We start from the raw sequence: 71,739 nt of genomic DNA, 5'->3' as shown, positions 1-71,739 counted from the left end.
TAGGAATGCAGCTAGTTGACAGCTGGCTTCAAGACATGCTTCCCTGTGAGAGCGGAGGACAGGGCAGAACGCTCCCGCATCCTGCCTGACTGTAGGAGTAGCTGCTAACATCCTTATGTTAGTGGCTGGGAGAGGTTGCGGGAAAAGCATGTGTGAGCACTGGGCCTGAACTCCCGTGTATCTGAGTGGAATACAGCGATTTCCAACGGCTTTCATCAATCAGAGTGTAGCCAGGTTCCAACTCCCATGTCCGAGTGGGTAGCAGACATCTGCCTCCCATGCATACACACTTCTGAGAGTGGAGCTTATGGCCTGTACCTCCACAGCAAGCCTGCTGGTACCCTTGGCTTCTAAAAGGCCTTGGCCCCCTATTTGACGGAAGTGTTGGGAGAGGTAATTGGAATCACCCGGCACACAAGACTAGTGCCTCCAAGCTCAGTCCAGCGATTTCCTAGTAATTCCTGTGGTAGACTGGTGCTACATACTAAGTTCCATACGAGACAGGGTAGCTGAACGCCTTGTCCAAAAGCATCTTACTTCTGAGAGTTGAGATCAGCCTCAGTCCCTCACAGTTCCACACTGCCTGCAGAGTGAATTTCGCAGGTCTTCAGCAGAGACGTTTGCCAGAGTCTTCTGAGACGAGGGTAACAATGCAGACCTGGAGGGTCTCCCCAGGTGCAGTAGACTGGTAATCTTGGAATCTCCTGACTCAGAATACTGCTACCTTCTCACTGCCATAGGAATGCAGCTAGTTGACAGCTGGCTTCAAGACATGCTTCCCTGTGAGAGCTGAGGACAGGGCAGAACCCTCCCGCATCCTGCCTGACTGTAGGAGTAGCTGCTAACATCCTAATGATAGTGCCTGGAGAGGTTGCGGGAAAAGCATGTGTGAGCACTGGGCCTGAACTCCCGTGTATCTGAGTTGAATACAGCGATTTCCAACGGCTTTCCTCAGAGAGTAGCTAGGTTCCAAATCCCATGTACGAGCGGGTAGCAGACATCTGCCTCCCATGCATACACACTTCTGAGAGTTGAGCTTATGGCCTGTACATCCACAGCCAGCCTGCTGGTTCGAAAAGGCTTGGCTTCTAAAAGGCCTAGGCTCGCTGTTTGACGGAAGTGCTGGGAGAGGTAATTGGAATCTCCCGGCACACAAGACTAGTGCCTCCAACTCAATTCACGATTTTCCAGTAATTCTTGTGGTAGACAGGTGCTACATACTAAGTTCCATATGTGAGAAGGTAGCTGAACGCCTTGTCAAAAAGCATCTTACTTCTGAGAGTTGAGCTGAGCCTCAGTCCCTCACAGTTCCACACTGCCTGCAGAGTGAGTTTCACACGTCTTCACCAGAGACGATTGCCAGAGGCTTCTGAGTACAATTTAACAATGCAGACCTGGAGGGTATCTCCAGGTGCAGAAGCGTGGTAATCTTGGAACCTCCTGACTCAGAGTACTGCTACATTATCACTGCCATAGGAATGCCGCTAGTTGACAGCTGGCTTCAAGACATGCTTCCCTGTGAGAGCTGAGGACAGGGAAGAACCCTCCCGCATCCTGCCTGACTGTAGGAGTAGCTGCTAACATCCTTATGTTAGTGGCTGGGAGAGGTTGGGGGAAAAGCATGTGTGAGCACTGGGCCTGAACTCCCGTGTATCTGAGTTGAATACAGCGATTTCCAACGGCTTTCATCAATCAGAGTGTAGCCAGGTTCCAACGCCCATGTCCGAGTGGGTAGCAGACATCTGCCTCCCATGCATACACACTTCTGAGAGTTGAGCTTATGGCCTGTACCTCCACATCCAGCCTGCTGCTAACCTTGGCTTCTAAAAGGCCTAGGCTCGCTGTTTGACGGAAGTGCTGGGAGATGTAATTGGAATCACCCGGCACACAAGACTAGTGCCTCCAAGCTCAGTCCAGCGATTTCCTAGTAATTCCTGTGGTAGACTGGTGCTACATACTAAGTTCCATACGTGAGACGGTAGCTGAACGCCTTGTTCAAAAGCATCTTACTTCTGAGAGTTGAGCTCAGCCTCAGTCCCTCACAGTTCCACACTGCCTGCAGAGTGAGTTTCGCAGGTCTTCAGCAGAGACGTTTGCCAGGGCTTCTGAGACGCAGGGTAACAATGCAGACCTGGAGGGTATCCCCAGGTGCAGTAGCCTGTTAATCTTGGAACCTCCTGAGTCAGAATACTGCTACCTTCTCACTGACATAGGAATGCAGCTAGTTGACAGCTGGCTTCAAGACATGCTTCCCTGTGAGAGCTGAGGACAGGGCAGAACCCTCCCGCATCCTGCCTGACTGTAGGAGTAGCTGCTAACATCTTAAAGTTAGTGCCTGGAAGAGGTTGCGGGAAAAGCATGTGTGAGCACTGGGCCTGAACTCCCGTGTATCTGAGTTGAATACAGCGATTTCCAACGGCTTTCATCAATCAGAGTGTTGCTAGGTTCCAAATCCCATGTACGAGCGGGTAGCAGACATCTGCCTCCCATGCATACACACTTCTGAGAGTTGAGCTTATGGCCTGTACCTCCACATCCAGCCTGCTGGTTCGAACAGGCTTGGCTTCTAAAAGGCCTAGGCTCGCTGTTTGACGGAAGTGCTGGGAGAGGTAATTGCAATGTCCCGGCACACAAGACGAGTGCCTCCAAGCTCAATTCACGATTTCCCAGTAATTCTTGTGGTAGACAGGTGCTACATACTAAGTTCCATATGTGAGAAGGTAGCTGAACGCCTTGTCCAAAAGCATCTTACTTCTGAGAGTTGAGCTCAGCCTCAGTCCCTCACAGTTCCACACTGCCTGCAGAGTAAGTTTCACACGTCTTCTCCAGAGACGATTGCCAGAGGCTTCTGAGTACAAGTTAACAATGCAGACCTGGAGGGTATCTCCAGGTGCAGTAGAGTGGTAATCTTGGAACCTCCTGACTCAGAGTACTGCTACCTTCTCACTGCCATAGGAATGCATCTAGTTGACAGCTGGCTTCATGACATGCTTCACTGTGAGAGCTGAGGACAGGGCAGAACCCTCCCGCATCCTGCCTGACTGTAGGAGTAGCTGCTAACATCCTAATGTTAGTGGCTGGGAGAGGTTGCGAGAAAAGCATGTGTGAGCACTGGGCCTGAACTCCCGTGTATCTGAGTTGAATACAGCGATTTCCAAGGGCCTTCTTCAATCACAGTGTAGCTAGTTTCCAACTCCCATGTCCGAGTGGTAGCAGACATCTGCCTTCCATGCATACACACTTCTGAGAGTTGAGCTTATGGCCTGTACCTCCACAGCCAGCCTGCTGGTACCCTTGGCTTCTAAAAGGCCTAGGCTCGCTGTTTGACGGAAGTGTTGGGAGAGGTAATTTTAATCACCCGGCACACAAGACTAGTGCCTCCAAGCTCAGTCCAGCGATTTCCTAGTAATTCCTGTGGTAGACTGGTGCTACATACTAATTTCCATACGTGAGAGGGTAGCTGAACGCCTTGTCCAAAAGCATCTTACTTCTGAGAGTTGAGCTCAGCCTCAGTCCCTCACAGTTCCACACTGCCTGCAGAGTGAGTTTCGCAGGTCTTCAGCAGAGACGTTTGCCAGAGGCTTCTGAACCCAGGGTAACAATGCAGACTTGAAGGGTATCCCCAGGTGCAGTAGACTGTTAATCTTGGAACCTCCTGACTCAGAATACTGCTACCTTCTCACTGCCATAGGAATGCAGCTAGTTGACAGCTGGCTTCAAGACATGCTTCCCTGTGAGAGCTGAGGACAGGGCAGAACCCTCCCGCATCCTGCCTGACTGTAGGAGTAGCTGCTAACATTCTAATGTTAGTGGCTGGGAGAGGTTGCGGGAAAAGCATGTGTGAGCACTGGGCCTGAACTCCCGTGTATCTGAGTTGAATACAGCGATTTCCAACGGCTTTCCTCAACCAGAGTGTAGCTAGTTTCCAAATCCCATGTACGAGCGGGTAACAGACATCTGCCTCCCATGCATACACACTTCTGAGTGTTGAGCTTATGGCCTGTACCTCCACATCCAGCCTGCTGGTTCGAAAAGGCTTGGCTTCTAAAAGGCCTAGGCTCGCTGTTTGACGGAAGTGCTGGGAGAGGTAATTGGAATCTCCCGGCACACAAGACGAGTTCCTCCAAGCTCAATTCACGATTTCCCAGTAATTCTTGTGGTAGACAGGTGCTATATACTAAGTTCCATATGTGAGAAGGTAGCTGAACGCCTTGTCCAAAAGCATCTTACTTCTGAGAGTTGAGCTCAGCCTCAGTCCCTCACAGTTCCACACTGCCTGCAGAGTGAGTTTCACACGTCTTCACCAGAGACGATTGCCAGAGGCTTCTGAGTACAAGTTAACAATGCAGACCTGGAGGGTATCTCCAGGTGCAGTAGAGTGGTAATCTTGGAACCTCCTGACTCAGAGTACTGCTACCTTCTCACTGCCATAGGAATGCCGCTAGTTGACAGCTGGCTTCAAGACATGCTTCCCTGTGAGAGCTGAGGACAGGGCAGAACCCTCCCGCATCCTGCCTGACTGTAGGAGTAGCTGCTAACATCCTTATGTTAGTGGCTGGGAGAGGTTGCGGGAAAAACATGTGTGAGCCCTGGGCTTGAACTCCCGTGTATCTGAGTTGAATACAGCGATTTCCAAGGGCCTTCTTCAATCACAGTGTAGCTAGTTTCCAAGTCCCATGTCCAAGTGGTAGCAGACATCTGCCTCCCATGCATACACACTTCTGAGAGTTGAGCTTATGGCCTGTACCTCCACAGCCAGCCTGCTGGTAGCCTTGGCTTCTAAAAGGCCTAGGCTCGCTGTTTGACGGAAGTGTTGGTAGAGGTAATTGGAATCACCCGACACACAAGACTAGTGCCTCCAAGCTCAGTCCAGGGATTTCCTAGTAATTCCTGTGGTAGACTGGAGCTACATACTAAGTTCCATACGTGAGAGGGTAGCTGAACGCCTTGTCCAAAAGCATCTTACTTCTGAGAGTTGAGCTCAGCCTCAGTCCCTCACAGTTCCACACTGCCTGCAGAGTGAGTTTCGCAGGTCTTCAGTAGAGACGTTTGCCAGAGGCTTCTGAGACGCAGGGTAGCAATGCAGACCTTGAGGGTATCCCCAGGTGCAGTAGAGTGGTAATCTTGGAACCTCCTGACTCAGAGTACTGCTACCTTCTCACTGCCATAGGAATGCAGCTAGTTGACAGCTGGCTTCAAGACATGCTTCCCTGTGAGAGCTGAGGACAGGGCAGAACCCTCCCGCATCCTGCCTGACTGTAGGAGTAGCTGCTAACATCCTAATGTTAGTGGCTGGGAGAGGTTGCGGGAAAAGAATGTGTGAGCACTGGGCCTGAACTCCCGTGTATCTGAGTTGAATACAGCGATTTCCAACGGCTTTCATGAATCAGAGTGTAGCTAGGTTCCAAATCCCATGTACGAGTGGGTAGCAGACATCTGCCTCCCATGCATACACACTTCTGAGAGTTGAGCTTATGGCCTGTACCACCACATCCAGCCTGCTGGTTCGAAAAGGCTTGGCTTCTAAAAGGCCTAGGCTCGCTGTTTGACGGAAGTGCTGAGAGAGGTAATTGGAATCTCCCGGCACACAAGACGAGTGCCTCCAAGCTCAATTCACGATTTCCCAGTAATTCTTCTGGTAGACAGGTGCTACATACTAAGTTCCATATGTGAGAAGGTAGCTGAACGCCTTGTCCAAAAGCATCTTACTTCTGAGAGTTGAGCTCAGCCTCAGTCCCTCACAGTTCCACACTGCCTGCAGAGTGATTTTCACACGTCTTCACCAGAGACGATTGCCAGAGTCTTCTGAGTACAAGTTAACAATGCAGACCTGGAGGGTATCTCCAGGTGCAGTTGAGTGGTAATCTTGGATGTTCCTAACTCAGAGTCCTGCTACCTTCTCACTGCCATAGGAATGCAGCTAGTTGACAGCTGGCTTCAAGACATGCTTCCCTGTGAGAGCTGAGGACAGGGCAGAACCCTCCCGCATCCTGCCTGACTGTAGGAGTAGCTGCTAACATCCTTATGTTAGTGGCTGGGAGAGGTTGCGGGAAAAGCATGTGTGAGCACTGGGCCTGAACTCCCGTGTATCTGAGTTGAATACAGCGATTTCCAATGGCCTTCTTCAATCACAGTGTAGCTAGGTTCCAACTCCCATGTCCGAGTGGGTAGCAGACATCTGCCTCCCATGCATACACACTTCTGAGAATTGAGCTTATGGCCTGTACCTCCACAGCCAGCCTGCTGGTACCCTTGGCTTCTAGAAGGCCTAAGCTCGCTGTTTGACGGAAGTGTTGGGAGAGGTAATTGGAATCACCCGGCACACAAGACTAGTGCCTCCAAGCTCAGTCCAGCGATTTCCTAGTAATTCCTGTGGTAGACTGGTGCTACATACTAAGTTCCATACGTGAGAGGGTAACTGAACGCCTTGTCCAAAAGCATCTTACTTCTGAGAGTTGAGCTCAGCCTCAGTCCCTCACAGTTCCACACTGCCTGCAGAGTGAGTTTCACACCTCTTCAAAATAGACGATTGCCAGAGGCTTCTGAGTACAAGTTAACAATGCAGACCTGGAGGGTATCTCCAGGTGCAGTAGAGTGGTAATCTTGGAACCTCCTGACTCAGAGTACTCCTACCTTCTCACTGCCATAGGAATGCAGCTAGTTGACAGCTGGCTTCAAGACATGCTTCCCTGTGAGAGCTGAGGACAGGGCAGAACCCTCCCGCATCCTGCCTGACTGTAGGAGTAGCTGCTAACATCCTTATGTAGTGGCTGGCAGAGGTTGCGGGAAAAGCATGTGTGAGCACTGGGCCTGAACTCCCGTGTATCTGAGTTGAATACAGCGATTTCCAACGGCTTTTATGAATCAGAGTGTAGCTAGGTTCCAAATCCCATGTACGAGCGGGTAGCAGACATCTGCCTCCCATGCATACACACTTCTGAGAGTTGAGCTTATGGCCTGTACCTCCAAATCCAGCCTGCTGGTTCGAAAAGGCTTGGCTTCTAAAAGGCCTAGGCTCGCCGTTTGACGGAAGTGCTGGGAGAGCTAATTGGAATCTCCCGGCACACAAGACGAGTGCCTCCAAGCTCAATTCACGATTTCCCAGTAATTCTTGTGGTAGACAGGTGCTACATACTAAGTTCCATATGTGAGAAGGTAGCTGAACGCCTTGTCCAAAAGCATCTTACTTCTGAGAGTTGAGCTCAGCCTCAGTCCCTCACAGTTCCACACTGCCTGCAGAGTGAGTTTCACACGTCTTCACCAGAGACGATTGCCAGAGGCATCTGAGTACAAGTTAACAATGCAGACCTGTAGGGTATCTCCAGGTGCAGTAGAGTGGTAATCTTGGAACCTCCTGACTCAGAGTACTGCTACCTTCTCACTGCCATAGGAATGCAGCTAGTTGACAGCTGGCTTCAAGACATGCTTCCCTGTGAGAGCGGAGGACAGGGCAGAACGCTCCCGCATCCTGCCTGACTGTAGGAGTAGCTGCTAACATCCTTATGTTAGTGGCTGGGAGAGGTTGCGGGAAAAGCATGTGTGAGCACTGGGCCTGAACTCCCGTGTATCTGAGTGGAATACAGCGATTTCCAACGGTTTCATCAATCAGAGTGTAGCCAGGTTCCAACTCCCATGTCCGAGTGGGTAGCAGACATCTGCCTCCCATGCATACACACTTCTGAGAGTGGAGCTTATGGCCTGTACCTCCACAGCAAGCCTGCTGGTACCCTTGGCTTCTAAAAGGCCTTGGCCCCCTATTTGACGGAAGTGTTGGGAGAGGTAATTGGAATCACCCGGCACACAAGACTAGTGCCTCCAAGCTCAGTCCAGCGATTTCCTAGTAATTCCTGTGGTAGACTGGTGCTACATACTAAGTTCCATACGAGATAGGGTAGCTGAACGCCTTGTCCAAAAGCATCTTACTTCTGAGAGTTGAGCTCAGCCTCAGTCCCTCACAGTTCCACACTGCCTGCAGAGTGAATTTCGCAGGTCTTCAGCAGAGACGTTTGCCAGAGTCTTCTGAGACGAGGGTAACAATGCAGACCTGGAGGGTCTCCCCAGGTGCAGTAGACTGGTAATCTTGGAATCTCCTGACTCAGAATACTGCTACCTTCTCACTGCCATAGGAATGCAGCTAGGTGACAGCTGGCTTCAAGACATGCTTCCTGTGAGAGCAGAGGACAGGGCAGAACCCTCCCGCATCCTGCCTGACTGTAGAAGTAGCTGCTAACATCCTAATGTTAGTGGCTTGGAGATGTTGCGGGAAAAGCATGTGTGAGCACTGGGCCTGAACTCCCGTGTATCTGAGTTGAATACAGCGATTTCCAACTGCTTTCCTCAATCAGAGTGTAGCTAGGTTCCAAATCCCATGTACGAGCGGGTAGCAGACATCTGCCTCCCATGCATACACACTTCTGAGAGTTGAGCTTATGGCCTGTACCTCCACATCCAGCCTGCTGGTACCCTTGGCTTCTAAAAGGCCTAGGCTCGCTGTTTGACGGAAGTGCTGGGAGAGGTAATTGGAATCTCCCGGCACACAAGACGAGTGTCTCCAAGCTCAATTCACGATTTCCCAGTAATTCTTGTGGTAGACAGGTGCTACATACTAAGTTCCAAGGTGAGAAGGTAGCTGAACGCCTTGTCCAAAAGCATCTTACTTCTGATAGTTGAGCTCAGCCTCAGTCCCTCACAGTTCCCCACTGCCTGCATGGTGAGTTTCACACGTCTTCACCAGAGACGATTGCCAGAGGCTTCTGTGTACAAGTTAACAATGCAGACCTGGAGGGTATCTCCAGGTGCAGTAGAGTGGTAATCTTGGAACCTCCTGACTCAGAGTACTGCTACCTTCTCACTGCCATAGGAATGCAGCTAGTTGACAGCTGGCTTCAAGACATGCTTCCCTGTGAGAGCTGAGGACAGGGCAGAACCCTCCCGCATCCTGCCTGACTGTAGGAGTAGCTGCTAATATCCTTATGTTAGTGGCTGGGAGAGGTTGCGGGAAAAGCATGTGTGAGCACTGGGCCTGAACTCCCGTGTATCTGAGTTGAATACAGCGATTTCCAACGGCTTTCATCAATCAGAGTGTAGCCAGGTTCCAACTCCCATGTCCGAGTGGGTAGCAGACATCTGCCTCCCATGCATACACACTTCTGAGAGTTGAGCTTACGGCCTGTACCTCCACAGCCAGCCTGCTGGTACCCTTGGCTTCTAAAAGGCCTAGGCTCGCTGTTTGACGGAAGTGCTGGGAGAGGTAATTGGAATCTCCCGGCACACAAGACGAGTGCCTCCAAGCTCAATTCACGATTTCCCAGTAATTCTTGTGGTAGACAGGTGCTACATACTAAGTTCCATATGTGAGAAGGTAGCTGAACGCCTTGTCCAAAAGCATCTTACTTCGGAGAGTTGAGCTCAGCCTCAGTCCCTCACAGTTCCACACTGCTGCAGAGTGAGTTTCACACATCTTCACTAGAGACGATTGCCAGAGGCTTCTGAGTACAAGTTAACAATGCAGACCTGGAGGGTATATCCAGGTGCAGTATAGTGGTAATCTTGGAACCTCCTGACTCAGAGTGTTGCTACCTTCTCACTGCCATAGGAATGCAGCTAGTTGACAGCTGGCTTCAAGACATGCTTCCTGTGAGAGCAGAGGACAGGGCAGAACCCTCCCGCATCCTGCCTGACTGTAGGAGTAGCTGCTAACATCCTTATGTTAGTGGCTGGGAGAGGTTGCGGGAAAAGCATGTGTGAGCACTGGGCCTGAACTCCCGTGTATCTGAGTTGAATACAGCGATTTCCAACGGCTTTCATCAATCAGAGTGTAGCCAGGTTCCAACTCCCATGTCCGAGTGGGTAGCAGACATCTGCCTCCCATGCATACACACTTCTGAGAGTTGAGCTTATGGCCTGTACCTCCACAGCCAGGCTGCTGGTACCCTTGGCTTCTAAAAGGCCTAGGCTCGCTGTTTGACGGAAGTGCTGGGAGAGGTAATTGTAATCTCCCGGCACACAGGACGAGTGCCTCCAAGCTCAATTCACGATTTCCCAGTAATTCTTGTGGTAGACAGGTGCTACATACTAAGTTCCATATGTGAGAAGGTAGCTGAACGTCTTGTCCAAAAGCATCTTACTTCTGAGAGTTGAGATCAGCCTCAGTCCCTCACAGTTCCACACTGCCTGCAGAGTGAGTTTCACACGTCTTCACCAGAGACGATTGCCAGAGGCTTCTAAGTACAAGTTAACAATGCAGACCTGGAGGGTATCTCCAGGTGCAGTAGAGTGGTAATCTTGGATGTTCCTAACTCAGAGTCCTGCTACCTTCTCACTGCCATAGGAATGAAGCTAGTTGACAGCTGGCTTCCAGACATGCTTCCCTGTGAGAGCTGAGGACAGGGCAGAACCCTCCCGCATCCTGCCTGACTGTAGGAGTAGCTGCTAATACCCTTATGTTAGTGGCTGGGAGAGGTTGCGGGAAAAGCATGTGTGACCACTGGGCCTGAACTCCCGTGTATCTGAGTTGAATACAGCGATTTCCAATGGCCTTCTTCAATCACAGTGTAGCTAGGTTCCAACTCCCATGTCCGAGTGGGTAGCAGACATCTGCCTCCCATGCATACACACTTCTGAGAGTTGAGCTTATGGCCTGTACCTCCACAGCCAGCCTGCTGGTTCCCTTGGCTTCTAGAAGGCCTAGGCTCGCTGTTTGACGGAAGTGTTGGGAGAGGTAATTGGAATCACCCGGCACACAAGACTAGTGCCTCCAAGCTCAGTCCAGCGATTTCCTAGTAATTCCTGTGGTAGACTGGTGCTACATACTAAGTTCCATATGTGAGAAGGTAGCTGAACGCCTTGTCCAAAAGCATTTTACTTCTGAGAGTTGAGCTCAGCCTCAGTCCCTCACAGTTCCACACTGCCTGCAGAGTGAATTTCGCAGGTCTTCAGCAGAGACGTTTGCCAGAGTCTTCTGAGACGAGGGTAACAATGCAGACCTGGAGGGTCTCCCCAGGTGCAGTAGACTGGTAATCTTGGAATCTCCTGACTCAGAATACTGCTACCTTCTCACTGCCATAGGAATGCAGCTAGGTGACAGCTGGCTTCAAGACATGCTTCCTGTGAGAGCTGAGGACAGGGCAGAACCCTCCCGCATCCTGCCTGACTGTAGAAGTAGCTGCTAACATCCTAATGTTAGTGGCTTGGAGATGTTGCGGGAAAAGCATGTGTGAGCACTGGGCCTGAACTCCCGTGTATCTGAGTTGAATACAGCGATTTCCAACGGCTTTCCTCAATCAGAGTGTAGCTAGGTTCCAAATCCCATGTACGAGCGGGTAGCAGACATCTGCCTCCCATGCATACACACTTCTGAGAGTTGAGCTTATGGCCTGTACCTCCACATCCAGCCTGCTGGTACCCTTGGCTTCTAAAAGGCCTAGGCTCGCTGTTTGACGGAAGTGCTGGGAGAGGTAATTGGAATCTCCCGGCACACAAGACGAGTGTCTCCAAGCTCAATTCACGATTTCCCAGTAATTCTTGTGGTAGACAGGTGCTACATACTAAGTTCCATATGTGAGAAGGTAGCTGAACGCCTTGTCCAAAAGCATCTTACTTCTGAGAGTTGAGCTCAGCCTCAGTCCCTCACAGTTCCACACTGCCTGCAGAGTGAGTTTCACACGTCTTCACCAGAGACGATTGCCAGAGGCATCTGAGTACAAGTTAACAATGCAGACCTGTAGGGTATCTCCAGGTGCAGTAGAGTGGTAATCTTGGAACCTCCTGACTCAGAGTACTGCTACCTTCTCACTGCCATAGGAATGCAGCTAGTTGACAGCTGGCTTCAAGACATGCTTCCCTGTGAGAGCGGAGGACAGGGCAGAACGCTCCCGCATCCTGCCTGACTGTAGGAGTAGCTGCTAACATCCTTATGTTAGTGGCTGGGAGAGGTTGCGGGAAAAGCATGTGTGAGCACTGGGCCTGAACTCCCGTGTATCTGAGTGGAATACAGCGATTTCCAACGGCTTTCATCAATCAGAGTGTAGCCAGGTTCCAACTCCCATGTCCGAGTGGGTAGCAGACATCTGCCTCCCATGCATACACACTTCTGAGAGTGGAGCTTATGGCCTGTACCTCCACAGCAAGCCTGCTGGTACCCTTGGCTTCTAAAAGGCCTTGGCCCCCTATTTGACGGAAGTGTTGGGAGAGGTAATTGGAATCACCCGGCACACAAGACTAGTGCCTCCAAGCTCAGTCCAGCGATTTCCTAGTAATTCCTGTGGTAGACTGGTGCTACATACTAAGTTCCATACGAGATAGGGTAGCTGAACGCCTTGTCCAAAAGCATCTTACTTCTGAGAGTTGAGCTCAGCCTCAGTCCCTCACAGTTCCACACTGCCTGCAGAGTGAATTTCGCAGGTCTTCAGCAGAGACGTTTGCCAGAGTCTTCTGAGACGAGGGTAACAATGCAGACCTGGAGGGTCTCCCCAGGTGCAGTAGACTGGTAATCTTGGAATCTCCTGACTCAGAATACTGCTACCTTCTCACTGCCATAGGAATGCAGCTAGGTGACAGCTGGCTTCAAGACATGCTTCCCTGTGAGAGCTGAGGACAGGGCAGAACCCTCCCGCATCCTGCCTGACTGTAGAAGTAGCTGCTAACATCCTAATGTTAGTGGCTTGGAGATGTTGCGGGAAAAGCATGTGTGAGCACTGGGCCTGAACTCCCGTGTATCTGAGTTGAATACAGCGATTTCCAACGGCTTTCCACAACCAGAGTGTAGCTAGTTTCCAAATCCCATGTACGAGCGTGTAGCAGACATTGGCCTCCCATGCATACACACTTTTCAGAGTTGAGCTTATGGCCTGTACCTCCACTTCCATCCTGCTGGTTCGATAAGGCTTGGCTTCTAAACGGCCAAGGCTCGCTGTTTGACGGAAGTGCTGGGAGAGGTAATTGGAATCTCCCGGCACACAAGACGAGTGCCTCCAATCTCAATTCACGATTTCCCAGTAATTCTTGTGGTAGACAGGTGCTACATACTAAGTTCCATATGTGAGAAGGTAGCTGAACGCCTTGTCCAAAAGCATCTTACTTCTGAGAGTTGAGCTCAGCCTCAGTCCCTCACAGTTCCACACTGCCTGCAGAGTGAGTTTCACACGTCTTCACCAGAGACGATGGCCAGAGGCTTCTGAGTACAAGTTAACAATGCAGACCTGGAGGGTATCTCCAGGTGCAGTAGAGTGGTAATCTTGGAACCTCCTGACTCAGAGTACTCCTACCTTCTCACTGCCATAGGAATGCAGCTAGTTGACAGCTGGCTTCAAGACATGCTTCCCTGTGAGAGCTGAGGACAGGGCAGAACCCTCCCGCATCCTGCCTGACTGTAGGAGTAGCTGCTAACATCCTTATGTAGTGGCTGGCAGAGGTTGCGGGAAAAGCATGTGTGAGCACTGGGCCTGAACTCCCGTGTATCTGAGTTGAATACAGCGATTTCCAACGGCTTTTATGAATCAGAGTGTAGCTAGGTTCCAAATCCCATGTACGAGCGGGTAGCAGACATCTGCCTCCCATGCATACACACTTCTGAGAGTTGAGCTTATGGCCTGTACCACCACATCCAGCCTGCTGGTTCGAAAAGGCTTGGCTTCTAAAAGGCCTAGGCTCGCTGTTTGACGGAAGTGCTGGGAGAGGTAATTGGAATCTCCCGGCACACAAGACGAGTGCCTCCAAGCTCAATTCACGATTTCCCAGTAATTCTTGTGGTAGACAGGTGCTACATACTAAGTTCCATATGTGAGAAGGTAGCTGAACGCCTTGTCCAAAAGCATCTTACTTCTGAGAGTTGAGCTCAGCCTCAGTCCCTCACAGTTCCACAGTGCCTGCAGAGTGAGTTTCACACGTCTTCACCAGAGACGATTGCCTGAGGCATCTGAGTACAAGTTAACAATGCAGACCTGGAGGGTATCTCCAGGTGCAGTAGAGTGGTAATCTTGGAACCTCCTGACTCAGAGTACTGCTACCTTCTCACTGCCATAGGAATGCAGCTAGTTGACAGCTGGCTTCAAGACATGCTTCCCTGTGAGAGCGGAGGACAGGGCAGAACGCTCCCGCATCCTGCCTGACTGTAGGAGTAGCTGCTAACATCCTTATGTTAGTGGCTGGAAGAGGTTGCGGGAAAAGCATGTGTGAGCACTGGGCCTGAACTCCCGTGTATCTGAGTGGAATACAGCGATTTCCAACGGCTTTCATCAATCAGAGTGTAGCCAGGTTCCAACTCCCATGTCCGAGTGGGTAGCAGACATCTGCCTCCCATGCATACACACTTCTGAGAGTGGAGCTTATGGCCTGTACCTCCACAGCAAGCCTGCTGGTACCCTTGGCTTCTAAAAGGCCTTGGCCCCCTGTTTGACGGAAGTGTTGGGAGAGGTAATTGGAATCACCCGGCACACAAGACTAGTGCCTCCAAGCTCAGTCCAGCGATTTCCTAGTAATTCCTGTGGTAGACTGGTGCTACATACTAAGTTCCATACGAGATAGGGTAGCTGAACGCCTTGTCCAAAAGCATCTTACTTCTGAGAGTTGAGCTCAGCCTCAGTCCCTCACAGTTCCACACTGCCTGCAGAGTGAATTTCGCAGGTCTTCAGCAGAGACGTTTGCCAGAGTTTTCTGAGACGAGGGTAACAATGCAGACCTGGAGGGTCTCCCCAGGTGCAGTAGACTGGTAATCTTGGAATCTCCTGACTCAGAGTACTGCTACCTTCTCACTGCCATAGGAATGCAGCTAGTTGACAGCTGGCTTCAAGACATGCTTCCCTGTGAGAGCTGAGGACAGGGCAGACCCTCCCGCATCCTGCCTGACTGTAGAAGTAGCTGCTAACATCCTAATGTTAGTGGCTTGGAGATGTTGCGGGAAAAGCATGTGTGAGCACTGGGCCTGAACTCCCGTGTATCTGAGTTGAATACAGCGATTTCCAACGGCTTTCCTCAATCAGAGTGTAGCTAGGTTCCAAATCCCATGTACGAGCGGGTAGCAGACATCTGCCTCCCATGCATACACACTTCTGAGAGTTGAGCTTATCGCCTGTACCTCCACATCCAGCCTGCTGGTACCCTTGGCTTCTAAAAGGCCTAGGCTCGCTGTTTGACGGAAGTGCTGTGAGAGGTAATTGGAATCTCCCGGCACACAAGACGAGTGTCTCCAAGCTCAATTCACGATTTCCCAGTAATTCTTGTGGTAGACAGGTGCTACATACTAAGTTCCATAGGTGAGAAGGTAGCTGAACGCCTTGTCCAAAAGCATCTTACTTCTGATAGTTGAGCTCAGCCTCAGTCCCTGACAGTTCCCCACTGCCTGCATGGTGAGTTTCACACGTCTTCACCAGAGACGATTGCCAGAGGCTTCTGAGTACAAGTTAACAATGCAGACCTGGAGGGTATCTCCAGGTGCAGTAGAGTGGTAATCTTGGAACCTCCTGACTCAGAGTACTGCTACCTTCTCACTGCCATAGGAATGCAGCTAGTTGACAGCTGGCTTCAAGACATGCTTCCCTGTGAGAGCTGAGGACAGGGCAGAACCCTCCCAAATCCTGCCTGATTGTAGGAGTAGCTGCTAATATCCTTATGTTAGTGGCTGGGAGATGTTGCGGGAAAAGCAGTTGTGAGCACTGGGCCTGAACTCCCGTGTATCTGAGTTGAATACAGCGATTTCCAACGGCTTTCATCAATCAGAGTGTAGCCAGGTTCCAACTCCCATGTCCGAGTGGGTAGCAGACATCTGCCTCCCATGCATACACACTTCTGAGAGTTGAGCTTATGGCCTGTACCTCCACAGCCAGCCTGCTGGTACCCTTGGCTTCTAAAAGGCCTAGGCTCGCTGTTTGACGGAAGTGTTGGGAGAGGTAATTGGAATCACCCGGCACACAAGACTAGTGCCTCCAAGCTCAGTCCAGCGATTTCCTAGTAATTCCTGTGGTAGACTGGTGCTACATACTAAGTTCCATACGTGAGAGGGTAGCTGAACGCTTTGTCCAAAAGCATCTTACTTCTGAGAGTTGAGCTCAGCCTCAGTCCCTCACAGTTCCACACTGCCTGCAGAGTGAGTTTCGCAGGTCTTCAGCAGAGACGTTTGCCAGAGGCTTCTGAGGCGCAGGGTAACAAGCAGACCTGGAGGGTATCCGCAGGTGCAGTAGACTGGTAATCTTGGAACCTCCTGACTCAGAATACTGCTACCTTCTCACTGCCATAGGAATGCAGCTAGTTGACAGCTGGCTTCAAGACATGCTTCCCTGTGAGAGCTGAGGACCGGGCAGAACCCTCCCGCATACTGCCTGACTGTAGAAGTAGCTGCTGACATCCTAATGTTAGTGGCTGGGAGAGGTGCGGGAAAAGCATGTGTGAGCACTGGGCCTGAACTCCCGTGTATCTGAGTTGAATACAGCGATTTCCAACGGCTTTCATGAATCAGAGTGTAGCTAGGTTCCAAATCCCATGTACAAGCGGGTAGCAGACATCTGCCTCCCATGCATACACACTTCTGATAGTTGAGCTTATGGCCTGTACCTCCACAGCCAGCCTGCTGGTACCCTTGGCTTCTAAAAGGCCTAGGCTCGCTGTTTGAAGGAAGTGCTGGGAGAGGTAATTGGAATCTCCCGGCACACAAGACGAGTGCCTCCAAGCTCAATTCACGATTTCCCAGTAATTCTTGTGGTAGACAGGTGCTACATACTAAGTTCCATATGTGAGAAGGTAGCTGAACGCCTTGTCCAAAAGCATCTTACTTCTGAGAGTTGAGCTCATCCTCAGTCCCTCACAGTTCCACACTGCCTGCAGAGTGAGTTTCGCAGGTCTTCAGCAGAGACGTTTGCCGGAAGCTTCTGAGACGCAGGGTAACAATGCAGACCTGGAGGGTATCCCCAGGTGCAGTAGACTGGTAATCTTGGAACCTCCTGACTCAGAGTACTGCTACCTTCTCACTGCCATAGGAATGCAGCTAGTTGACAGCTGGCTTCAAGACATGCTTCCCTGTGAGAGCTGAGGACAGGGCAGAACCCTCCCGCATCCTGCCTGACTGTAGGAGTAGCTGCTAACATCCTAATGTTAGTGGATGGGAGAGGTTGCAGGAAAAGCATGTGTGACCACTGGGCCTGAACTCCCGTGTATCTGAGTTGAATACAGCGATTTCCAACGGCTTTCATCAATCAGAGTGTAGCTAGGTTGCAAATCCCATGTACGAGCGGGTAGCAGACATCTGCCTCCCATGCATACACACTTCTGAGAGTTGAGCTTATGGCCTGTACCTCCACATCCAGCCTGCTGGTTCGAAAAGTCTTGGCTTCTAAAAGGCCTAGGCTCGCAGTTTGACGGAAGTCCTGGAGAGGTAACTGGAATCTCCCGGCACACAAGACGCGTGCCTCCAAGCTCAATTCACGATTTCCCAGTAATTCTTGTGGTAGACAGGTGCTACATACTAAGTTCCATATGTGAGAAGGTAGCTGAACGCCTTGTCCAAAATCATCTTACTTCTGAGAGTTGAGCTCAGCCTCAGTCCCTCACAGTTCCACACTGCCTGCAGAGTGAGTTTCGCAGGTCTTCAGCAGAGACGTTTGCCAGAGGCTTCTGAGACGCAGGGAAACAATGCAGACCTGGAAGGTATCCCCAGGTGCAGTAGACTGGTAATCTTAGAACCTCCTGACTCAGAATACTGCTACCTTCTCACTGCCATAGGAATGCAGCTAGTTGACAGCTGGCTTCAAGACATCCTTCCCCGTGAGAGCTGAGGACAGGGCAGAAACCTTGTGCATCCTGCCTGACTGTAGGAGTAGCTGCTAACATCCTAATGTTAGTGGCTGGGAGAGATTGCGGGAAAAGCATGTGTGAGCACTGGGCCTAAACTCCCGTGTATCTGAGATGAATATGCGATTTCCAACGGCTTTCCTCAAGCAGAGTGTAGCTAGGTTCCAAATCCCATGTAAGAGCCGGTAGCAGACATCTGCCTCCCATGCATACACACTTCTGAGTGTTGAGCTTATGGCCTGTACCTCCACATCCAGCCTGCTGGTTCGAAAAGGCTTGCTTCCAAAAGGCCTAGGCTCGCTGTTTGACGGAAGTGCTGGGAGAGGTAATTGGAATCTCCGGGCACACAAGACGAGTGCCTCCAAGCTCAATTCACGATTTCCCAGTAATTCTTGTGGTAGACAGGTGCTACATACTAAGTTCCATATGTGAGAAGGTAGCTGAACGCCTTGTCCAAAAGCATCTTACTTCGGAGAGTTGAGCTCAGCCTCAGTCCCTCACAGTTCCACACTGCCTGCAGAGTGAGTTTCACACATCTTCACTAGAGACGATTGCCAGAGGCTTCTGAGTACAAGTTAACAATGCAGACCTGGAGGGTATCTCCAGGTGCAGTAGAGTGGTAATCTTGGAACCTCCTGACTCAGAGTACTGCTACCTTCTCACTTCCATAGGAATGCAGCTAGTTGACAGCTGGCTTCAAGACATGCTTCCTGTGAGAGCAGAGGACAGGCAGAACCCTCCCGCATCCTGCCTGACTGTAGGAGTAGCTGCTAACATCCTTATGTTAGTGGCTGGGAGAGGTTGCGGGAAAAGCATGTGTGAGCACTGGGCCTGAACTCCCGTGTATCTGAGTTGAATACAGCGATTTCCAACGGCTTTCATCAATCAGAGTGTAGCCAGGTTCCAACTCCCATGTCCGAGTGGGTAGCAGACATCTGCCTCCCATGCATACACACTTCTGAGAGTTGAGCTTATGGCCTGTACCTCCACAGCCAGCCTGCTGGTAGCCTTGGCTTCTAAAAGGCCTAGGCTCGCTGTTTGACGGAAGTGCTGGGAGAGGTAATTGTAATCTCCCGGCACACAGGACGAGTGCCTCCAAGCTCAGTCCAGCGATTTCCCAGTAATTCTTGTGGTAGACTGGTGCTACATACTAATTTCCATACGTGAGAGGGTAGCTGCACGCCTTGTCCAAAAGCATCTTACTTCTGAGAGTTGAGCTCAGCCTCAGTCCCTCACAGTTCCACACTGCCTGCAGAGTGAGTTTCGCAGGTCTTCAGCAGAGACGTTTGCCAGAGGCTTCTGAGACGCAGGGTAACAATGCAGACCTGGAGGGTATCCCCAGGTGCAGTAGACTGGTAATCTTGGAACCTCCTGACTCAGAATACTGCTACCTTCTCACTGCCGTAGGAATGCAGCTAGTTGACAGCTGGCTTCAAGACATGCTTCCCTGTGAGAGCTGTGGACAGGGCAGAACCCTCCCGCATCCTGCCTGACTGTAGGAGTAGCTGCTAACATCCTAATGTTAGTGGCTGGGAGAGGTTGCGGGGAAAGCATGTGTGAGCATGGGCCTGAACTCCCGTGTATCTGAGTTGAATACAGCGATTTCCAACGGCTTTCCTCAACCAGAGTGTAGCTAGGTTCCAAATCCCATGTAGGAGCGGTAGCAGACATCTGCCTCCCATGCATACACACTTCTGAGAGTTGAGCTTATGGCCTGTACCTCCACATCCAGCCTGCTGGTACCCTTGGCTTCTAAAAGGCCTAGGCTCGCTGTTTGACGGAAGTGCTGGGAGAGGTAATTGGAATCTCCCGGCACACAAGACGAGTGCCTCCAAGCTCAATTCACGATTTCCCAGTAATTCTTGTGGTAGACAGGTGCTACATACTAAGTTCCATATGTGAGAAGGTAGCTGAACGCCTTGTCCAAAAGCATCTTACTTCTGAGAGTTGAGCTCAGCCTCAGTCCCTCACAGTTCCACACTGCCTGCAGAGTGAGTTTCACACGTCTTCACCAGAGACGATTGCCAGAGGCTTCTGAGTACAAGTTAACAATGCAGACCTGGAGGGTATCTCCAGGTGCAGTAGAGTGGTAATCTTGGAACCTCCTGACTCAGAGTACTGCTACCTTCTCACTGCCGTAGGAATACAGCTAGTTGACAGCTGGCTTCAAGACATGCTTCCCTGTGAGAGCTGAGGACAGGGCAGAACCCTCCCGCATCCTGCCTGACTGTAGGAGTAGCTGCTAACATCCTTATGTTAGTGGCTGGGAGACGTTGCGGGAAAAGCATGTGTGAGCACTGGGCCTGAACTCCCGTGTATGTGAGTTGAATACAGAGATTACCAACGGCTTTCATCAATCAGAGTGTAGCCAGGTTCCAACTCCCATGTCCGAGTGGGTAGCAGACATCTGCCTCCCATTCATACACACTTCTGAGAGTTGAGCTTATGGCCTGTACCTCCACAGCCAGCCTCCTGGTACCCTTGGCTTCTAAAAGGCCTAGCTCGCTGTTTGACGGAAGTGCTGGGAGAGGTAATTGGAATCACCCGGCACACAAGACTAGTGCCTCCAAGCTCAGTCCAGCGATTTCCTAGTAATTCCTGTGGTAGACTGGTGCTACATACTAAGTTCCATACGTGAGAGCGTAGCTGAACGCCTTGTCCAAAAGCATCTTACTTCTGAGAGTTGAGCTCAGCCTCAGTCCCTCACAGTTCCACACTGCCTGCAGAGTGAGTTTCGCAGGTCTTCAGCAGAGACGTTTGCCAGAGGCTTCTGAGACGCAGGGTAACAATGCAGACCTGGAGGGTATCCCCAGGTGCAGTAGACTGGTAATCTTGGAACCTCCTGACTCAGAGTACTGCTACCTTCTCACTGCCATAGGAATGCAGCTAGTTGACAGCTGGCTTCAAGACATGCTTCCCTGTGAGAGCTGAGGACAGGGCAGAACCCTCCCGCATCCTGCTGACTGTAGGAGTAGCTGCTAACATCCTAATGTTATTGGCTGGGAGAGGTTGCGGGAAAAGCATGTGTGAGCACTGGGCCTGAACTCCCGTGTATCTGAGTTGAATACAGCGATTTCCAACGGCTTTCCTCAATCAGAGTGTAGCTAAGTTCCAAATCCCATGTACGGGAGGGTAGCAGACATCTGCCTCCCATGCATACACACTTCTGAGAGTTGAGCTTATGGCCTGTACCTCCACAGCCAGCCTGCTGGTACCCTTGGCTTCTAAAAGGCCTAGGCTCGCTGTTTGACGGAAGTGCTGGGAGAGGTAATTGGAATTTCCCGGCACACAAGACGAGTGCCTCCAAGCTCAATTCACGATTTCCCAGTAATTCTTGTGGTAGACAGGTGCTACATACTAAGTTCCATATGTGAGAAGGTAGCTGAACGCCTTGTCCAAAAGCATCTTACTTCTGAGAGTTGAGCTCAGCCTCAGTCCCTCACAGTTCCACACTGCCTGCAGAGTGAGTTTCGCAGGTCTTCAGCAGAGACGTTTGCCAGAGGCTTCTGAGACGCAGGGTAACAATGCAGACCTGGAGGGTATCCCCAGGTGCAGTAGACTGGTAATCTTGGAACCTCCTGACTCAGAGTACTGCTACCTTCTCACTGCCATAGGAATGCAGCTAGTTGACAGCTGGCTTCAAGACATGCTTCCCTGTGAGAGCTGAGGACAGGGCAGAACCCTCCCGCATCCTGCCTGACTGTAGGAGTAGCTGCTAACATCCTTATGTTAGTGGCTGGGAGAGGTTGCGGGAAAAGCATGTGTGAGCACTGGGCCTGAACTCCCGTGTATCTGAGTTGAATACAGCGATTTCCAATGGCCTTCTTCGATCACAGTGTAGCTAGGTTCCAACTCCCATGTCCGAGTGGGTAGCAGACATCTGCCTCCCATGCATACACACTTCTGAGAGTTGAGCTTATGGCCTGTACCTCCACAGCCAGCCTGCTGGTACCCTTGGCTTCTAAAAGGCCTAGGCTCGCTGTTTGACGGCAGTGCTGGGAGAGGTAATTGGAATCACCCGGCACACAAGACTAGTGCCTCCAAGCTCAGTCAGCGATTTCCTAGTAATTCCTGTGGTAGACTGGTGCTACATACTAAGTTCCATACGTGAGAGGGTAGCTGAACGCCTTGTCCAAAAGCATCTTACTTCTGAGAGTTGAGCTCAGCCTCAGTCCCTCACAGTTCCACACTGCCTGCAGAGTGAGTTTCGCAGGTCTTCAGCATAGACGTTTGCCAGAGGCTTCTGAGACGCAGGGTAACAATGCAGACCTGGAGGGTATCCCCAGGTGCAGTAGACTGGTAATCTTGGAACCTCCTGACTCAGAATACTGCTACCTTCTCACTGCCATAGGAATGCAGCTAGTTGACAGCTGGCTTCAAGTCATGCTTCCCTGTGAGAGCTGAGGACAGGGCAGAACACTCCCGCATCCTGCCTGACTGTAGGAGTAGCAGCTAACATCCTAATGTTAGTGGATGGGAGAGGTTGCGGGGAAAGCATGTGTGAGCACTGGGCCTGAACTCCCGTGTATCTGAGTTGAATACAGCGATTTCCAACGGCTTTCATCAATCAGAGTGTAGCTGGTTCCAAATCCCTGTACGAGCGGGTAGTAGACATCTGCCTCCCATGCATACACACTTCTGAGAGTTGAGTTTATGGCCTGTACCTCCACATCCAGCCTGCTGGTACCCTTGGCTTCTAGAAGGCCTAGGCTCCCTGTTTGACGGAAGTGCTGGGAGAGGTAATTGGAATCTCCCGGCACACAAGACGAGTGCCTCCAAGCTCAATTCACGATTTCCCAGTAATTCTTGTGGTAGACAGGTGCTACATACTAAGTTCCATATGTGAGAAGGTAGCTGAACGCCTTGTCCAAAAGCATCTTACTTCTGAGAGTTGAGCTCAGCCTCAGTCCCTCACAGTTCCACACTGCCTGCAGAGTGAGTTTTACACGTCTTCACCAGAGACGATTGCCAGAGGCTTCTGAGTACAAGTTAACAATGCAGACCTGGAGGGTATTTCCAAGTGCAGTAGAGTGGTAATCTTGGAACCTCCTGACTCAGAGTACTGCTACCTTCTCACTGCAATAGGAATGCAGCTAGTTGACAGCTGGCTTCAAGACATGCATCCCTGTGAGAGCTGAGGACAGGGCAGAACCCTCCCGCATCCTGCCTGACTGTAGGAGTAGCTGCTAACATCCTTATGTTAGTGGCTGGGAGAGGTTGCGGGAAAAGCATCTGTGAGCACTGGGCCTGAACTCCCGTGTATCTGAGTTGAATACAGCGATTTCCAACGGCTTTCATCAATCAGAGTGTAGCCAGGTTCCAACTCCCATGTCCGAGTGGGTAGAGGACAACTGCCTCCCATGCATACACACTTCTGAGAGTTGAGCTTCTGGCCTGTACCTCCACAGCCAGCCTGCTGGTACCCTTGGCTTCTAAAAGGCCTAGGCTCGCTGTTTGACGGAAGTGCTGGGAGAGGTAATTGGAATCACCCGGCACACAAGACTAGTGCCTCCAAGCTCAGGCCAGCGATTTCCTAGTAATTCCTGTGGTAGACTGGTGCTACATACTAAGTTCCATACGTGAGAGGGTAGCTGAACGCCTTGTCCAAAAGCATCTTACTTCTGAGAGTTGAGCTCAGCCTCAGTCCCTCACAGTTCCACACTGCCTGCAGAGTGAGTTTAGCAGGTCTTCAGCAGAGACGATTGCCAGAGGCTTCTGAGACGCAGGGTAACAATGAACCTGGAGGGTATCCCCAAGTGCAGTAGACTGGTAATCTTGGAACCTCCTGACTCAGAGTACTGCTACCTTCTCACTGCCATAGGAACGCAGCTAGTTGACAACTGGCTTCAAGACATGCTTTCCTGTGAGAGCTGAGGACAGGGCAGAACCCTCCCGCATCCTGCCTGACTGTAGGAGTAGCTGCTAACATCCTAATGTTAGTGGCTGGGAGAGGTTGCAGGAAAAGCATGTGTGAGCACTGGGCCTGAACTCCCGTGTATCTGAGTTGAATACAGCGATTTCCAACGGCTTTCCTCTATCAGAGTGTAGATAGGTTCCAAATCCCATGTACGAGCGGGTAGCAGACATCTGCCTCCCATGCATACACACTTCTGAGAGTTGAGCTTATGGCGTGTACCTCCACATCCAGCCTGCTGGTTCGAAAAGGCTTGGCTTCTAAAAGGCCTAGGCTCGCTGTTTGACGGAAGTGCTGGGAGAGGTAATTGGAATCTCCCGGCACACAAGAGGAGTGCCTCCAAGCTCAAATCACGATTTCCCAGTAATTCTTGTGGTAGACAGGTGCCACATACTAAGTTCCATATGTGAGAAGGTAGTTGAACGCCTTGTCCAAAAGCATCTTACTTCTGAGAGTTGAGCTCAGCCTCAGTCCCTCACAGTTCCACACTGCCTGCAGAGTGAGTTTCACACGTCTTCACCAGAGACGATTGCCAGAGGCTTCTGAGTACAGGTTAACAATGCAGACCTCGAGGGTATCTCCAGGTGCAGTAGAGTGGTAATCTTGGAACCTCCTGACTCAGAGTACTGCTACCTTCTCACTGCCATAGGAATGCAGCTAGTTGACAGCTGGCTTCAAGACATGCTTCCCTGTGAGAGCTGAGGACAGGGCAGAACCCTCCCGCATCCTGCCTGACTGTAGGAGTAGCTGCTAACATCCTTATGTTAGTGGCTGGGAGAGGTTGCGGGAAAAGCATGTGTGAGCACTGGGCCTGAACTCCCGTGTATCTGAGTTGAATACAGCGATTTCCAACGGCTTTCATCAATCAGAGTGTAGCCAGGTTCCAACTCCCATGTCCGAGTGGGTAGAGGACATCTGCCTCCAATGCATACACACTTCTGAGATTTGAGCTTATGGCCTGTACCTCCACATCCGGCCTGCTGGTACCCTTGGCTTCTAAAAGGCCTAGACTCGCTGTTTTACGGAATTGTTGGGAGAGGTAATTGGAATCACCCGGCACACAATCTAGTGCCTCCAAGCTCAGTCCAGCGATTTCCTAGTAATTCCTGTGGTAGACTGGTGCTACATACTAAGTTCCATACGTGAGAGGGTAGCTGAACGCCTTGTCCAAAAGCATCTTACTTCTGAAAGTTGAGCTCAGCCTCAGTCCCTCACAGTTCCACACTGCCTGCAGAGTGAGTTTCGCAGGTCTTCAGCAGAGACGTTTGCCAGAGGCTTCTGAGACGCAGGGTAACAATGCAGACCTGGAGGGTATCCCCAGGTGCAGTAGACTGGTAATCTTGGAACCTCCTGACTCAGAGTACTGCTACCTTCTCACTGCCATAGGAATGCAGCTAGTTGACAGCTGGCTTCAAGACATGCTTCCCTGTGAGAGCTGAGGACAGGGCAGAACCCTCCCGCATCCTGCTGACTGTAGGAGTAGCTGCTAACATCCTAATGTTAGTGGCTGGGAGAGGTTGCGGGAAAAGCATGTGTGAGCACTGGGCCTGAACTCCCGTGTATCTGAGTTGAATACAGCGGTTTCCAACGGCTTTTCTAAATCAGAGTGTAGCTAGGTTCCAAATCCCATGTACGAGAGGGTAGCAGACATCTGCATCCCATGCATACACACTTCTGAGATTTGAGCTTATGGCCTGTACCTCCACATCCAGCCTGCTGGTACCCTTGGCTTCTAAAAGGCCTAGGCTCGCTGTTTGACGGAAGTGCTGCGAGAGGTAATTGGAATCTCCCGGCACACAAGACGAGTGCCTCCAAGCTCAATTCACGATTTCCCAGTAATTCTTGTGGTAGACAGGTGCTACATACTAAGTTCCATATGTGAGAAGGTAGCTGAACGCCTTGTCCAAAAGCATCTTACTTCTGAGAGTTCAGCTCAGCCTCAGTCCCTCACAGTTGCACACTGCCTGCAGAGTGAGTTTCACACGTCTTCACCAGAGACGATTGCCATAGGCTTCTGAGTACAAGTTAACCATGCAGACCTCGAGGGTAACTCCAGGTGCAGTAGAGTGGTAATCTTGGAACCTCCTGACTCAGAGTACTGCTACCTTCTCACTGCCATAGGAATGCAGCTAGTTGACAGCTGGCTTCAAGACATGCTTCCCTGTGAGAGCTGAGGACAGGGCAGAACCCTCCCGCATCCTGCCTGACTGTAGGAGTAGCTGCTAACATCCTTATGTTAGTGGCTGGGAGAGGTTGCGGGAAAAGCATGTGTGAGCACTGGGCCTGAACTCCCGTGTATCTGAGTTGAATACAGCGATTTCCAACGGCTTTCCTCAATCAGAGTGTAGATAGGTTCCAAATCCCATGTACGAGCGGGTAGCAGACATCTGCCTCCCATGCATACACACTTCTGAGAGTTGAGCTTATGGCCTGTACCTCCACATCCAGCCTGCTGGTTCGAAAAGGCTTGGCTTCTAAAAGGCCTAGGCTCGCTGTTTGACGGAAGTGCTGGGAGAGGTAATTGGAATCTCCCGGCACACAAGACTAGTGCCTCCAAGCTCAGTCCATCGATTTCCCAGTAATTCTTGTGGTAGACAGGTGCTACATACTAAGTTCCATATGTGAGAAGGTAGATGAACACCTTGTCCAAAGCATCTTACTTCTGAGAGTTGAGCTCAGCCTCAGTCCCTCACAGTTCCACACTGCCTGCAGAGTGAGTTTCACACGTCTTCACCAGAGACGATTGCCAGAGGCTTCTGAGTACAAGTTAACAATGCAGACCTAGAGGGTATCTCCAGGTGCAGTAGAGTGGTAATCTTGGAACCTCCTGACTCAGAGTACTGCTACCTTCTCACTGCCGTAGGAATGCAGCTAGTTGACAGCTGGCTTCAAGACATGCTTCCCTGTGAGAGCTGAGGACAGGGCAGAACCCTCCCGCATCCTGCCTGACTGTAGGAGTACCTGCTAACATCCTTAAGTTAGTGGCTGGGAGAGGTTGCGGGAAAAGCATGTGTGAGCCCTGGGCCTGAACTCCCGTGTATCTGAGTTGAATACAGCGATTTCCAACGGCTTTCATCAATCAGAGTGTAGCCAGGTTCCAACTCCCATGTCCGAGTGGGTAGAGGACTTCTGCCTCCCATGCATACACACTTCTGAGAGTTGAGCTTATGGCCTGTACCTCCACAGCCAGCCTGCTGGTACCCTTGGCTTCTAAAAGACCTAGGCTCGCTGTTTGACGGAAGTGCTGGGAGAGGTAATTGGAATCACCCGGCACACAAGACTAGTGCCTCCAAGCTCAGGCCAGCGATTTCCTAGTAATTCCTGAGGTAGACTGGTGCTACATACTAAGTTCCATACGTGAGAGGGTAGCTGAACGCCTTGTCCAAAAGCATCTTACTTCTGAGAGTTGAGCTCAGCCTCAGTCCCTCACAGTTCCACACTGCCTGCAGAGTGAGTTTAGCAGGTCTTCAGCAGAGACGATTGCCAGAGGCTTCTGAGACGCAGGGTAACAATGAAGACCTGGAGGGTATCCCCAAGTGCAGTAGACTGGTAATCTTGGAACCTCCTGACTCAGAATACTGCTACCTTCTCACTGCCATAGTAACGCAGCTAGTTGACAGCTGGCTTCAAGACATGCTTCCCTGTGAGAGCTGAGGACAGGGCAGAACCCTCCCGCATCCTGCCTGACTGTAGGAGTAGCTGCTAACATCCTAATATTAGTGGCTGGGAGAGGTTGCAGGAAAAGCATGTGTGAGCACTGGGCTTGAACTCCCGTGTATCTGAGTTGAATACAGCGATTTCCAACGGCTTTCCTCAATCAGAGTGTAGATAGGTTCCAAATCCCATGTATGAGCCGGTAGCAGACATCAGCCTCCCATGCATACACACTTCTGAGAGTTGAGCTTATGGCCTGTACCTCCACATCCAGCCTGCTGGTTCGAAAAGGCTTGGCTTCTAAAAGGCCTAGGCTCGCTGTTTGACGGAAGTGCTGGGAGAGGTAATTGGAATCTCCCGGCACACAAGACGAGTGCCTCCAACCTCAATTCACGATTTCCCAGTAATTCTTGTGGTAGACAGGTGCTACATACTAAGTTCCGTATGTGAGAAGGTAGATGAACACCTTGTCCAAAAGCATCTTACTTCTGAGAGTTGAGCTCAGCCTCAGTCCCTCACAGTTCCACACTGCCTGCAGAGTGAGTTTCACACGTCTTCACCAGAGACGATTGCCAGAGGCTTCTGAGTACAAGTTAACAATGCAGACCTAGAGGGTATCTCCAGGTGCAGTAGAGTGGTAATCTTGGAACCTCCTGACTCAGAGTACTGCTACCTTCTCACTGCCGTAGGAATGCAGCTAGTTGACAGCTGGCTTCAAGACATGCTTCCCTCTGAGAGCTGAGGACAGGGCAGAACCCTCCCGCATCCTGCCTGACTGTAGGAGTAGCTCCTAACATCCTTATGTTAGTGGCTGGGAGAGGTTGCGGGAAAAGCATGTGTGAGCACTGGGCCTGAACTCCCGTGTATCTGAGTTGAATACAGCGATTTCCAACGGCTTTCATCAATCAGAGTGTAGCCAGGTTCCAACTCCCATGTCCGAGTGGTAAGAGGACATCTGCCTCCCATGCATACACACTTCTGAGAGTTGAGCTTATGGCCTGTACCTCCACATCCGGCCTGCTGGTACACTTGGCTTCTAAAAGGCCTAGACTCGCTGTTTTACGGAATTGTTGGGAGAGGTAATTGGAATCACCCGGCACACAAGACTAGTGCCTCCAAGCTCAGTCCAGGGATTTCCTAGTAATTCCTGTGGTAGACTGGTGCTACATACTAAGTTCCATACGTGAGAGGGTAGCTGAACGCCTTGTCCAAAAGCATCTTACTTCTGAGAGTTGAGCTCAGCCTCAGTCCCTCACAGTTCCAAACTGCCTGCAGAGTGAGTTTCGCAGGTCTTCAGCAGAGACGTTTGCCAGAGGCTTCTGAGACGCAGGGTAACAATGCAGACCTGGAGGGTATCCCCAGGTGCAGTAGACTGGTAATCTTGGAACCTCCTGACTCAGAGTACTGCTACCTTCACACTGCCATAGGAATGCAGCTAGTTGACAGCTGGCTTCAAGACATGCTTCCCTGTGAGAGCTGAGGACAGGGCAGAACCCTCCGGCATCCTGTTGACTGTAGCAGTAGCTGCTAACATCCTAATGTTAGTGGCTGGGAGAGGTTGCGGGAAAAGCATGTGTGAGCACTGGGCCTGAACTCCCGTGTATCTGAGTTGAATACAGCGATTTCCAACGGCTTTCCTCAATCAGAGTGTAGCTAGGTTCCAAATCCCATGTACGAGAGGATAGCAGACATCTGCATCCCGTGCATACACACTTCTGAGAGTTGAGCTTATGGCCTGTACCTCCACATCCAGCCTGCTGGTACCCTTGGCTTCTAAAAGGCCTAGGCTCGCTGTTTGACGGAAGTGCTGCGAGAGGTAATTGGAATCTCCCGACACACAAGACGACTGCCTCCAAGCTCAATTCACGATTTCCCAGTAATTCTTGTGGTAGACAGGTGCTACATACTAAGTTCCATATGTGAGAAGGTAGCTGAACGCCTTGTCCAAAAGCATCTTACTTCTGAGAGTTCAGCTCAGCCTCAGTCCCTCACAATTCCACACTGCCTGCAGAGTGAGTTTCACACGTCTTCACCAGAGACGATTGCCAGAGGCTTCTGAGACGCAGGGTAACAATGCAGACCTGGAGGGTATCCCCAGGTGCAGTAGACTGGTAATCTTGGAACCTCCTGACTCAGAGTACTGCTACCTTCTCCCTGCCATAGGAACGCAGCTAGTTGACAGCTGGCTTCAAGACATGCTTCCCTGTGAGAGCTGAGGACAGGGCAGAACCCTCCCGCATCCTGCTGACTGTAGGAGTAGCTGCTAACATCCTAATGTTAGTGGCTGGGAGAGGTTGCGGGAAAAGCATGTGTGAGCACTGGGCCTGAACTCCCGTGTATCTGAGTTGAATACAGCGATTTCCAACGGCTTTCCTCAATCAGAGTGTAGATAGGTTCCAAATCCCATGTACGAGCGGGTAGCAGACATCTGCCTCCCATGCATACACACTTCTGAGAGTTGAGCTTATGGCCTGTACCTCCACAGCCAGCCTGCTGGTACCCTTGGCTTCTAAAAGGCCTAGGCTCGCTGTTTGACGGAAGTGTTGGGAGTGGTAATTGGAATCACACGGCACACAAGACTAGTGCCTCCAAGCTCAGTCCAGCGATTTCCTAGTAATTCCTGTGGTAGACTGGTGCTACATACTACGTTCCATACGTGAGAGGGTAGCGGAACGCCTTCTCCAAAAGCATCTTACTTCTGAGAGTTGAGCTCAGCCTCAGTCCCTCACAGTTCCACACTGCCTGCAGAGTGAGTTTCACACGTCTTCACCAGAGACGATTGCCAGAGGCTTCTGAGTACAAGTTAACAATGCAGACCTGGAGGGTATCTCCAGGTGCAGTAGAGTGGTAATCTTGGAACCTCCTGACTCAGAGTACTGCTACCTTCTCACTGCCATAGGAATGCAGCTAGTTGACAGCTGCCTTCAAGACATGCTTCCCTGTGAGAGCTGAGGACAGGGCAGGACCCTCCCGCATCCTGCCTGACTGTAGGAGTAGCTGCTAACATCCTTATGTTAGTGGCTGGGAGAGGTTGCGGGAAAAGCATGTGTGAGCACTGGGCCTGAACTCCCGTGTATCTGAGTTGAATACAGCGATTTCCAATGGCCTTCTTCAATCACAGAGTAGCTAGGTTCCAACTCCCATGTCCGAGCGGGTAGCAGACATCTGCCTCCCATGCATACACACTTCTGAGAGTTGAACTTATGGCCTGTACATCCACAGCCAGCCTGCTGGTACCCTTGGCTTCTAAAAGGCCTAGGCTCGCTGTTTGACGGAAGTGCTGGGAGAGGTAATTGGAATCACCCGGCAAACAAGACTAGTGCCTCCAAGCTCAGTCCAGCGATTTCCTAGTACTTCCTGTGGTAGACTGGTGCTACATACTAAGTTCCATACGTGAGAGGGTAGCTGAACGCCTTGTCCAAAAGCATCTTACTTCTGAGAGTTGAGCTCAGCCTCAGTCCATCACAGTTCCACAATGCCTGCAGAGTGAGTTTCGCAGGTCTTCAGCAGAGATGTTTGCCAGAGGCTTCTGAGACGCAGGGTAACAATGCAGACCTGGAGGGTATCCCCAGGTGCAGTAGACTGGTAATCTTGGAACCTCCTGACTCAGAGTACTGCTACCTTCTCACTGCCATAGGAATGCAGCTAGTTGACAGCTGGCTTCAAGACATGCTTCCCTGTGAGAGCTGAGGACAGGGCAGAACCCTCCCGCATCCTGCCTGACTGTAGGAGTAGGTGCTAACATCCTTATGTCAGTGGCTGGGAGAGGTTGCGCGAAAAGCATGTGTGAGCACTGGGCCTGAACTCCCGTGTATCTGAGTTGAATACAGCGATTTCCAACGGCTTTCATCAATCAGAGTGTAGCCAGGTTCCAACTCCCATGTCCGAGTGGGTAGAGGACATCTGCCTCCCATGCATACACACTTCTGAGAGTTGAGCTTATGGCCTGTACCTCCACATCCAGCCTGCTGGTACCCTTGGCTTCCAAAAAGCCTAGGCTCGCTGTTTGACGGAAGTGTTAGGAGAGGTAATTGGAATCACCCGGCACACAAGACTAGTGCCTCCAAGCTCAGTCCAGCGATTTCCTAGTAATTCCTGTGGTAGACTGGTGCTACATACTAAGTTCCATACGTGAGAGGGTAGCTGAACGCCTTGTCCAAAAGCATCTTACTTCTGAGAGTTGAGCTCAGCCTCAGTCCCTCACAGTTCCACACTGCCTGCAGAGTGAGTTTCACACGTCTTCACCAGAGACGATTGCCAGAGGCTTCTGAGTACAAGTTAACAATGCAGACCTGGAGGGTATCTCCAGGTGCAGTAGAGTGGTAATCTTGGAACCTCCTGACTCAGAGTACTGCTACCTTCTCACTGCCATAGGAATGCAGCTAGTGGACAGCTGGCTTCAAGACAGGCTTACCTGTGAGAGCTGAGGGCAGGGCAGAACCCTCCCGCATCCTGCCTGACTGTAGGAATAGCTGCTAACATCCTTATGTTAGTGGCTGGGAGAGGTTGCGGGAAAAGCATGTGTGAGCACTGGGCCTGAACTCCCGTGTATCTGAGTTGCATACAGCGATTTCCAACGGCTTTTATCAATCAGAGTGTAGCCATGTTCCAACTCCCATGTCCGAGTGGGTAGCAGACATCTGCCTCCCATGCATACACACTTCTGAGAGTGGAGCTTATGGCCTGTACCTCCACAGCCAGCCTGCTGGTACCCTTGGCTTCTAAAAGGCCTAGGCTCGCTGTTTGACGGAAGTGCTGGGAGAGGTAATTGGAATCACCCGGCACACAAGACTAGTGCCTCCAAGCTCAGTCCAGCGATTTCCTAGTAATTCCTGTGGTAGACTGGTGCTACATACAAAGTTCCATACGTGAGAGCGTAGCTGAACGCCTTGTCCAAAAGCATCTTACTTCTGAGAGTTGAGCTCAGCCTCAGTCCCTCACAGTTCCACACTGCTTACAGAGTGAGTTTCACAGGTCGTCAGCAGAGACGTTTGCCAGAGGCTTCTGAGACGCAGGGTAACAATGCAGACCTGGAGGGTATCCCCAGGTGCAGTAGACTGGTAATATTGGAACCTCCTGACTCAGAGTACTGCTACCTTCTCACTGCCATAGGAATGCAGCTAGTTGACAGCTGGCTTCAAGACATGCTTCCCTGTGAGATCTGAGGACAGGGCAGAACCCTCCCGCATCCTGCCTGACTGTAGGAGTAGCTGCTAACATCCTAATGTTAGTGGCTGGGAGAGGTTTGGGGAAAAGCATGTGTGAGGACTGGGCCTGAACTCCCGTGTATCTGAGTTGAATACAGCGATTTCCAACGGCTTTCCTCAATCAGAGTGTAGCTAGGTTCCAAATTCCATGTACAAGCGGGTAGCAGACATCTGCCTCCCATGCATACACACTTCTGAGAGTTGAGCTTATGGCCTGTACCTCCACATCCAGCCTGCTGGTACACTTTGCTTCTAAAAGGCCTAGGCTCGCTGTTTGACGGAAGTGCTGGGAGAGGTAATTGGAATCTCCCGGCACACAAGACGAGTGCCTCCAAGCTCAATTCACGATTTCCCAGTAATTCATGTGGTAGACAGGTGCTACATACTAAGTTCCATATGTGAGAAGGTAGCTGAACGCCTTGTCCAAAAGCATCTTACTTCTGAGAGTTGAACTCAGCCTCAGTCCCTCATAGTTCCACACTGCCTGCAGAATGAGTTTAACACGTCTTCACCAGAGACGATTGCCAGAGGCTTCTGAGTAGAAGTTAACAATGCAGACCTGGAGGGTATCTCCAGGTGCAGTAGAGTGGTAATCTTGGAACCTCCTGACTCAGAGTACTGCTACCTTCTCACTGCCATAGGAATGCAGCTAGTTGACAGCTGGCTTCAAGACATGCTTCCCTGTGAGAGCTGAGGACAGGGCAGAACCCTCCCGCATCCTGCCTGACTGTAGGAGTAGCTGCTAACATCCTTATGTTAGTGGCTGGGAGAGGTTGCGGGAAAAGCATGTGTGAGCACTGGGCCTGAACTCCCGTGTATCTGAGTTGAATACAGCGATTTTCCACGGCCTTCTTCAATCACAGGGTAGCTAGGTTCCAACTCCCATGTCCGAGTGGGTAGCAGACATCTGCCTCCCATGCATACACATTTCTGAGAGTTGAGCTTATGGCCTGTACCTCCACAGCCAGCCTGCTGGTACCATTGGCTTCTAAAAGGCCTAGGCTCGCTGGTTGAAGGATGTGTTGGGAGAGGAAATTGGAATCACCCGGCACACAAGACTAGTGCCTCCAAGCTCAGTCCAGCGATTTCCTAGTAATTTCTGTGGTAGACTGGTGCTACATACTAAGTTTCATACGTGAGAAGGTAGCTGAACGCCTTGTCCAAAAGCATCTTACTTCTGAGAGTTGAGCTCGGCCTCAGTCCCTCACAGTTCCACACTGCCTGCAGAGTGAGTTTCGCAGGTCTTCAGCAGAGACGTTTGCCAGAGGCTTCTGAGACGCAGGGTAACAATGCAGACCTGGAGGGTATCCCCAGGTGCAGTAGACTGGTAATCTTGGAACCTCCTGACTCAGAGTACTGCTACATTCTCACTGCCATAGGAATGCAGCTAGTTGACAGCTGGCTTCAAGACATGCTTCCCTGTGAGAGCTGAGGACAGGGCAGAACCCTCCCGCATCCTGTTGACTGTAGCAGTAGCTGCTAACATCCTAATGTTAGTGGCTGGGAGAGGTTGCGGGAAAAGCATGTGTGAGCACTGGGCCTGAACTCCCGTGTATCTGAGTTGAATACAGCGATTTCCAACGGCTTTTCTAAATCAGAGTGTAGCTAGGTTCCAAATCCCATGTACGAGAGGATAGCAGACATCTGCATCCCGTGCATACACACTTCTGAGAGTTGAGCTTATGGCCTGTACCTCCACATCCAGCCTGCTGGTACCCTTGGCTTCTAAAAGGCCTAGGCTCGCTGTTTGACGGAAGTGCTGCGAGAGGTAATTGGAATCTCCCGACACAAAAGACGACTGCCTCCAAGCTCAATTCACGATTTCCCAGTAATTCCTGTGGTAGACAGGTGCTACATACTAAGTTCCATATGTGAGAAGGTAGCTGAACGCCTTGTCCAAAAGCATCTTACTTCTGAGAGTTCAGCTCAGCCTCAGTCCCTCACAATTCCACACTGCCTGCAGAGTGAGTTTCACACGTCTTCACCAGAGACGATTGCCAGAGGCTTCTGAGACGCAGGGTAACAATGCAGACCTGGAGGGTATCCCCAGGTGCAGTAGACTGGTAATCTTGGAACCTCCTGACTCAGAGTACTGCTACCTTCTCCCTGCCATAGGAACGCAGCTAGTTGACAGCTGGCTTCAAGACATGCTTCCCTGTGAGAGCTGAGGACAGGGCAGAACCCTCCCGCATCCTGCTGACTGTAGGAGTAGCTGCTAACATCCTAATGTTAGTGGCTGGGAGAGGTTGCGGGAAAAGCATGTGTGAGCACTGGGCCTGAACTCCCGTGTATCTGAGTTGAATACAGCGATTTCCAACGGCTTTCCTCAATCAGAGTGTAGATAGGTTCCAAATCCCATGTACGAGCGGGTAGCAGACATCTGCCTCCCATGCATACACACTTCTGAGAGTTGAGCTTATGGCCTGTACCTCCACGTCCAGCCGGCTGCTAACCTTGGCTTCTAAAAGGCCTAGGCTCGCTGGTTGAAGGATGTGTTGGGAGAGGAAATTGGAATCACCCGGCACACAAGACTAGTGCCTCCAAGCTCAGTCCAGCGATTTCCTAGTAATTCCTGTGGTAGACTGGTGCTACATACTAAGTTCCATACGTGAGAGGGTAGCTGAACGCCTTGTCCAAAAGCATCTTACTTCTGAGAGTTGAGCTCAGCCTCAGTCCCTCACAGTTCCACACTGCCTGCAGAGTGAGTTTCACACGTCTTCACCAGAGACGATTGCCAGAGGCTTCTGAGTACAAGTTAACAATGCAGACCTGGAGGGTATCTCCAGGTGCAGTAGAGTGGTAATCTTGGAACCTCCTGACTCAGAGTACTGCTACCTTCTCACTGCCATAGGAATGCAGCTAGTTGACAGCTGGCTTCAAGACAGGCTTACCTGTGAGAGCTGAGGGCAGGGCAGAACCCTCCCGCATCCTGCCTGACTGTAGGAATAGCTGCTAACATCCTTATGTTAGTGGCTGGGAGAGGTTGCGGGAAAAGCATGTGTGAGCACTGGGCCTGAACTCCCGTGTATCTGAGTTGCATACAGCGATTTCCAACGGCTTTTATCAATCAGAGTGTAGCCATGTTCCAACTCCCATGTCCGAGTGGGTAGCAGACATCTGCCTCCCATGCATACACACTTCTGAGAGTTGAGCTTATGGCCTGTACCTCCACAGCCAACCTGCTGGTACCCTTGGCTTCTAAAAGGCCTAGGCTCGCTGTTTGACGGAAGTGCTGGGAGAGGTAATTGGAATCACCCGGCACACAAGACTAGTGCCTCCAAGCTCAGTCCAGCGATTTCCTAGTAATTCCTGTGGTAGACTGGTGCTACATATTAAGTTCCATACGTGAGAGCGTAGCTGAACGCCTTGTCCAAAAGCATCTTACTTCTGAGAGTTGAGCTCAGCCTCAGTCCCTCACAGTTCCACACTGCTTACAGAGTGAGTTTCACAGGTCGTCAGTAGAGACGTTTGCCAGAGGCTTCTGAGACGCAGGGTAACAATGCAGACCTGGAGGGTATCCCCAGGTGCAGTAGACTGGTAATATTGGAACCTCCTGACTCAGAGTACTGCTACCTTCTCACTGCCATAGGAATGCAGCTAGTTGACAGCTGGCTTCAAGACATGCTTCCCTGTGAGATCTGAGGACAGGGCAGAACCCTCCCGCATCCTGCCTGACTGTAGGAGTAGCTGCTAACATCCTAATGTTAGTGGCTGGGAGAGGTTTGGGGAAAAGCATGTGTGAGGACTGGGCCTGAACTCCCGTGTATCTGAGTTGAATACAGCGATTTCCAACGGCTTTCCTCAATCAGAGTGTAGCTAGGTTCCAAATTCCATGTACAAGCGGGTAGCAGACATCTGCCTCCCATGCATACACACTTCTGAGAGTTGAGCTTATGGCCTGTACCTCCACATCCAGCCTGCTGGTACCCTTTGCTTCTAAAAGGCCTAGGCTCGCTGTTTGACGGAAGTGCTGGGAGAGGTAATTGGAATCTCCCGGCACACAAGACGAGTGCCTCCAAGCTCAATTCACGATTTCCCAGTAATTCTTGTGGTAGACAGGTGCTACATACTAAGTTCCATATGTGAGAAGGTAGCTGAACGCCTTGTCCAAAAGCATCTTACTTCTGAGAGTTGAACTCAGCCTCAGTCCCTCATAGTTCCACACTGCCTGCAGAATGAGTTTAACACGTCTTCACCAGAGACGATTGCCAGAGGCTTCTGAGTAGAAGTTAACAATGCAGACCTGGAGGGTATCTCCAGGTGCAGTAGAGTGGTAATCTTGGAACCTCCTGACTCAGAGTACTGCTACCTTCTCACTGCCGTAGGAATGCAGCTAGTTGACAGCTGGCTTCAAGACATGCTTCCCTGTGAGAGCTGAGGACAGGGCAGAACCCTCCCGCATCCTGCCTGACTGTAGGAGTAGCTGCTAACATCCTTATGTTAGTGGCTGGGAGAGGTTGCGGGAAAAGCATGTGTGAGCACTGGGCCTGAACTCCCGTGTATCTGAGTTGAATACAGCGATTTTCCACGGCCTTCTTCAATCACAGGGTAGCTAGGTTCCAACTCCCATGTCCGAGTGATTAGCAGACATCTGCCTCCCATGCATACACATTTCTGAGAGTTGAGCTTATGGCCTGTACCTCCACAGCCAGCCTGCTGGTACCATTGGCTTCTAAAAGGCCTAGGCTCGCTGGTTGAAGGAAGTGTTGGGAGAGGAAATTGGAATCACCCGGCACACAAGACTAGTGCCTCCAAGCTCAGTCCAGCGATTTCCTAGTAATTTCTGTGGTAGACTGGTGCTACATACTAAGTTTCATACGTGAGAAGGTAGCTGAACGCCTTGTCCAAAAGCATCTTACTTCTGAGAGTTGAGCTCGGCCTCAGTCCCTCACAGTTCCACACTGCCTGCAGAGTGAGTTTCGCAGGTCTTCAGCAGAGACGTTTGCCAGAGGCTTCTGAGACGCAGGGTAACAATGCAGACCTGGAGGGTATCCCCAGGTGCAGTAGACTGGTAATCTTGGAACCTCCTGACTCAGAGTACTGCTACATTCTCACTGCCATAGGAATGCAGCTAGTTGACAGCTGGCTTCAAGACATGCTTCCCTGAGAGAGCTGAGGACAGGGCAGAACCCTCCCGCATCCTGCCTGACTGTAGGAGTAGCTGCTAACATCCTAATGTTAGTGGCTGGGAGAGGTTGCGGGAAAAGCATGTGTGAGCACTGGGCCTGAACTCCCGTGTATCTGAGTTTAATACAGCGATTTCCAACGGCTTTCCTCAATCAGAGTGTAGCTAGGTTCCAAATCCCATGTACGAGCGGGTAGCAGACATCTGCCTCGCATGCATACACACTTCTGAGAGTTGAGCTTATGGCCTGTACCTCCACATCCAGCCTGCTGGTTCGAAAAGGCTTGGCTTCTAAAAGGCCTAGGCTCGCTGTTTGACGGAAGTGCTGGGAGAGGTAATTGGAATTTCCCGGCACACAAGACGAGTGCATCCAAGCTCAATTCCCGATTTCCCAGTAATTCTTGTGTAGACAGGTGCTACATACTAAGTTCCATATGTGAGAAGGTAGCTGAACGCCTTGTCCAAAAGCATCTTACTTCTGAGAGTTGAGCTCAGCCTCAGTCCCTCACAGTTCCACACTGCCTGCAGAGTGAGTTTCACACAACTTCACCAGAGACGATTGCCAGAGGCTTCTGATTACAAGTTAACAATGCAGACCTGGAGGTTATCTCCAGGTGCAGAAGAGTGTTAGTCTTGGAATCTCCTTATTCAGAGTACTGCTACCTTCTCACTGCATAGGAATGCAGCTAGTTGACAGCTGGCTTCAAGACATGCTTCTCTGTGAGAGCTGAGGACAGGGCAGAACCCTCCCGCATCCTGCCTGACTGTAGGAGTAGCTGCTAACATCCTAATATTAGTGGTTGGGAGAGGTTGCGGGAAAAGCATGTGTGAGCACTGGGCCTGAACTCCCGTGTATCTGAGTTGAATACAGCGATTTCCAACGGCTTTCCTCAATCAGAGTGTAGCTAGGTTCCAAATCCCTTGTACGAGCGGGTAGCAGACATCTGCCTCCCATGCATACACACTTCTGAGAGTTGAGCTTATGGCCTGTACCTCCACATCCAGCCTGCTGGTACCCTTGGCTTCTAAAAGGCCTAGGCTTGCTGTTTGACGGAAGTGCTGCGAGAGGTAATTGGAATCTCCCGGCACACAAGACGAGTGCCTCCAAGCTCAATTCACGATTTCCCAGTAATTCTTGTGGTAGACAGGTGCTACATACTAAGTTCCATATGTGAGAAGGTAGCTGAACGCCTTGTCCAAAAGCATCTTACTTCTGAGAGTTGAGCTCAGCCTCAGTCCCTCAGAGTTCCACACTGCCTGCAGAGTGAGTTTCGCACGTCTTCACCAGAGACGTTTGCCAGAGGCTTCAGAGACGCAGGGTAACAATGCAGACCTGGAGGGTATCTCCATGTGCAGTAGAGTGGTAATCTTGGAACCTCCTGACTCAGAGTACTGCTACCTTCTCACTGCCATAGAAATGGAGCTAGTTGACAGCTGGCTTCAAGACATGCTTCCCTGTGAGAGCTGAGGACAGGGCAGAACCCTCCCGCATCCTGCCTGACTGTAGGAGTAGCTGCTAACATCCTTATGTTAGTGGCTGGGAGAGGTTGCGGGAAAAGCATGTGTGAGCACAGGGCCTGAACTCCCGTGTATCTGAGTTGAATACAGCGATTTCCAACGGCTTTCATCAATCAGAGTGTAGCCAGGTTCCAACTCCCATGTCCGAGGGGGTAGCAGACATCTGCCTCCCATGCATACACACTTCTGAGAGTTGAGCTTATGGCCTGTACCTCCACAGCCAGCCTGCTGGTACCCTTGGCTTCTAAAAGGCCTAGGCTCGCTGTTTGACGGAAGTGTTGGGAGAGGTAATTGGAATCACCCGGCACACAAGACTAGTGCCTCCAAGCTCAGTCCAGCGATTTCCTAGTTATTTCTGTGGTAGACTGGTGCTACATACTAAGTTTCATACGTGAGAAGGTAGCTGAACGCCTTGTCCAAAACCATCTTACTTCTGAGAGTTGAGCTCAGCCTCAGTCCCTCACAGTTCCACACTGCCTGCAGAGTGAGTTTCGCAGGTCTTCAGCAGAGACGTTTGCCAGAGGCTTCTGAGACGCAGGGTAACAATGCAGACCTGGAGGGTATCCCCAGGTGCAGTAGACTGGTAATCTTGGAACCTTCTGACTCAGAGTACTGCTACCTTCTCACTGCCATAGGAATGCAGCTAGTTGACAGCTGGCTTCAAGACATGCTTCCCTGTGAGAGCTGAGGACAGGGCAGAACCCTCCCGCATCCTGCCTGACTGTAGGAGTAGCTGCTAACATCCTTATGTTAGTGGCTGGGAGAGGTTGCGGGAAAAGCATGTGTGAGCACTGGGCCTGAACTCCCGTGTATCTGAGTTGAATACAGCGATTTCCAACGGCTTTCATCAATCAGAGTGTAGCCATGTTCCAACTCCCATGTCCAAGTGGGTAGCAGACATCTGCCTCCCATGCATACACACTTCTGAGAGTTGAGCTTATGGCCTGTACCTCCACAGCCAGTCTGCTGGTACCCTTGGCTTCTAAAAGGCCTAGGCTCGCTGTTTGACGGAAGTGCTGGGAGAGGTAATTGGAATCACCCGGCACACAAGACTAGTGCGTCCAAGCTCAGTCCAGCGATTTCCTAGTAATTCCTGTGGTAGACTGGTGCTACATACAAAGTTCCATACGTGAGAGGGTAGCTGAACGCCTTGTCCAAAAGCATCTTACTTCTGAGAGTTGAGCTCAGCCTCAGTCCCTCACAGTTCCACACTGCCTGCAGAGTGAGTTTCACAGGTCGTCAGCAGAGACGTTTGCCAGAGGCTTCTGAGACGCAGGGTAACAATGCAGACCTGGAGGGTATCCCCAGGTGCAGTTGACTGGTAATATTGGAACCTCCTGACTCAGAGTACTGCTACCTTCTCACTGCCATAGGAATGCAGCTAGTTGACAGCTGGCTTCAAGACATGCTTCCCTGTGAGAGCTGAGGACAGGGCAGAACCCTCCCGCATCCTGCCTGACTGTAGGAGTAGCTGCTAACATCCTAATGTTAGTGGCTGGGAGAGGTTTGGGGAAAAGCATGTGTGAGGACTGGGCCTGAACTCCCGTGTATCTGAGTTGAATACACCGATTTCCAACGGCTTTCCTCAATCAGAATGTAGCTAGGTTCCAAATTCCATGTACAAGCGGGTAGCAGACATCTGCCTCCCATGCATACACACTTCTGAGAGTTGAGCTTATGGCCTGTACCTCCACATCCAGCCTGCTGGTACCCTTTGCTTCTAAAAGGCCTAGGCTCGCTGTTTGACGGAAGTGCTGGGAGAGGTAATTGGAATCTCCCGGCACACAAGACGAGTGCCTCCAAGCTCAATTCACGATTTCCCAGTAATTCTTGTGGTAGACAGGTGCTACATACTAAGTTCCATATGTGAGAAGGTAGCTGAACGCCTTGTCCAAAAGCATCTTACTTCTGAGAGTTGAGCTCAGCCTCAGTCCCTCATAGTTCCACACTGCCTGCAGAATGAGTTTAACACGTCTTCACCAGAGACGATTGCCAGAGGCTTCTGAGTAGAAGTTAACAATGCAGACCTGGAGGGTATCTCCAGGTGCAGTAGAGTGGTAATCTTGGAACCTCCTGACTCAGAGTACTGCTACCTTATCACTGCCGTAGGAATGCAGCTAGTTGACAGCTGGCTTCAAGACATGCTTCCCTGTGAGAGCTGAGGACACAGCAGAACCCTCCCGCATCCTGCCTGACTGTAGGAGTAGCTGCTAACATCCTTATGTTAGTGGCTGGGAGAGGTTGCGGGAAAAGCATGTGTGAGCACTGGGCCTGAACTCCCGTGTATCTGAGTTGAATACAGCGATTTCCAACGGCCTTCTTCAATCACAGTGTATCTAGGTTCCAACTCCCATGTCCGAGTGGGTAGCAGACATCTGCCTCCCATGCATACACACTTCTGAGAGTTGAGTTTATGGCCTGTACCTCCACAGCCAGCCTGCTGGTACCCTTGGCTTCTAAAAGGCCTAGGCTCGCTGTTTGACGGAATTGTTGGGAGAGGTAATTGGAATCACCCGGCACACAAGACTAGTGCCTCCAAGCTCAGTCCAGCGATTTCCTAGTAATTCCTGTGGTAGACTGGTGCTACATACTAAGTTTCATACGTGAGAGGGTAGCTGAACGCCTTGTCCAAATGCATCTTACTTCTGAGAGTTGAGCTCAGCCTCAGTCCCTCACAGTTCCACACTGCCTGCAGAGTGAGTTTCACACGTCTTCACCAGAGACGATTGCCAGAGGCTTCTGATTACAAGTTAACAATGCAGACCTGGAGGTTATCTCCAGGTGCAGAAGAGTGTTAGTCTTGGAACCTCCTGACTCAGAGTACTGCTACCTTCTCACTGCCATAGGAATGTAGCTAGTTGACAGCTGATTTCAAGACATGCTTCCCTGTGAGAGCTGAGGACAGGGCAGAACCCTCCCGCATCCTGCCTGACTGTAGGAGTAGCTGCTAACATCCTTATGTTAGTGGCTGGGAGAGGTTGCGGGAAAAGCATGTGTGAGCACTGGGCCTGAACTCCCGTGTATCTGAGTTGAATACAGCGATTTCCAACGGCCTTCTTCAATCACAGTGTATCTAGGTTCCAACTCCCATGTACCAGCGGGTAGCAGACATCTGCCTCCCATGCATACACACTTCTGAGAGTTGAGCTTATGGCCTGTACCTCCACATCCAGCCTGCTGGTACCCTTGGCTTCTAAAAGGCCTAGGCTCGCTGTTTGACGGAAGTGCTGGGAGAGGTAATTGGAATCTCCCGGCACACAAGACGAGTGCCTCCAAGCTCAATTCACGATTTCCCAGTAATTCTTGTGGTAGACAGGTGCTACATACTAAGTTCCATATGTGAGAAGGTAGCTGAACGCCTTGTCCAAAAGCATCTTACTTCTGAGAGTTGAGCTCAGCCTCAGTCCCTCACAGTTCCACACTCCCTGCAGAGTGAGTTTCACACGTCTTCACCAGAGACGATTGCCAGAGGCTTCTGAGTAGAAGTTAACAATGCAGACCTGGAGGGTATCTCCAGGTGCAGTAGAGTGGTAATCTTGGAACCTCCTGACTCAGAGTACTGCTACCTTCTCACTGCCATATGAATGCAGCTAGTTGACAGCTGGCTTCAAGACATGCTTCCCTGTGAGAGCTGAGGACAGGGCAGAACCCTCCCGCATCCTGCCTGACTGTAGGAGTAGCTGCTAACATCCTAATGTTAGTGGCTGGGAGAGGTTGCGGGAAAAGCATGTGTGAGCACTGGGCCTGAACTCCCGTGTATCTGAGTTGAATACAGCGATTTCCAACGGCCTTCTTCAATCACAGTGTAGCTAGGTTCCTACTCCCATGTCCGAGTGGGTAGCAGACATCTGCCTCCCATGCATACACACTTTTGAGAGTTGAGCTGATGGCCTGTACCTCCACATCCAGCCTGCTGGTTTGAAAAGGCTTGGCTTCTAAAAGGCCTAGGCTCGCTGTTTGACCGAAGTGCTGGGAGAGATAATTGGAATCTCCCGGCACACAAGACGAGTGCCTCCAAGCTCAATTCACGATTTCCCAGTAATTCTTGTGGAGACAGTTGCTACATACTAAGTTCCATACGTGAGAAGGTAGCTGAACGCCTTGTCCAAAAGCATCTTACTTCTGAGAGTTGAGCTCAGCCTCAGTCCCTCACAGTTCCACACTGCCTGCAGAGTGAGTTTCGCAGGTCTTCAGCAGAGACGTTTGCCAGAGGCTTCTGAGACGCAGGGTAACAATGCAGACCGGAAGGGTATCCCCAGGTGCAGTAGACTGGTAATCTTGGAACCTCCTGACTCAGAATACTGCTACCTTCTCACTGCCATAGGAATGCAGCTAGTTGACAGCTGGCTTCAAGACATGCTTCCCTGTGAGAGCTGAGGACAGGGCAGAGCCCTCCCGCATCCTGCCTGACTGTAGGAGTACCTGCTAACATCCAAATGTTAGTGGCTGGGAGAGGTTGCGGGAAAAGCATGTGTGAGCACTGGGCCTGAACTCCCGTGTATCTGAGTTGAATACAGCGATTTCCAACGGCTTTCCTCAACCAGAGTGTAGCTAGGTTCCAAATACTATGTACGAGCGGGTAGCAGACATCTGCCTCCCATGCATACACACTTCTGAGAGTTGAGCTTATGGCCTGTACCTCCACATCCAGCCTGCTGGTACCCTTGGCTTCTAAAAGGCCTAGGCTCGCTGTTTGACGGAAGTGCTGGGAGAGGTAATTGGAATCTCCCGGCACACAAGACGAGTGCCTCCAAGCTCAATTCACGATTTCCCAGTAATTCTTGTGGTAGACAGGTGCTACATACTAAGTTCCATATGTGAGAAGGTAGCTGAACGCCTTGTCCAAAAGCATCTTACTTCTGAGAGTTGAGCTCAGCCTCAGTCCCTCACAGTTCCACACTGCCTGCAGAGTGAGTTTCACACGTCTTCACCAGAGACGATTGCCAGAGACTTCTGAGTACCAGTTAACAATGCAGACCTGGAGGGTATCATCATGTGCAGTAGAGTGGTAATCTTGGAACCTCCTGACTCAGAGTACTGCTACCTTCTCACTGCCATAGGAATGTAGCTAGTTGACAGCTCGCTTCAAGACATGCTTCCCTGTGAGAGCTGAGGACAGGGCAGAACCCTCACGCTTCCTGCCTGACTGTAGGAGTAGCTGCTAACATCCTTATGTTAGTGGCTGGGAGAGGTTGCGGGAAAAGCATGTGTGAGCACTGGGCCTGAACTCCCGTGTATCTGAGTTGAATTCAGCGATTTCCAACGGCTTTCATCAATCAGAGTGTAGCGAGGTTCCAACTCCCATGTCCGAGTGGGTAGCAGACATCTGCCTCCCATGCATACACACTTCTGAGAGTTGAGCTTATGGCCTGTACCTCCACATCCAGCCTGCTGGTTCGAAAAGGCTTGGCTTCTAAAAGGCCTAGGCTCGCTGTTTGACGGAAGTGCTGGGAGAGGTAATTGGAATCACCCGGCACACAAGACTAGTGCCTCCAAGCTCAGTCCAGCGATTTCCTAGTATTCCTGTGGTAGACTGGTGCTATACACTAAGTTCCATACGTGAGAGTGTAGCTGAACGCCTTGTCCAAAAACATCTTACTTCTGAGAGTTGAGCTCAGCCTCAGTCCCTCACAGTTCCACACTGCCTGCAGAGTGAGTTTCACACGTCTTCACCAGAGACGTTTGCCAGAGGCTTCTGAGACGCAGGGTAACAATGCAGACCTGGAGGGTATCTCCAGGTGCATTAGAGTGGTAATCTTGGAACCTCCTGACTCAGAGTACTGCTACCTTCTCACTGCCATAGGAATGCAGCTAGTTCACAGCTGGCTTCAAGACATGCTTCCCTGTGAGAGCTGAGGACAGGACAGAACCCTCCCGCATTCTGCCTGACTGTAGGAATAGCTGCTAACATCCTAATGTTAGTGGCTGGGAGAGCTTGCGGGAAAAGCATGTGTGAGCATTGGGCCTGAACTCCCGTGTATCTGAGTTGAATACAGCGATTTCCAACGGCTTTCCTCAACCAGAGTGTAGCTAGGTTCCAAATCCCATGTACGAGCGGGTAGCAGACATCTGCCTCCCATGCATACACACTTCTGAGAGTTGAGCTTATGGCCTGTACCTCCACAGCCAGCCTGCTGGTACCCTTGGCTTCTAAAAGGCCTAGGCTCGCTGTTTGACGGAAGTGCTGGGAGAGGTAATTGGAATCACCCGGCACACAAGACGAGTGCCTCCAAGCTCAATTCACGATTTCCCAGTAATTCTTGTGGTAGACAGGTGCTACATACTAAGTTCCATATGTGAGAAGGTAGCTGAACGCCTTGTCCAAAAGCATCTTACTTCTGAGAGTTGAGCTCACCCTCAGTCCCTCACAGTTCCACACTGCCTGCAGAGTGTGTTTCACACGTCTTCACCAGAGACGATTGCCAGAGGCTTCTGAGTACAAGTTAACAATGCAGACCTGGAGGGTATCTCCAGGTGCAGTAGTGGTAATCTTGGAACCTCCTGACTCAGAGTACTGCTACTTTCTCACTGCCATAGGAATGCAGCTAGTTGACAGCTGGCTTCAAGACATGCTTCCCTGTGAGAGCTGAGGACAGGGCAGAACCCTCCCGCATCCTGCCTGACTGTAGGAGTAGCTGCTAGCATCCTTATGTTAGTGGCTGGGAGAGGTTGCGGGAAAAGCATGTGTGAGCACTGGGCCTGAACTCCCGTGTATCTGAGTTGAATACAGCGATTTCCAACGGCTTTCATCAATCAGAGTGTAGCTAGGTTCCAAATCCCGTGTACGAGCGGGTAGCAGACATCTGCCTCCCATGCATACACACTTCTGAGAGTTGAGCTTATGGCCTGTACCTCCACATCCAGCCTGCTGGTTCGAAAAGGCTTGGCTTCTAAAAGGCCTAGGCTCGCTGTTTGACGGAAGTGCTGGGAGAGGTAATTGGAATCACCCGGCACACAAGACTAGTGCCTCCGGGCTCAGTCCAGCGATTTCCTAGTAATTCCTGTGGTAGACTGGTGCTACATACTAAGTTCCATACGTGAGAGGGTAGCTGAACGCCTTGTCCAAAAACATCTTACTTCTGAGAGTTGAGCTCAGACTCAGTCCCTCACAGTTCCACACTGCCTGCAGAGTGAGTTTCACACGTCTTCACCAGAGACGTTTGCCAGAGGCTTCTGAGACGCAGGGTAACAATGCAGACCTGGAGGGTATCCCCAGGTGCAGTAGACTGGTAATCATGGAACCTCCTGACTCAGAGTACTGCTACCTTCTCACTGCCATAGGAATGCAGCTAGTTGACAGCTGGCTTCAAGACATGCTTCCCTGTGAGAGCTGAGGACAGGGCAGAACCCTCCCGCATCCTGCCTGCCTGTAGGAATAGCTGCTAACATCCTAATGTTAGTGGCTGGGAGAGGTTGCGGGAAAAGCATGTGTGAGCACTGGGCCTGAACTCCCGTGTATCTGAGTTGAATACAGCGATGTCACGGCTTTCATCAATCAGAGTGTAGCTAGGTTCCAATCCCATGTACGATCGGGTAGCAGACATCTGCCTCCCATGCATACACACTTCTGAGAGTTGAGCTTATGGCCTGTACCTCCACATCCAGCCTACAGGTACCCTTGGCTTCTAAAAGGCCTAGGCTCGCTGTTTGACGGAAGTGCTGGGAGAGGTAATTGGAATCTCCCGGCACACAAGACGAGTGCCTCCAAGCTCAATTCACGATTTCCCAGTAATTCTTGTGGTAGACATGTGCTACATACTAAGTTCCATATGTGAGAAGGTAGCTGAACGCCTTGTCCAAAAGCATCTTACTTCTGAGAGTTGAGCTCAGCCTCAGTCCCTCACAGTTCCACACTGCCTGCAGAGTGAGTTTCACACGTCTTCATCAGAGACGATTGCCAGAGGCTTCTGAGTACAAGTTAACAATGCAGACCTGGAGGGTATCTCCAGGTGCAGTAGAGTGGTAATCTTGGAACCTCCTGACTCAGAGTACTGCTACCTTCTCACTGCCATAGGAATGCAGCTAGTTGACAGCTGGCTTCAAGACATGCTTCCCTGTGAGAGCTGAGACAGGGCAGAACCCGCCCGCATCCTGCCTGACTGTAGGAGTAGCTGCTAACATCCTAATGTTAGTGGCTGGGAGAGGTTGCGGGAAAAGCATGTGTGAGCACTGGGCCTGAACTCCCGTGTATCTGAGTTGAATACAGCGATTTCCAACGGCTTTCCTCAACCAGAGTGTAGCTAGGTTCCAAATCCCATGTACGAGCGGGTAGCAGACATCTGCCTCCCATGCATACACACTTCTGAGAGTTGAGCTTATGGCCTGTACCTCCACATCCAGCCTGCTGGTTCGAAAAGGCTTGGCTTCTAAAAGGCCTAGGCTCGCTGTTTGACGGAAGTGCTGGGAGAGGTAATTTGAATCTCCCGGCACACAAGACGAGTGCCTCCAAGCTCAATTCACGATTTCCCAGTAATTCTTGTGGTAGACAAGTGCTACATACTAAGTTCCATATGTGAGAAGGTAGCTGAACACCTTGTCCAAAATCATCTTACTTCTGAGAGTTGAGCTCAGCCTCAGTCCCTCACAGTTCCACCCTGCCTGCAGAGTGAGTTTCGCAGGTCTTCAGCAGAGACGTTTGCCAGAGGCTTCTGAGACGCAGGGTAACAATGCAGACCTGGAGGGTATCCCCAGGTGCAGTAGACTGGTAATCTTGGAACCTCCTGACTCAGAATACTGCTACCTTCTCATTGCCATAGGAATGCAGCTAGTTGACAGCTGGCTTCAAGACATGCTTCCCTGTGAGAGCTGAGGACAGGGCAGAACCCTCCCGCATCCTGCCTGACTGTAGGAGTAGCTGCTAACATCCTAATGTTAGTGGCTGGGAGAGGTTGCGGGAAAAGCATGTGTGAGCCCTGGGCCTGAACTCCCGTGTATCTGAGTTGAATACAGCGATTTCCAACGGCTTTCCTCAACCAGAGTGTAGCTAGGTTCCAAATCCCATGTACGAGCGGGTAGCAGACATCTGCCTCCCATGCATACACACTTCTGAGAGTTGAGCTTATGGCCTGTACCTCCACAGCCAGCCTGCTGGTACCCTTGGCTTCTAAAAGGCCTAGGCTCGCTGTTTGACGGAAGTGCTGGGAGAGGTAATTGGAATCACCCGGCACACAAGACGAGTGCCTCCAAGCTCAATTCACGATTTCCCAGTAATCTTGTGGTAGACAGGTGCTACATACTAAGTTCCATATGTGAGAAAGTAGCTGAACGCCTTGTCCAAAAGCATCTTACTTCTGAGAGTTGAGCTCAGCCTCAGTCCCTCACAGTTCCACCCTGCCTGCAGAGTGAGTTTCACACGTCTTCACCGGAGACGATTGCCAGAGGCTTCTGAGTACAAGTTAACAATGCAGACCTGGAGGGTATCTCCAGGTGCAGTAGAGTGGTAATCTTGGAACCTGCTGACTCAGAGTACTGCTACCTTCTCACTGCCATAGGAATGCAGCTAGTTGACAGCTGGCTTCAAGACATGCTTCCCTGTGAGAGCTGAGGACAGGACAGAACCCTCCCGCATCCTGCCTGACTGTAGGAGTAGCTGCTAGCATCCTTATGTTAGTGGCTGGGAGAAGTTGCGGGAAAAGCATGTGTGAGCACGGGGCCTGAACTCCCGTGTATCTGAGTTGAATACAGCGATTTCCAACGGCTTTCATCAATCAGAGTGTAGCCAGGTTCCAACTCCCATGTCTGAGTGGGTAGCAGACATCTGCCTCCCATGCATACACACTTCTGAGAGTTGAGCTTATGGCCTGTACCTCCACAGCCAGCCTGCTGGTACCCTTGGCTTCTAAAAGGCCTAGGCTCGCTGTTTGACGGAAGTGCTGGGAGAGGTAATTGGAATCACCCGGCACACAAAACTAGGGCCCCCAAGCTCAGTCCAGCGATTTCCTAGTAATTCCTGTGGTAGACTGGTGCTACATACTAAGTTCCATACGTGAGAGGGTAGCTGAACGCCTTGTCCAAAAGCATCTTACTTCTGAGAGTTGAGATCAGCCTCAGTCCCTCACAGTTCCACACTGCCTGCAGAGTGAGTTTCGCAGGTCTTCAGCAGAGACGTTTGCCAGAGGCTTCTGAGACGCAGGGTAACAATGCAGACCTGGAGGTTATCCCCAGGTGCAGTAGACTGGTAATCTTGGAACCTCCTGACTCAGAGTACTGCTACCTTCTCACGGCCATAGGAATGCAGCTAGTTGACAGCTGGCTTCAAGACATGCTTCCCTGTGAGAGCTGAGGACAGTGCAGAACCCTCCCGCATCCTGCCTGACTGTAGGAGTAGCTGCTAACATCCTAATGTTAGTGGCTGGGAGAGGTTGCGGGAAAAGCATGTGTGAGCACTGGGCCTGAACTACCGTGTATCTGAGTTGAATACAGCGATTTCCAACGGCTTTCCTCAATCAGAGTGTAGCTATGTTCCAAATTCCATGTACGAGCGGGTAGAGGACATCTGCCTCCCATGCATACACACTTCTGAGAGTTGAGTTTATGGCCTGTACCTCCACATCCAGCCTGCTGGTACCCTTGGCTTCTAAAAGGCCTAGGCTGCTGTTTGACGGAAGTGCTGGGAGAGGTAATTGGAATCTCCCGGCACACAAGACGAGTGCCTCCAAGTTCAATTCACGATTTCCCAGTAATTCTTGTGGTAGACAGGTGCTACATACTAAGTTCCATATGTGAGAAGGTAGCTGAACGCCTTGTCCAAAAGCATCTTACTTCTGAGAGTTGAGCTCAGCCTCAGTCCCTCACAGTTCCACACTGCCTGCAGAGTGAGTTTCTCACGTCTTCACCAGAGACGTTTGCCAGAGGCTTCTGAGACGCAGGGTAACAATGCAGACCTGGAGGGTATCCCCAGATGCAGTAGACTGGTAATCTTGGAACCTCCTGACTCAGAGTACTGCTACCTTCTCACTGCCATAGGAATGCAGCTAGTTGACAGCTGGCTTCAAGACATGCTTCCCTGTGAGAGCTGAGGACAGGGCAGAACCCTCCCGCATCCTGCCTGACTGTAGGAGTAGCTGCTAACATCCTAATGTTAGTGGCTGGGAGAGGTTGCGGGAAAAGCATGTGTGAGCCCTGGGCCTGAACTCCCGTGTATCTGAGTTGAATACAGCGATTTCCAACGGCTTTTCTCAATCAGAGTGTAGCTAGGTTCCAAATCCCATGTACGAGCGGGTAGCAGACATCTGCCTCCCATGCATACACACTTCTGAGAGTTGAGCTTATGGCCTGTACCTCCACATCCAGCCTGCTGGTTCGAAAAGGCTTGGCTTCTAAAAGGCCTAGGCTGCTGTTTGACGGAAGTGCTGGGAGAGGTAATTGGAATCTCCCAGCACACAAGACGAGTGCCTCCAAGCTCAATTCAAGATTTCCTTGTAATTCTTGTGGTAGACATGTGCTACATACTACGTTCCATATGTGAGAAGGTAGCTGAACGCCTTGTCCAAAAGCATCTTACTTCTGAGAGTTGAGCTCAGCCTCAGTCCCTCACAGTTCCACACTGCCTGCAGAGTGAGTTTCACACGTCTTCACCAGAGACGATTGCCAGAGGCTTCTGAGTACAAGTTAACAATGCAGACCTGGAGGGTATTTGCAGGTGCAGAAGAGTGGTAGTCTTGGAACCTCCTGACTCAGAGTACTGCTACCTTCTCACTGCCAGAGGAATGTAGCTAGTTGACAGCTGGCTCCAAACATGCTTCCCTGTGAGAGCTGAGGACAGGGCAGAACCCTCCCGCATCCTGCCTGACTGTAGGAGTAGCTGCTAACATCCTAATGTTAGTGGCTGGGAGAGGTTGCGGGAAAAGCATGTGTGAGCACTGGGCCTGAACTCCCGTGTATCTGAGTTGAATACAGCGATTTCCAACGGCTTTCATCAAACGGAGTGTAGCGAGGTTCCAAATCCCATGTACGAGCGGGTAGCAGACATCTGCCTCCCATGCATACACACTTCTGAGAGTTGAGCTTATGGCCTGTACCTCCACATCCAGCCTGCTGGTACCCTTGGCTTCTAAAAGGCCTAGGCTCGCTGTTTGACGGAAGTGCTGGGAGAGGTAATTGGAATCTCCCGCCACACAAGACGAGTGCCTCCAAGCTCAATTCATGATTTCCCAGTAATTCTTGTGGTAGACAGGTGCTACATACTAAGTTCCATATGTGAAAAGGTAGCTGAACGCCTTGTCCAAAAGCATCTTACTTCTGAGAGTTGAGCTCAGCCTCAGTCCCTCACAGTTCCACCCTGCCTGCAGAGTGAGTTTCACATGTCTTCACCGGAGACGATTGCCAGAGGCTTCTGAGTACAAGTTAACAATGCAGACCTGGAGGGTATCTCCAGGTGCAGTAGAGTGGCAATCTTGGAACCTCCTGACTCAGAGTACTGCTACCTTCTCACTGCCATAGGAATGCAGCTAGTTGACAGCTGGCTTCAAGACATGCTTCCCTGTGAGAGCTGAGGACAGGACAGAACCCTCCCGCATCCTGCCTGACTGTAGGAGTAGCTGCTAGCATCCTTATGTTAGTGGCTGGGAGAGGTTGCGGGAAAAGCATGTGTGAGCACTGGGCCTGAACTCCCGTGTATCTGAGTTGAATACAGCGATTTCCAACGGCTTTCATCAATCAGAGTGTAGCCAGGTTCCAACTCCCATGTCCGAGTGGGTAGCAGACATCTGCCTCCCATGCATACACACTTCTGAGAGTTGAGCTTATGGCCTGTACCTCCACAGCCAGCCTGCTGGTACCCTTGGCTTCTAAAAGGCCTAGGCTCGCTGTTTGACGGAAGTGCTGGGAGAGGTAATTGGAATCACCCGGCACACAAAACTAGTGCCTCCAAGCTCAGTCCAGCGATTTCCTAGTAATTCCTGTGGTAGACTGGTGCTACATACTAAGTTCCATACGTGAGAGGGTAGCTGAACGCCTTGTCCAAAAGCATCTTACTTCTGAGAGTTGAGCTCAGCCTCAGTCCCTCACAGTTCCACACTGCCTGCAGAGTGAGTTTCGCAGGTCTTCAGCAGAGACGTTTGCCAGAGGCTTCGGAGACGAGGGTAACAATGCAGACCTGGAGGGTATCCCCAGGCGCAGTAGACTGGTAATCTTGGAACCTCCTGACTCAGAGTACTGCTACCTTCTCACTGCCATAGGAATGCAGCTAGTTGACAGCTGGCTTCAAGACATGCTTCCCTGTGAGAGCTGAGGACAGGGCAGAACCCTCCTGCATCCTGCCTGACTGTAGGAGTAGCTGCATACTTCCTAATGTTAGTGGCTGGGAGAGGTTGCGGGAAAAGCATGTGTGAGCACTGGGCCTGAACTCCCGTGTATCTGAGTTGAATACAGCGATTTCCAACGGCTTTCCTCAATCAGAGTGTAGCTAGGTTCCAAATTCCATGTACCAGCGGGTATAAGATATCTGCCTCCCATGCATACACACTTCTGAGAGTTGAGCTTATGGCCTGTACCTCCACATCCAGCCTGCTGGTTCGAAAAGGCTTGGCTTCTAAAAGGCCTAGGCTCGCTGTTTGACGGAAGTGCTGGGAGATGTATTTGGAATCTCCCGGCACACAAGACGAGTGCCTCCAAGCTCAATTCACGATTTCCCAGTAATTCTTGTGGTAGACAGGTGCTACATACTAAGTTCCATATGTGAGAAGGTAGCTGAACGCCTTGTCCAAAAGTATCTTACTTCTGAGAGTTGAGCTCAGCCTCAGTCCCTCACAGTTCCACACTGCCTGCAGAGTGAGTTTCACACGTCTTCACCAGAGACGATTGCCAGAGGCTGCTGAGTACAAGTTAACAATGCAGACCTGGAGGGTATCTCCAGGTGCAGTAGAGTGGTAATCTTGGAACCTCCTGACTCAGAGTACTGCTACCTTCTCACTGTCATAGGAATGCAGCTAGTTGACAGCTGGCTTCAAGACATGCTTCCCTGTGAGAGCTGAGGACAGGGCAGAACCCTCCCGCATCCTGCCTGACTGTAGGAGTAGCTGCTAACATCCTTCTGTTAGTGGCTGGGAGAGGTTGCGGGAAAAGCATGTGTGAGCACTGGGCCTGAACTCCCGTGTATCTGAGGTGAATACAGCGATTTCCAACGGCTTTCATCAATCAGAGTGTAGCCAGGTTCCAACTCCCATGTCCGAGTGGGTAGCAGACATCTGCCTCCCATGCATACACACTTCTGAGAGTTTAGCTTATGGCCTGTACCTCCACAGCCAGCCTGCTGGTACCCTTGGCTTCTAAAAGGCCTAGGCTCGCTGTTTGACGGAAGTGTTGGGAGAGGTATTTGGAATCACCCGGCACCCAAGACTAGTGCCTCCAAGCTCAGTCCAGCGATTGCCTAGTAATTCCTGTGGTAGACTGGTGCTACATACTATGTTCCATACGTGAGAGGGTAGCTGAACGCCTTGTCCAAAAGCATCTTACTTCTGAGAGTTGAGCTCAGCCTCATTCCCTCACAGTTGCACACTGCCTGCAGAGTGAGTTTCGCAGGTCTTCAGCAGAGACGTTTGCCAGAGGCTTCTGACGCAGGGTAACAATGCAGACCTGGAGGGTATCCCCAGGTGCAGTAGACTGGTAATCTTTGAACCTCCTGACTCAGAATACTACTACCTTCTCTTTGCCACAGGAATGCAGCTAGTTGACAGGGGCTTCAAGACATGCTTCCCTGTGAGAGCTGAGGACAGGGCAGAACCCTCCCGCATCCTGCCTGACTGTAGGAGTAGCTGCTAACATCCTAATGTTAGTGGCTGGGAGAGATTGCGGGAAAAGCATGTGTGAGCACTGGTCCTGAACTCCCGTGTATCTGAGTTGAATACAGCGATTTCCAACGGCTTTCCTCAACCAGAGTGTAGCTAGGTTCCAAATCCCATGTACGAGCGGGTAGCAGACATCTGCCTCCCATGCATACACACTTCTGAGAGTTGAGCTTATGGCCTGTACCTCCACATCCAGCATGCTGGTACCCTTGGCTTCTAAAAGGCCTAGGCTCGCTGTTTGACGGAAGTGCTGGGAGACGTAATTGGAATCTCCCGGCACACAAGACGAGTGCCTCCAAGCTCAATTCACGATTTCCCAGTAATTCTTGTGGTAGACAGGTGCTACATACTAAGTTCCATATGTGAAAAGGTAGCTGAACGCCTTGTCCAAAAGCATCTTACTTCTGAGAGTTGAGCTCAGCCTCAGTCCCTCACAGTTCCACACTGCCTGCAGAGTGAGTTTCACACGTCTTCACCAGAGACGATTGCCAGAGGCTTCTGAGTACAAGTTAACAATGCAGACATGGAGGGTATCTCCAGGTGCAGTAGAGTGGTAATCTTGGAACCTCCTGACTCAGAGTACTGCTACCTTCTCACTGCCATAGGAATGCAGCTAGTTGACAGCTGGCTTCAAGACATGCTTCCCTGTGAGAGCTGAGGACAGGGCAGAACCCTCCCGCATCCTGCCTGACTGTAGGAGTAGCTGCTAACATCCTTATGTTAGTGGCTGGGAGAGGTTGCGGGAAAAGCATGTGTGAGCACTGGGCCTGAACTCCCGTGTATCTGAGTTCAATACAGCGATTTCCAACGGCTTTCATCAATCAGAGTGTAGCCAGGTTCCAACTCCCATGTCCGAGTGGGTAGCAGACATCTGCCTCCCATGCATACACACTTCTGAGAGTTGAGCTTATTGCCTGTACCTCCACAGCCAGCCTGCTGGTATCCTTGGCTTCTAAAAGGCCTAGGCTCGCTGTTTGACGGAAGTGCTGGGAGAGGTAATTGGAATCACCCGGCACACAAGACTAGTGTCTCCAAGCTCAGTCCAGCGATTTCCTAGTAATTCCTGTGGTAGACTGGTGATACATACTAAGTTCCATACGTGAGAGGGTAGCTGAACGCCTTGTCCAAAAGCATCTTACTTCTGAGAGTTGAGCTCAGCCTCAGTCCCTCACAGTTCCACACTGCCTGCAGAGTGAGTTTCGCACGTCTTCACCAGAGACGTTTGCCAGAGGCTTCTGAGACGCAGGGTAACAATGCAGACCTGGAGGGTATCCCCAGGTGCAGTAGACTGGTAATCTTGGAACCTCCTGACTCAGAGTACTGCTACCTTCTCACTGCCATAGGAATGCAGCTAGTTGACAGCTGGCTTCAAGACATGCTTCCCTGTGAGAGCTGAGGACAGGGCAGAACCCTCCCACATCCTGCCTGACTGTAGGAGTAGCTGCTAACATCCTAATGTTAGTGGCTGGGAGAGGTTGCGGGAAAAGCATGTGTGAGCCCTGGCCCTGAACTCCCGTGTATCTGAGTTGAATACAGCGATTTCCAACGGCTTTCCTCAACCAGAGTGTAGCTAGGTTCCAAATCCCATGTACGAGCGGGTAGCAGATATCTGCCTCCCATGCATACACACTTCTGAGAGTTGAGCTTATGGCCTGTACCTCCACATCCAGCCTGCTGGTACCCTTGGCTTCTAAAAGGCCTAGGCTCGCTGTTTGACGGAAGTGCTGGGAGAGGTAATTGGAATCTCCCGGCACACAAGACGAGTGCCTACAAGCTCAATTCACGATTTCCCAGTAATTCTTGTGGTAGACAGGTGCTACATACTAAGCTCCATATGTGAGAAGGTAGCTGAACGCCTTGTCCAAAAGCATCTTACTTCTGAGAGTTGAGCCCAGCCTCAGTCCCTCACAGTTCCACACTGCCTGCAGAGTGAGTTTCACACGTCTTCACCAGAGACGATTGCCAGAGGCTTCTGAGTACAAGTTAACAATGCAGACCTGGAGGGTATCTCCAGGTGCAGTAGAGTGGTAATCTTGGAACCTCCTGACTCAGAGTACTGCTACCTTCTCACTGTCATAGTAATGCAGCTAGTTGACAGCTGACTTCAAGACATGCTTCCCTGTGAGAGCTGAGGACAGGGCAGAACCCTGCCACATCCTGCCTGACTGTAGGAGTAGCTGCTAACATCCTGATGTTAGTGGCTGGGAGAGGTTGCGGGAAAAGCATGTGTGAGCACTGGGCCTGAACTCCCGTGTATCTCAGTTGAATACAGCCATTTCCAACGTCTTTCCTCAACCAGAGTGTAGCTAGGTTCCAAATCCCATGTACGAGCGGGTAGCAGACATCTGCCTCCCATGCATACACACTTCTGAGAGTTGAGCTTATGGCCTGTACCTCCACATCCAGCCTGCTGGTACCCTTGGCTTCTAAAATGCCTAGGCTCGCTGTTTGACGGAAGTGCTGGGAGACGTAATTGGAATCACCTGGCACACAAGACTAGTGCCTCCAAGCTCAGTCCAGCGATTTCCCAGTAATTCTTGTGGTAGACAGGTGCTACATACTAAGCTCCATATGTGAGAAGGTAGCTGAACGCCTTGTCCAAAAGCATCTTACTTGTGAGAGTTGAGCTCAGCCTCAGTCCCTCACAATTCCACACTGCCTGCAGAGTGAGTTTCACCCGTCTTCACCAGAGACGATTACCAGAGGCTTCTGAGTCGCAGGGTAACAATGCAGACCTGGAGGGTATCTCCAGGTGCAGTAGAGTGGTAATCTTGGAACCTCCTGACTCAGAGTCTGCTACCTTCTCACTGCCATAGGAATGCAGCTAGTTGACAGCTGACTTTAAGACATGCTTACGTGTGAGAGCTCAGGACAGGGCAGAACCGTCCCGCATCCTGCCTGACTGTAGGAGTAGCTGCTATCATCCTAATGTTAGTGGCTGGGAGATGTTGTGGGAAAAGCATGTGTGAGCACTTGGCCTGAACTCCCGTGTATCTGAGTTGAATACAGCGATTTCCAATGGCCTTCTTCAATCACAGTGTAGCTTGGTTCCAACTCCCATGTCCGAGTGGGTAGCAGACAGCTGCCTCCCATGCATACACACTTCTGAGAGTTGAGCTTATGGCCTGTACCTCCACAGCCAGCCTGCAGGTACCCTTGGCTTCTAAAAGGCCTAGGCTCGCTGTTTGACGGAAGTGTGGGGAGAGGTAATTGGAATCACGCGGCACACAAGACTAGTGCCTCCAAGCACAGTCCAGCGATTTCCTAGTAATTCCTGTGGTAGACTGGTGCTACATACTAAGTTCCATACGTGAGAGGGTAGCTGAACGCCTTGTCCAAAAGCATCGTACTTCTGAGAGTTGAGCTCAGCCTCAGTCCCTCACAGTTCCACACTGCCTGCAGAGTGAGTTTCAACGACTTCAGCAGAGACGTTTGCCAGAGTCTTCTGAGACGCAGGGTAACAATGCAGACCTGGAGGGTATCTCCAGGTGCAGTAGAGTGATAATCTGGGAACCTCCTGACTCATAGTACTGCTACCTTCTCACTGCCATAGGAATGCAGGTAGTTGACAGCTGACTTCAAGACATGCTTCCCTGTGAGAGCTGAGGACAGGGCAGATCCCTCCCGTATCCTGCCTGACTGTAGGAGTAGCTGCTAACATCCTAATATTAGTGGCTGGGAGAGGTTGCGGGAAAAGCATGTGTGAGCACTGGGCCTGAACTCCCGTGTATCTGAGTTGAATACAGCGATTTCCAATGGCCTTCTTCAATCACAGTGTAGCTAGGTTCCAACTCCCATGTCCGAGTGGGTAGCAGACATCTGCCTCCCATGCATACACACTTCTGAGAGTTGAGTTTATGGCCTGTACCTCCACATCCAGCCTGCTGGTACCCTTGTCTTCTAAAAGGCCTAGGCTCGCTGTTTGACGGAAGTGCTGGGAGAGGTAATTGGAATATCCCGGCACACAAGACGAGTGCCTCCAAGCTCAATTCACGATTTCCCAGTAATTCTTGGGGTAGACAGGTGCTACATACTAAATTCCATACGTGAGAGGGTAGCTGAACGCCTTGTCCAAAAGCATCTTACTTCTGAGAGTTGAGCTCATCCTCAGTCCCTCACAGTTCCACACTGCCTGCAGAGTGAGTTTCGCAGGTCTTCAGCAGAGACGATTGCCAGAGGCTTCTGAGTACAAGTTAACAATGCAGACCTGGAGGGTATCTCCAGGTGCAGTAGGGTGGTAATCTTGGAACCTCTTGACTCAGAATACTGCTACCTTCTCACTGCCATAGGAATGCAGCTAGTTGACAGCTGGCTTCAAGACATGCTTCCCTGTGAGAGCTGAGGACAGGGCAGAACCCTCCCGCATCCTGCCTGACTGTAGGAGTAGCTGCTAACATCCTAATGTTAGTGGCTGGGAGAGGTTGCGGGAAAAGCATGTGTGAGCACTGGGCCTGAACTCCCGTGTATCTGAGTTGAATACAGTGATTTCCAACGGATTTCCTCAACCAGAGTGTAGCTAGGTTCCAACTCCCATGTCCGAGTGGGTAGCAGACATCGGCCTCCCATGCATACACACTTCTGAGAGTTGAGCTTATGGCCTGTACCTCCACAGCCAGCCTGCTGGTACCCTTGGCTTCTAAAAGGCCTAGGCTCGCTGTTTGACGGAAGTGTTGGGAGAGGTAATTGGAATCACCCGGCACACAAGACTAGTGCCTCCAAGCACAGTCCAGCGATTTCCTAGTAATTCCTGTGGTACACTGGTGCTACATACTAAGTTCCATACGTGAGAGGGTAGCTGAACGCCTTGTCCAAAAGCATCTTACTTCTGAGAGTTGAGCTCAGCCTCAGTCCCTCACAGTTCCACAATGCCTGCAGAGTGAGTTTCGCAGGTCTTCAGCAGAGACGTTTGCCAGAGGCTTCTGAGACACAGGATAACAATGTAGACCTGGAGGGTATCCCCAGGTGCAGTAGACTGGTAATCTTGGAACCTCCTGACTCAGAATACTGCTACCTTCTCACTGCCATAGGAATGCAGCTAGTTGACAGCTGGCTTCAAGACATGCTTCCCTGTGAGAGCTGAGGACAGGGCAGAACCTTCCCGCATCCTGCCTGACTGTAGGAGTAGCTGCTAACATCCTAATGTTAGGGCCTGGGAGAGGATGCGGGAAAAGCGTGTGTGAGCACTGGGCCTGAACTCCCGTGTATCTGAGTTGAATACAGCGATTTCCAACGGCTTTCCACAACCAGAATGTAGCTAGGTTCCAAATCCCATGTACGAGCGGGCAGCAGACATCTGCCTCCCATGCATACACACTTCTGAGAGTTGAGCTTATGGCCTGTACCTCCACAGCCAGCCTGCTGGTACCCTTGGCTTCTAAAAGGCCTAGGCTCGCTGTTTGACGGAAGTGTTGGGAGAGGTAATTGGAATCACCCGGCACACAAGACTAGTGCCTCCAAGCTCAGTCCAGGGATTTCCTAGTAATTCCTCTGGTAGACTGGTGCTACATACTAAGTTCCATACGTGACAGGGTAGCAGAACGCCTTGTCCAAAAGCATCTTACTTCTGAGAGTTGAGCTCAGCCTCAGTCCCTCACAGTTCCACACTGCCTGCAGAGTGAATTTCGCAGGTCTTCAGCAGAGACGTTTACCAGAGGCTTCTGAGACGCAGGGTAACAATGCCGACCTGGAGGCTATCCCCAGGTGCAGTAGACTGGTAATCTTGGAACCTCCTGAATCAGAATACTGCTACCATCTCACTGCCATAGGAATGCAGCTAGTTGACAGCTGGCTTAAAGACATGCTTCCCTGTGAGAGCTGAGGACAGGGCAGAACCCTCCCGCATCCTGCCTGACTGTAGGAGTAGCTGCTAACATCCTAATGTTAGTAGCTGGGAGAGGTTGCGGGAAAAGCTTGTGTGAGCACTGGGCCTGAACTCCCGTGTATCTGAGTTGAATACAGCGATTTCCAACGGCTTTCCTCAACCAGAGTGTAGCTAGGTTCCAAATCCCATGTACGAGCGTGTAGCAGATATCTGCCTCCCATGCATACACACTTCTGAGAGTTGAGCTTATGGCCTGTACCTCCACATCCAGCCTGCTGGTACCCTTGGCTTCTAAAAGGCCTAGGCTCGCTGTTTGACGGAAGTGCTGGGAGAGGTAATTGGAATCTCCCGGCACACAAGACGAGTGCCTACAGGCTCAATTCACGATTTCCCAGTAATTCTTGTGGTAGACAGGTGCTACATACTAAGCACCATATGTGAGAAGGTAGCTGAACGCCTTGTCCAAAAGCATCTTACTTCTGAGAGTTGAGCCCAGCCTCAGTCCCTCACAGTTCCACACTGCCTGCAGAGTGAGTTTCACACGTCTTCACCAGAGACGATTACCAGAGGCTTCTGAGTACAAGTTAACAATGCAGACCTGGAGGGTATCTCCAGGTGCAGTAGAGTGGTAATCTTGGAACCTCCTGACTCAGAGTACTGCTACCTTCTCACTGTCATAGGAATGCAGCTAGTTGACAGCTGACTTCAAGACATGCTTCCCTGTGAGAGCTGAGGACAGGGCAGAACCCTGCCACATCCTGCCTGACTGTAGGAGTAGCTGCTAACATCCTGATGTAAGTGGCTGGGAGAGGTTGCGGGAAAAGCATGTGTGAGCACTGGGCCTGAACTCCCGTGTATCTGAGTTGAATACAGCCATTTCCAACGTCTTTCCTCAACCAGAGTGTAGCTAGGTTCCAAATCCCATGTACGAGCGGGTAGCAGACATCTGCCTCCCATGCATACACACTTCTGAGAGTTGAGCTTATGGCCTGTACCTCCACATCCAGCCTGCTGGTACCCTTGGCTTCTAAAATGCCTAGGCTCGCTGTTTGACGGAAGTGCTGGGAGACGTAATTGGAATCACCCGGCACACAAGACTAGTGCCTCCAAGCTCAGTCCAGCGATTTCCCAGTAATTCTTGTGGTAGACAGGTGCTACATACTAAGCTCCATATGTGAGAAGGTAGCTGAACGCCTTGTCCAAAAGCATCTTACTTGTGAGAGTTGAGCTCAGCCTCAGTCCCTCACAATTCCACACTGCCTGCAGAGTGAGTTTCACACGTCTTCACCAGAGACGATTACCAGAGGCTTCTGAGTCGCAGGGTAACAATGCAGACCTGGAGGGTATCTCCAGGTGCAGTAGAGTGGTAATCTTGGAACCTCCTGACTCAGAGTCTGCTACCTTCTCACTGCCATAGGAATGCAGCTAGTTGACAGCTGACTTTAAGACATGCTTACGTGTGAGAGCTGAGGACAGGGCAGAACCGTCCCGCATCCTGCCTGACTGTAGGAGTAGCTGCTATCATCCTAATGTTAGTGGCTGGGAGATGTTGTGGGAAAAGCATGTGTGAGCACTTGGCCTGAACTCCCGTGTATCTGAGTTGAATACAGCGATTTCCAATGGCCTTCTTCAATCACAGTGTAGCTTGGTTCCAACTCCCATGTCCGAGTGGGTAGCAGACAGCTGCCTCCCATGCATACACACTTCTGAGAGTTGAGCTTATGGCCTGTACCTCCACAGCCAGCCTGCAGGTACCCTTGGCTTCTAAAAGGCCTAGGCTCGCTGTTTGACGGAAGTGTGGGGAGAGGTAATTGGAATCACGCGGCACACAAGACTAGTGCCTCCAAGCACAGTCCAGCGATTTCCTAGTAATTCCTGGGGTAGACTGGTGCTACATACTAAGTTCCATACGTGAGAGGGTAGCTGAACGCCTTGTCCAAAAGCATCGTACTTGTGAGAGTTGAGCTCAGCCTCAGTCCCTCACAGTTCCACACTGCCTGCATAGTGAGTTTCACACGTCTTCAGCAGAGACGTTTGCCAGAGTCTTCTGAGACGCAGGGTAACAATGCAGACCTGGAGGGTATCTCCAGGTGCAGTAGAGTGATAATCTGGGAACCTCCTGACTCACAGTACTGCTACCTTCTCACTGCCATAGGAATGCAGGTAGTTGACAGCTGACTTCAAGACATGCTTCCCTGTGAGAGCTGAGGACAGGGCAGATCCCTCCCGTATCCTGCCTGACTGTAGGAGTAGCTGCTAACATCCTAATATTAGTGGCTGGGAGAGGTTGCGGGAAAAGCATGTGTGAGCACTGGGCCTGAACTCCCGTGTATCTGAGTTGAATACAGCGATTTCCAATGGCCTTCTTCAATCACAGTGTAGCTAGGTTCCAACTCCCATGTCCGAGTGGGTAGCAGACATCTGCCTCCCATGCATACACACTTCTGAGAGTTGAGTTTATGGCCTGTACCTCCACATCCAGCCTGCTGGTACCCTTGTCTTCTAAAAGGCCTAGGCTCGCTGTTTGACGGAAGTGCTGGGAGAGGTAATTGGAATATCCCGGCACACAAGACGAGTGCCTCCAAGCTCAATTCACGATTTACCAGTAATTCTTGGGGTAGACAGGTGCTACATACTAAATTCCATACGTGAGAGTGTAGCTGAACGCCTTGTCCAAAAGCATCTTACTTCTGAGAGTTGAGCCCAGCCTCAGTCCCTCACAGTTCCACACTGCCTGCAGAGTGAGATTCACACGTCTTCACCAGAGACGATTGCCAGAGGCTTCTGAGTACAAGTTAACAATGCAGACCTGGAGGGTATCTCCAGGTGCAGTAGACTGGTAATCTTGGAACCTCCTGACTCAGAATACTGCTACCTTCTCACTGCCATAGGAATGCAGCTAGTTGACAGCTGGCTTCAAGACATGCTTCCACGTGAGAGCTGTGGACAGGGCAGAACCCTCCCGCATCCTGCCTGACTGTAGGAGTAGCTGCTAACATCCTGATGTTAGTGGCTGGGAGAGGTTGCGGGAAAAGCATGTGTGAGCACTGGGCCTGAACTCCCTTGTATCTGAGTTGAATACAGCCATTTCCAACGTCTTTCCTCAACCAGAGTGTAGCTAGGTTCCAAATCCCATGTACGAGCGGGTAGCAGACATCTGCCTCCCATGCATACACACTTCTGAGAGTTGAGCTTATGGCCTGTACCTCCACATCCAGCCTGCTGGTACCCTTGGCTTCTAAAATGCCTAGGCTCGCTGTTTGACGGAAGTGCTGGGAGACGTAATTGGAATCACCCGGCACACAAGACTAGTGCCTCCAAGCTCAGTCCAGCGATTTCCCAGTAATTCTTGTGGTAGACAGGTGCTACATACTAAGCTCCATATGTGAGAAGGTAGCTAAACGCCTTGTCCAAAAGCATCTTACTTGTGAGAGTTGAGCTCAGCCTCAGTCCATCACAGTTCCACACTGCCTGCAGAGTGAGTTTCACACGTCTTCACCAGAGACGATTACCAGAGGCTTCTGAGTACAAGTTAACAATGCAGACCTGGAGGGTATCTCCAGGTGCAGTAGAGTGGTAATCTTGGAACCTCCTGACTCAGAGTCTGCTACCTTCTCACTGCCATAGGAATGCAGCTAGTTGACAGCTGACTTTAAGACATGCTTACGTGTGAGAGCTGAGGACAGGGCAGAACCGTCCCGCATCCTGCCTGACTGTAGGAGTAGCTGCTATCATCCTAATGTTAGTGGCTGGGAGATGTTGTGGGAAAAGCATGTGTGAGCACTTGGCCTGAACTCCCGTGTATCTGAGTTGAATACAGCGATTTCCAATGGCCTTCTTCAATCACAGTGTAGCTTGGTTCCAACTCCCATGTCCGAGTGGGTAGCAGACAGCTGCCTCCCATGCATACACACTTCTGAGAGTTGAGCTTATGGCCTGTACCTCCACAGCCAGCCTGCAGGTACCCTTGGCTTCTAAAAGGCCTAGGCTCGCTGTTTGACGGAAGTGTGGGGAGAGGTAGTTGGAATCACGTGGCACACAAGACTAGTGCCTCCAAGCACAGTCCAGCGATTTCCTAGTAATTCCTGTGGTACACTGGTGCTACATACTAAGTTCCATACGTGAGAGGGTAGCTGAACGCCTTGTCCAAAAGCATCTTACTTCTGAGAGTTGAGCTCAGCCTCAGTCCCTCACAGTTCCACACTGCCTGCAGAGTGAGTTTCGCAGGTCTTCAGCAGAGACGATTGCCAGAGGCTTCTGAGACGCAGGGTAATAATGCAGACCTGGAGGGTATCCCCAGGTGCTTTAGACTGGTAATCTTGGAACCTCCTGACTCAGAATACTGCTACCTTCTCACTGCCATAGGAATGCCGCTAGTTGAGAGCTGGCTTCAAGACATGCTTCCCTGTGAGAGCTGAGGACAGGGCAGAACCCTCCCGCATCCTGCCTGACTGTAGGAGTAGCTGCTAACATCCTAATGTTAGTGGCTGGGAGAGGTTGCGGGAAAAGCATGTGTGAGCACTGGGCCTGAACTCCCGTGTATCTGAGTTGAATACAGCGATTTCCAACGGCTTTCCTCAACCAGAGTGTAGCTAGGTACCAAATCCCATGTCCCAGTGGGTAGCAGACATCTGCCTCCCATGCATACACACTTCTGAGAGTTGAGCTTATGGCCTGTACCTCCACAGCCAGCCTGCTGGTACCCTTGGCTTCTAAAAGGCTTAGGCTCGCTGTTTGACGGAATTGCTGGGAGAGGTAATTGGAATCACCCGGCACACAAGCCTAGTGCCACCAAGCTCAGACCAGCGATTTCCCAGTAATTCTTGTGGTAGACAGGTGCTACATACTAAGTTCCATATGTGAGAAGGTAGCTGAACGCCTTGTCCAAAAGCATCTTACTTCTGAGAGTTGAGCTCAGCCTCAGTCCCTCACAGTTCCACACTGCCTGCAGAGTGAGTTTCGCAGGTCTTCAGCAGAGACGATTGCCAGAGGCTTCTGAGAACAAGTTAAGAATGCAGACCTGGAGGGTATCTCCAGGTGCAGTAGAGTGGTAATCTTGGAACCTCCTGACTCAGAATACTGCTACCTTCTCACTGCCATAGGAATGCAGCTAGTTGACAGCTGGCTTCAAGACATGCTTCCCTGTGAGAGCTGAGGACAGGGCAGAACCCTCCCGCATCCTGCCTGACTGTAGGAGTAGCTTCTAACATCCTAATGTTAGTGGCTACGAGAGGTTGCGGGAAAAGCATGTGTGAGCACTGGGCCTGAACTCCCGTGTATCTGAGTTGAATACAGCGATTTCCAAAGGCTTTCCTCAACCAGAGTGTAGCTAGGTTCCAAATCCCATGTACGAGCGGGTATCAGACATCTGCCTCCCATGCATACACACTTCTGAGAGTTGAGCTTATGGCCTGTACCTCCACATCCAGCCTGCTGGTACCCTTGGCTTCTAAAAGGCCTAGGCTCGCTGTTTGACGGAAGTGCTGGGAGAGGTAATTGGAATCACTCGGCACACATGACTAGTGCCTCCAAGCTCAGTCGAATGATTTCCCAGTAATTCTTCTGGTAGACAGGTGCTACATACTAAGTTCCATATGTGAGAAGGTAGCTGAACGCCTTGTCCAAAAGCATCTTACTTCTGAGAGTTGAGCTCAGCCTCAGTCCCTCACAGTTCCACACTGCCTGCAGAGTGAGTTTCGCAGGTCTTCAGCAGAGACGTTTGCCAGAGGCTTCTGAGACGCAGGGTAACAATGCAGACCTGGAGGGTATCCCCAGGTGCTTTAGACTGGTAATCTTGGAACCTCCTGACTCAGAACACTGCTACCTTCTCACTGCCATAGGAATGCAGCTAGTTGAGAGCTGGCTTCAAGACATGCTTCCCTGTGAGAGCTGAGGACAAGGCAGAACCCTCCCGCATCCTGCCTGACTGTAGGAGTAGCTGCTAACATCCTAATGTTAGTGGCTGGGAGAGGTTGCGGGAAAAGCATGTGTGAGCATTGGGCCTGAACTCCCGTGTATCTGAGTTGAATACAGCGATTTCCAACGGCTTTCCTCAATCAGAGTGTAGCTAGGTACCAAATCCCATGTACGAGTGGGTAGCAGACATCTGCCTCCCATGCATACACACTTCTGAGAGTTGAGCTTATGGCCTGTACCTCCACAGCCAGCCTGCTGGTACCCTTGGCTTCTAAAAGGCTTAGGCTCGCTGTTTGACGGAATTGCTGGGAGAGGTAATTGGAATCACACGGCACACAAGCCTAGTGCCACCAAGCTCAGTCCAGCGATTTCCCAGTAATTCTTGTGGTAGACAGGTGCTACATACTAAGTTCCATATGTGAGAAGGTAGCTGAACGCCTTGTCCAAAAGCATCTTACTTCTGAGAGTTGAGCTCAGCCTCAGTCCCTCACAGTTCCACACTGCCTGCAGAGTCTGTTTCACACGTCTTCACCAGAGACGATTAGCAGAGGCTTCTGAGACGCAGGTAACAATGCAGACCTGGAGGTAATCTCCAGGTGCAGTAGAGTGGTAATCTTAGAACCTCCTGACTCAGAGTACCGCTACCTTCTCACTGCCATCGGAATGCAGCTACTTGACAGCTGACTTCAAGACATGCTTCCCTGTGAGAGCTGAGGACAGGGCAGAACCCTCCCGCATCCTGCCTGACTGTAGGAGTAGCTGATAACATCCCAATGTTAGTGGCTGGGAGAAGTTTCGGGAAAAGCTTGTGTGAGCACTGGGCCTGAACTCCCGTGTATCTGAGTTGAATACAGCGATTTCCAACGGCTTTCCTCAACCAGAGTGTAGCTAGGTTCCAACTCCCATGTCCGAGTGGGTAGCAGACATCTGCCTCCCATGCATACACACTTCTGAGAGTTGAGCTTATGGCCTGTACCTCCACATCCAGCCTGCTTGTACCCTTGGCTTCTAAAAGGCCTAGGCTCGCTGTTTGACGGAAGTGCTGGGAGAGGTAATTGGAATGTCCCGCACACAAGACGAGTGCCTCCAAGCTCAATTCACGATTTCCCAATAATTCTTGTGGTAGACTGGTGCTACATACTAAGTTCCATATGTGAGAAGGTAGCTGAACGCCTTGTCCAAAAGCATCTTACTTCTGAGAGTTGAGCTCAGCCTCAGTCCCTCACAGTTCCACACTGCCTGCAGAGTGAGTTCCACACGTCTTCACCAGAGACGATTGCCAGAGGCTTCTGAGTACAAGTTGACAATGCAGACCTGGAGGGTATCTCCAGGTGCAGTAGAGTGGCAATCTTGGACCTCCTGACTCAGAGTACTGCTACCTTCTCACTGCCATAGGAATGCAGCTAGTTGACAGCTGGCTTCAAGACATGCATCCCTGTGAGAGCTGAGGACAGGGCAGAACCCTCCCGCATCCTGCCTGACTGTAGGAGTAGCTGCTAACATCCTAATGTTAGTGTCTGGGAGAGGATGCGTGCAAGCGTGTGTGAGCACTGGGCCTGAACTCCCGTGTATCTGAGTTGAATACAGCGATTTCCAACGGCTTTCCTCAACCAGAGTGTAGCTAGGTTCCAAATCCCATGTACGAGCGGGTAGCAGACATCTGCCTCCCATGCATACACACTTCTGAGAGTTGAATTATGGCCTGTACCTCCACATCCAGCCTGCTGGTACCCGTGGCTTCTAAAAGGCCTAGGCTCGCTGTTTGACGGAAGTGCTGGGAGAGGTAATTGGAATCTCCCGGCACACAAGACGAGTGCCTCCAAGCTCAATTCACGACTTCCCAGTAATTCTTGTGGTAGACAGGTGCTACATACTAAGTTCCATATGTGAGAAGGTAGCTGAACGCCTTGTCCAAAAGCATCTTACTTCTGAGAGTTGAGCTCAGCCTCAGTCCCTCACAGTTCCACACTGCCTGCAGAGTGAGTTTCGCAGGTCTTCAACAGAGACGATTGCCAGAGGCTTCTGAGTACAAGTTAACAATGCAGACCTGGAGGGTATCTCCAGGTGCAGTAGAGTGGTAATCTTGGAACCTCCTGACTCAGAGTACTGCTACCTTCTCACTGCCATAGGAATGCAGCTAGTTGACAGCTGGCTTCAAGACATGCTTCCCTGTGAGAGCTGAGGACAGGGCAGATCCCTCCCGCATCCTGCCTGACTGTAGGAGTAGCTGCTAACATCCTAATGTTAGTGGCTGGGAGAGGTTGCGTGAAAAGCATGTGTGAGCACTGGTTCTGAACTCCCGTGTATCTGAGTTGAATACAGCGATTTCCAATGGCCTTCTTCAATCACCGTGTAGCTTGCTTCCAACTCCCATGTCCGATTGGGTAGCAGACATCTGCCTCCCATGCATACACACTTCTGAGAGTTGAGCTTATGGCCTGTACCTCCACAGCCAGCCTGCTGGTACCCTTGGCTTCTAAAAGGCCTAGGTTCGCTGTTTGACGGAAGTGCTGGGAGAGGTAATTGGAATCTCCCGGAACACAAGACGAGTGCCTCCAAGCTCAATTCACGATTTCCCAGTAATTCTTGTGGTAGACAGGTGCTACATACTAAGTTCCATATGTGAGAAGGTAGCTGAAAGCCTTGTCCAAAAGCATCTTACTTCTGAGAGTTGAGCTCACCCTCAGTCCCTCACAGTTCCACACTGCCTGCAGAGTGAGTTTCACACGTCTTCACCAGAGACGATTGCCAGAGGCTCCTTTTTTTTTATTATTTTTTTATTGGTGTTCAATTTACTAACATACAGAATAACACCCAGTGCCCGTCACCTATTCACTCCCACCCCCCGCCCTCCTCCCCTTCTACCACCCCTAGTTCGTTTCCCAGAGTTAGCAGTCTTTATGTTCTGTCTCCCTTTCTGATATTTCCCACACATTTCTTCTCCCTTCCCTTATTTTCCCTTTCACTATTATTTATATTCCCCAAGTGAATGAGAACATATAATGTTTGTCCTTCTCCGACTGACTTACTTCACTCAGCATAATACCCTCCAGTTCCATCCACGTTGAAGCAAATGGTGGGTATTTGTCATTTCTAATAGCTGAGTAATATTCCATTGTATACATAAACCACATCTTCTTTATCCATTCATCTTTCGTTGGACACCGAGGCTCCTTCCACAGTTTGGCTATCGTGGCCATTGCTGCTAGAAACATCGGGGTGCAGGTGTCCCAGCATTTCATTGCATTTGTATCTTTGGGGTAAATCCCCAACAGTGCAATTGCTGGGTCGTAGGGCAGGTATATTTTTAACTGTTTGAGGAACCTCCACACAGTTTTCCACAGTGGCTGCACCAGTTCACATTCCCACCAACAGTGTAAGAGGGTTCCCTTTTCTCCACATCCTCACCAACATTTGTTGTTTCCTGCCTTGTTAATTTTTCCCATTCTCACTGGTGTGAGGTGGTATCTCATTGTGGTTTTGATTTGTATTTCCCTGATGGCAAGTGATGCAGAGCATTTTCTCATGTGCATGTTGGCCATGTCTATGTCTTCTTCTGTGAGATTTCTGTTCATGTCTTTTGCCCATTTCATGATTGGATTGTTTGTTTCTTTGGTGTTGAGTTTAATAAGTTCTTTATAGATCTTGGAAACTAGCCCTTTATCTGATAGGTCATTTGCAAATATCTTCTCCCATTCTGTAGGTTGTCTTTGAGTTTTGTTGACTGTATCCTTTGCTTTGCAAAAGCTTCTTATCTTGATGAAGTCCCAATAGTTCATTTTTGCTTTTGTTTCTTTTGCCTTCGTGGATGTATCTTGCAAGAAGTTACTATGGCCGAGTTCAAAAAGGGTGTTGCCTGTGTTCTTCTCTAGGATTTTGATGGAATCTTGTCTCACATTTAGATCTTTCATCCATTTTGAGTTTATCTTTGTGTATGGTGAAAGAGAGTGGTCTAGTTTCATTCTTCTGCATGTGGATGTCCAATTTTCCCAGCACCATTTATTGAAGAGACTGTCTTTCTTCCAATGGATAGTCTTTCCTCCTTTATCGAATATTAGTTGCCCATAAAGTTCAGGGTCCACTTCTGGATTCTCTATTCTGTTCCACTGATCTATGTGTCTGTTTTTGTGCCAGTACCACACTGTCTTGATGACCACAGCTTTGTAGTACAACCTGAAATCTGGCATTGTGATGCCCCCAGATATGGTTTTCTTTTTTAAAATTCCCCTGGCTATTCGGGGTCTTTTCTGATTCCACACAAATCTTAAAATAATTTGTTCTCTCTGAAGAAAGTCCATGGTATTTTGATAGGGATTGCATTAAACGTGTATATTGCCCTGGGTAACATTGACATTTTCACAATATTAATTCTGCCAATCCATGAGCATGGAATATTTTTCCATCTCTTTGTGTCTTCCTCAATTTCTTTCAGAAGTGTTCTATAGTTTTGAGGGTATAGATCCTTTACATCTTTGGTGAGGTTTATTCCTAGGTATCTTATGCTTTTGGGTGCAATTGTAAATGGGATTGACTCCTTAATTTCTCTTTCTTCAGTCTCATTGTTAGTGTATAGAAATGCCACTGACTTCTGGGCATTGATTTTGTATCCTGCCACGCTACCGAATTGCTGTATGAGTTCTAGCAATCTTGGGGTGGAGACTTTTGGGTTTTCTATGTAGAGTATCATGTCATCGGCGAAGAGGGAGAGTTTGACTTCTTCTTTGCCAATTTGAATGCCTTTAATGTCTTTTTGTTGTCTGATTGCTGAGGCTAGGACTTCCAGTACTATGTTGAATAGCAGTGGTGAGAGTGGACATCCCTGTCTTGTTCCTGATCTTAGGGGAAAGGCTCCCAGTGCTTCCCCATTGAGAATGATATTTGCTGTGGGCTTTTCATAGATGGCTTTTAAGATGTCGAGGAATGTTCCCTCTATCCCTACACTCTGAAGAGTTTTGATCAGGAATGGATGCTGTATTTTGTCAAATGCTTTCTCTGCATCCAATGAGAGGATCATATGGTTCTTGGTTTTTCTCTTGCTGATATGATGAATCACATTGATTGTTTTACGGGTGTTGAACCAGCCTTGTGTCCCAGGGATAAATCCTACTTGGTCATGGTGAATAATTTTCTTAATGTACTGTTGGATCCTATTGGCCAGTATCTTGTTGAGAATTTTTGCATCCATGTTCATCAGGGATATTGGTCTGTAATTCTCCTTTTTGGCGGGGTCTTTGTCTGGCTTTGGAATTAAGGTGATGCTGGCTTCATAGAACGAATTTGGAAGTACTCCATCTCTTTCTATCTTTCCAAACAGCTTTAGGAGAATAGGTATGATTTCTTCTTTAAACGTTTGATAAAATTCTCCTGGGAAGCCATCTGGCCCTGGACTCTTGTGTCTTGGGAGGTTTTTGATGACTGCTTCAATTTCCTCCCTGGTTATTGGCCTGTTCAGGTTTTCTATTTCTTCCTGTTCCAGTTTTGGTAGTTTGTGGCTTTCCAGGAATGCGTCCATTTCTTCTAGATTGCCTAATTTATTGGCGTATAGCTGTTCATAATAGGTTTTTAAAATCGTTTGTATTTCCTTGGTGTTGGTAGTGATCTCTCCTTTCTCATTCATGATTTTATTAATTTGAGTCTTCTCTCTCTTCTTTTTAATAAGGCTGGCTAATGGTTTATCTATCTTATTAATTCTTTCAAAGAACCAACTCCTGGTTCTGTTGATCTGTTCCACAGTTCTTCTGGTCTCGATTTCGTTGAGTTCTGCTCGAATCTTTATTAGCTCCCTTCTTCTCTTGGGTGTAGGATCTATTTGCTGTTTTTTCTCTAGCTCCTTTATGTGTAAGGTTAGCTTTTGTATTTGAGTTCTTTCCAGTTTTTGAATGGATGCTTGTATTGCGATGTATTTCCCCCTTAGGACTGCTTTTGCTGCATCCCAAAGATTTTGAACGGTTGTATCTTCATTCTCATTAGTTTCCATGAATCTTTTTAATTCTTCCTTAATTTCCTGGTTGACCCTTTTA

The sequence above is a fragment of the Canis aureus genome, chromosome 16, assembly GCF_053574225.1.
Source record: "Canis aureus isolate CA01 chromosome 16, VMU_Caureus_v.1.0, whole genome shotgun sequence".
NCBI lineage: Eukaryota > Metazoa > Chordata > Mammalia > Carnivora > Canidae > Canis > Canis aureus.
Note: the sequence above shows the minus strand (reverse complement) of the source record.